The following is a 68,836-nucleotide window of genomic DNA, read 5'->3' as shown; positions in this document are numbered from 1 at the left end:
GGTGGGGTTTGGAGCAACCTGGTCCATGGAAGGTGTCCTTGCCCATGGCAGGGGAGTGGAATGGGATGATTTTTGAAGTCCCTTTCAGCACAAACCATTCCATGAGTCTCTGATTTTTTTAAACACAACATCTGAGTCTGGGCCAACCTGTTCTGGTGTCACCTCATGCACAGAACACAAAGGCAGGGACACTTTGCAGTGTCTCTGTCCCAGAAGTGTTCAGGGGTGTAAAAGAAAATCCTTGTGCTGACTGCTGTAAACACTCCCAATGCTCAAGTGCAGCTCATATCTCAATTACACAAAGCTTTTTTCTCACGAAAAGCAGCTGGAATAACTCCCATATCCCATAAAACACTTCGGCTTATTTGGTCAGTAGATCACAAAGTTGGGAGGTCAAGTGCCAATATCACACAGCATTTCCTAGGGATTATCTTTTCCCTTAAGCTTTTTATCTCCTGCAGTACAGAACTGAGAACAATTCCAAAATTCAGGAACTCTCTTATATTTGGGACCTATTAGTACAGGAGCTTAATAAGATAAACATAACAAAAATCCAATCCTTCCATCATTTGCAGGATCTCCAGGCAGTAAGCACCCAATCAGATCTCCAGACTTTTTTATTCCCAGCAGTTAAGAAGCATTAAAAAATATTGATTCAGTATTATTTTTTGTGTCACCCTCTCTCTTCCCCTTTTTTTTGTTTTCACCCAAAACTGCAGAGCCTTGCAGTAGATACAGTCTACTTCCCCCCTCATTCTGCTTTTCCTTCCTCTTTTACATCTTCTACAAATTGTTTCAGAGAGAGAAACAGGGAACCAGAGTCAACATTTCAGTGATCCATTTCTGGGTCAACTTCCCAGGTGACAAATTTCAATTGATTTTGGAGGACTTTGGGCCCGAGGTTGTTGTCTGGTATTTTTGAACTCCAGATGGAGGGCAGCTCCCAGAAGGGTCAGCTGGACACAGGGAGCACTTTCCAGCCTGCCCTTTGTCTTTAGAGCCAGGAGGGAAATATAAGTTGGTCACTACAACTGTTAGGCAATGGGACAAAGGTGGAAAGGCTGGAGCACGGTTCCCCTCACTCCTGTTTTTAATGATTTTTTTCCATACTCTCTTAGCTCTTCATGGAACCAATCTTTCCTGTTCTCCCAGGTGAATTCCAAGAGCTGACTCCAGTTCTGTGCAGTGAGGAAAGGGCAAGGACAGAGTGAGGGTTTCTGTTCTGGGTCGGCTTTCTGTCCCTGCTGCTGTCCTTGGGGTTAAAATTCCGGCTGTGCCATGTGAAAGGATCTGGCCAAGATCCCACTACGAGCTTCAGGCACCTGTGGGGTACAGGTGGACAGAAATATGTGGAAAGGGGAAGGAACAGAGAAAAAGAAGAGCCAGATAAACTCGTGAATGCCAGGATCAAAAGGACTCCACAAATAAGGCATTATTCTTCTGAAAAGTCACCAGTTTTTCCTCAGCTGTTTTACAGCTGGAATCTCTAGGCCTGGCCAAAACACTCAGGAATATTTTTCGTGTTTGCAGTCACATCCAGCTTCAGTGACCAGTCAGCCCCTCTCCTGACTTGCCTCCAGGAGCAGACTTTCCAAGGGTATTTATATCCTAGGAGGGATTTGCACAAATTCCCCTCTGCCTACCTTCTAAGGGAATTAACAGGATTTAAGTATTTAGTTGCTTAGAAAGAATTTCTCGAGGTGCCTTTCACCATATGGCTGGATGCCATCCCAGGTCTCACCATTCCCAGCACAGCAAATTCATCAGTGGAATTAATGTCCCAAAAAGTGAACCCAGAGCTGGAGGTCACCTGGCCCCCTTTTCCACAACTGCTGGGGGTGGGTGGGAATGACACAGTGAATAGGAAGCACATCTTACTCCTGGATCTCACTGAGTTCCTCCTGTTTCCACTCCAGGATGCATTCCAGGCCTTCCACATCAATCCCACCTTGGTGCAGAAGTTTCTCAAGCCCCTGCTTATTGGAGAACTCGCTCCAGGGGAGCCCAGCCAGGACCGAGACAAAAATGTGAGTATTAATTCCTCAGCTGGGGCTCAGGCTGCCTATTTCCACCATTCTTTCCCTCTTGGGATGCTCTCCAGAGAGGGAGAGGAGTTCTCAGTGACTGAACATCTCCATGTAGAGTATTTTCATCCTATCATGGATTCGAATATGTGTGGAAAGAGGGGTGACACTTTTGGCTGTACAAATATTTTCTTTCCCACAGAGCCACCAACAGCCAATTTCTGGCAGCCCATTCCAGGCACCCAGGCTGGACTGAGCCCATCCTGAAGGGAAATGGGAACTGAGACAGGTGGAATGGGAAATGTGCACCAGCCCTGGTGACTGTGGTCCCTTCTTGCTGCTCCTTTGCTGGTGACCAAGCTGCAAAACACAAGTCCCCAGATGTCCCATTTTGGTGGCCTTGCTAAGGAGCAGCAGCCTCTGCCCATCCTCAGGGCAGCTCTGTATCCCTGCTCATCCATTATTCAGGCCCAGAGCATGGCACAACTGGCTCTGCCCAGGAAACTCAATCCTGCCCCGTTGTTTGTGGCTGGCCATGATTGTGCTATATCTGTGTCACTCACAATAGAGGGGACAATGCTGGCCCCCAGTGACCCAGGAGTGCCCCTCATGGATGGCTGCACAGGAGCTGGCCCACGGATTGAATGGATGACGGGTGATAGTGGGTGTTCATTATCAGAGCTCTGGAATTAGGCACAATAGCACTGAATTCCCTCTTGCTCCAGCTTCTCCTTAGTGCTTAGGAAGCTCATTCAGACAGGAGCCATCAGGTGATGTGACACTCAACAGAGCTTGGATTACTCACTCTCTTGGCTCCAAGTCCAAAAGGTCAGGATGTGGGCTCAGACCAGCCAGGATGTTTATTCATAGGGATACAGGGCAAAAAGCTGGAATATAGAGCCAGGGAACTTGGCATGGAGCTCATCCTTCCTCCATCCACCCCACAACTCAGCCAGGCTCACTCCCAAGCCTCACCCTGCTCTTGCCTGTCCTGTTGCAGTCCCAGCTGGTGGAAGATTTCCGGACCCTGAGGAAGACAGCAGAGGACATGAACCTGTTCCAAGCCAGCCCCTTGTTCTTCTCCTGTTACCTGGGACACATCATTGTCATGGAAGTTTTGGCTTGGCTCATGATTTCCTACTTTGGGACCGGCTGGATCACAACCCTCATCCTTGCCTGCATCCTTACAACTTCCCAGGTGACAAAGAGAGATCTTCCTCACACTGACAATGTGCCCTCCATCTGCATTTCTTTCCTGCTTAGCTCTGATTCTCAATAGCTTCTTAACTGTTTGATTTCTCCCTGTCCCAGGCCCAGGCGGGTTGGCTGCAACATGATTTTGGACACCTCTCTGTCTTCAAGAAGTCTTCCTGGAACCACATCGTCCACAAGTTTGTCATTGGACACCTGAAGGTAAAGGGAATTATGGAGCCAGGGAATTCTGGGGATGCATCACTTTGTCTGGGGCAGAGTAGGAAAGGGAGGCTCTCAACCTTCCCAGAGTGAGCAGAGGCACAAAATAAGTTGGTGACCATTGCCCATGGAGCGACCTGGGCTAGAGGAAGGTGTCCCTGCTCATGGCAGGGGGTTGGGACTGGATGAGCTTTAAAGTCCCTTCCAACTCAAAGCATTTCAGGATTTTCTGGGAAGACACAGTGACCTGTAACTCGCTCAGAGTGTGTTTATTCTGTGTTCTTTCAATATGGATGATCCTTAGGGATCCCTCTGCAAGCAGCAGTCTCATAGCAACCAACAACTCCACCACTCCCTGCTTGCTGCTCTTTCCAAAGCAAATCCCACAACTTGACTCTCACCACTTTAGTCCCTATAAATGATTGGGTACTCCCACCTTGGGAGCAGCTCTCCATGGATGAAAACTCCTCGTTCTCCTTGCCCAGGGTGCCTCTGCAAACTGGTGGAACCACCGCCACTTCCAGCACCACGCCAAGCCCAACATCTTCCAGAAGGACCCAGATGTGAACATGCTGCACATTTTTGTCCTGGGAGACACACAGCCCGTTGAGGTAAGGAAAAGTGGGGAAAACATGGAAAACTACTGTCTGAGAGGGCCCTGAGAGTGGTTGCGCAAATCCAGGAGTTGGCTCCCACTGTTAGACATGACTTACACAGGCAGGACTTCCAGGAATGCTAGAAAGGAAATGCTTAATCCAGGGATTTCGTCTGGCTACGTGGTCTGACAGCAGTTTGGAGCCAACCCTTGGGCTGAGGAGCAGCACTGACTACTAATTCCCAGTCCATTTCCTGTGCTGACCACAGGAGAAAGTGTCTTGGGTTACCTCGGGAAAAATGATGCAGATGGGGCTGGAGAGAAAGCAAAAAGCCACTAAAGGCCACTTCATGCTGCTGGCTTGAGGTACCAACATGAGGGTGAATACAGTGTTCCTCAGTATTCCAGCAGGAGCATTTCAAAACTGACCTTCCATTTCCATAGCAAATATCTTCCAGCATCAAGTGATTTTAATTTTAGTTCTATCTACCCCTCCAGAGCCAAAACATTTACTGCTTGTTTATAAAAACCTACCCAAAACACTTAAATCATGGTGTTTTAACAGTGGAACAAGGATTTCTAGTTTTAAAAACAAAACCCCAAGAATAGGGGCAAGCAGCAAAGACAACACAGGGAAATAAAACATTAAAAATAGTTTCTCCGACAGATTTTGTATTATTGAGAAAGCAGACCATGGTTCTATTACTTAAAGGAAAACCTAAACATTTATGATAACAAGGAAAAACTGGATTTCCACCTCAAAATATCTGATATTAGGACAGAAACAGTCTATCCCAATATTCTCATATTGGTACAAAAATCATTTTCCAAATGATGCCAAGCACACAGCCTTGCAGAGCTCAGCCCAGAGAGAATAATGTGCCTGATTTATTGGTGTTACAAGCCTTTCCTTCCAAAAAATCAGACTTTATGCCTATCACATTCATATTAGTAAAGATGGAGGTGCTGGCAGCTCTTCTCAGAGACACAGGGATGGCAGAAGGTGAAGTTCATCAAAATTCCATCAAGTAAATAGAAACCATCTTTAAAAATTGAGTTTACACCTAACAGTGACAAAGTTAGGACATTTAATCACTCTGAATCTCTTCTTACCCACTTGTGGGAATTCAGTCAAAACTCCCTGGTCAATAAATTAAGAATTGCAGAGAATCTGCTTTTACCTGGGAATGTCCCAATCCCAGGCTGAGCTGTCTCTTTGTGTCCTGCAGTATGGCAAGAAGAAGCTGAAGTACCTGCCTTACAACCACCAGCACGAGTACTTCTTCCTCAGTGAGTATCCACCCTCCTCCCTTCCCTTTTCCTGGAATGCCACTTGTCCTTTCCAGCCCTCACTGTGTGAGCAGAGCAACTCCTCAAATCCCAACTCATCCCACCCTTCCTCAGGACCCTGTGCAGGTCCCAGAATCAGCTCAGGGATATCCAAGCACCTGGAACATTGCCTCATACAGCAAGGGAATGTAAAACAGCTGAGGCTGGGAATAACCTCCATGTGAGAGGCTCCATGGAAAAGCTGCATGTTCCCAGTTCCATGGAAGCAGTCCCTCATGTCACACACCTCCCCACCCCTCTGATGGCCAAACCATTTCCCTTTGCCTTGCAGTCTTCCCACCTCTGCTCATCCCTGTGTATTTCCAAATCCAAATCATCTCGACCATGATCAAGCGCAGGTTCTGGGCGGTGAGTGAAACATTCCCTCCATCCTTACGGGGTCTGGCTGGAAACTGGAGCAGAGAGGGAGGCTAGGGGGCAGGCAGGAATTACTCAGTGTTCCAAACATCACCAGCAAGGACACATTATCCAAGATGGGCAAAGTGATGCCTGGGGGTTTCTCTGTCCTCCAGGACCTGGCCTGGGCCATCAGCTACTACCTGCGCTATTTCATCACCTACATCCCGTTCTACGGCGTCCTGGGATCCCTGTGTCTCCTCACGTTTGTCAGGTAGGGCATCCAGGGCATCCCTGCTGCTCTCCCATCCTCCCAGTGCTGTTTGAGCCTGGCCTCAGCTCTGCTGTGTCCCACTGCTTCTCTTCCCTGTCAGCATCTCCGAGTTCCAGCTCCTCTGGCACTCTCCGTGCACCTTCCCCTGCCCCGTGATGGTCCTGCCAGGATTCCCCTGCCTTTCCTCATTCCCTGTTCCCACACACTGCTGACCCCACTTTGGTCATGGCTGGACCCTCCCAGAGTGCCTCATCCCACCTTCTTTCCAGCAGATTGTAGAGGTAATTCTGTGCATGCTCCAAGTCCGAAATCAAGCTGGAAAACTTATCAGAACCAGCCCATTATTCCCAAAATATTTGAAGAAACTCAAAGTGCAAGAGAAAAAAAAAGCAAAACTGCAAAATTCTGCAAAAAACAGAATCATCTGCTTCTGCAGAAAACAAGCCTGGAACAAAGATGATTCCAGGCAATTCCTTGTCAACATCCATCCAAGTCTCTGCTGCTCCCTGCAAACCCCACTTTAATTACCTGATGTCCCCGTGTCTGATAGAAGTTCTCACGATTTTTCCTGGTTTTGCAGGTTTCTAGAGAGTCACTGGTTCGTGTGGGTCACCCAGATGAATCACATTCCAATGGAAATTGATTCTGAGAAGCACAGAGACTGGCTGAGCTCCCAGGTAACTGGGAGGGGAGAAAATCACCCCTGACTCACCCCAAAATGGGATTTACTCAAAGAGTATGAGAGTTACCACCACCCCTTACTAGAATAGAGTTGTCCTGTCCATTACTTTTCCCATAAAGATGTTCTTCCCAGAGCCAGCAGTGCTGGGGAAAGACATGGAATTCCAAAGGTCTGCAATTACTTTGACAATCAAAAGGTTACCTGCTCCTGTGGTGAGTGAAGCTGGATGTGACTGCAAATCCAAAAAACATTCCTGCATATTTTGGCCAGGCCTGTAGATCCCAGTAACAAAACAGCCGAGGAAAATATGTTGACTCTTCATTTTGGAGCCTGCCTTTGTCCTTTTGTTCTGGAAGATGAGTGATTGAGTTCTCTCTTTCCTCTTCTTTATTCTAGAACCATATTCTTGATATTTTAGAAGTTCTATCTCCCTGCAAATCCAAGTAAAATGTGTGAGGGAGGAACCCTATTAAAAATTTGGTTGAATTTTAAGAATATTAAGAAAAAATATCTAATTTTAATGATCATTAATGGCAAGAATACCTAAGAAATAGTCTGAGAATATCACACTTAAGGCAAACTGAGCAATAACTACATGGTGATGGGGAAGCTTTGTGTCCATGTTCCTCCTGTTTTCCACATTGGTACTGCTGTCAATCCTCTGAATTCCAATGGGAGAGGCTGAGATTTAGGAATCTGGGCTTGGGCTGCTACATCACCAGTTAGAGTTTGATTACCTGAGGCCCTGAGGAAAGATTAAAACTCCCCTTGCTACACCCAGCCACGGCAGGCTCTGCACTCCCAGAGCTCAGGGAAGAGGAATTTCACCCTGATTTTGGGATGAGCCACCCCTAACCCTCACAGCTCCCTCTCTCCCTGGCAGATGGCAGCAACCTGCAACATTGAGCAGTCCTTTTTCAACGACTGGTTCACCGGGCACCTGAACTTCCAGATCGAGCACCAGTGAGTACAGGGCTGGGATGGCACTGCCAGCTTGTCCCAGCCCAGGGGAGGGAATGATGGGCTGGGGAAGGATTGTATGCCCAGGAAATAGAGTTCCAGACTACACAGGCATGGAAGATGTGGCTGCCCCATCCCTGGAAGTGCTCAAGCCCAGGCTGGATGAGGCTTGGAGCAACCTGCATTAGTGGGTGACCCTGCCATGGTGGGGTAGGAACTGAATGAGCTTAAAGATGCCTTCCCACCCAAACCGTTCCATGATAGTGTGCTTCTCTTACAGCCATGACATTTTTCTCTCTTGCTTCAAAGCTTTCACGCTCACAGCCTTAATTTAGGGTTTAATTAGGAGTTGTTGTTATGCATCTACCAGTTGCAAAGGCTGTGGGCTCAAATCCCAAGCATCCACCTCAGAAAACTCCCCTCCCCCAAAGTATTCCAGTGTTTTATAGAGTGTGGGACTATGTAGGATGCTGGGTACCAGATTCCAGAAAAAATACGGAAAACAGGGCCATATGGACAGTCTGTTGCCAATGGCAACAGCAAATGTAAAAGAAATGGCTTTTAGGGTGAGGCTGGCTGGTTTGGGAGCCAGCTTAGGAAATCTCCATGGAAGAGCATAGGGCAAGGTGCCCCCACAATCCTTCTTTACCTGCTTCCACAGGTGAAAAAGCAGTTCACTGGGAATTCAGTTCAGCAAGAAACAATTATTGCCAGAGGAATGGTCGGCCATCTCTGAGGCTGTTCCCTCACTCCCACTGCCCTCTCATTGCAGTCATGTCCCTTCTTGCACAAACTAGCTTTCAGTGTGTCCTGAGCATGGCTTTGCTTTGAGGCAGGGCAGGAAATCAGTTTTCACCATCTCCTTGAGACAGAGGAGTGTAAAGCAGGGGTGTCTCTGTGCCTCCTTCCCTTGTTTGTGCAGTTTGAGGAGGAGGCACCAACGATGAGCCCCTGAGGATGTGGATCCTAATGCCCAGCCCTTGTCACTTGTCTCAAGAGTTTTCTCAGCTTTGTTTTCTCTCTCGTCTCCAGCCTGTTTCCAACAATGCCACGGCACAACTTCTGGAAGGTGAAGCCTTTGGTGAAGTCTTTATGTGCCAAGTATGGAGTCCACTATGAGGAGAAGCCTCTCGGGAAAGCGTTCGTAGACATCGTTGGGTAAGGCCCTCCTGAGCCCACTGCAGCTCATTTTTCAGGGACACATGATATTTTCTAGCACAGAGAATCTAGCACACAGCAGACCTTTCAGAAATTTGTGTTGTTGCTGTCAAAGTACCAAACACTTGACCTTTAGACAGGTACAAACCTGATTGTGGCATTTGGGGACATGGTGGCTCAGCAGTGCTGAGGTTGATTTTAGAGGGCTTTTCCAACCCTAATGATTCTGATTTTTATATAACCCTGCTCTGACAGCTGGTGGCTCCTGCTGTTGGGAGTTGCTAGCATATCTCCTGCTGCAAAGTGAGATGAATCAAAGGGAAACTGGTCAGGTTACAGCCCCTGCTGTGTCCCCTGAGAGCTCTGCCAGCAGCAACAGGCAGTTCCCTACAGGCAGGGCTGGAGAGGATCTAACAGTCCTTGTCAGCAGCCTCGGTGTTGATGTTGCTGTCTCAGTTCCTCTTAGGGGAATAATTCATGGCAGGGAACATGAGAAAGCTCTGCAGTTCAGGCACCTCCTGCACAAAGCAGGATTGAAGTGGGGTGCCCACAGTGGGCAGGAGAGCTGGCTCCAAACCTGCTTTTGTCCCCAAATCTGGTTAGGACAGGGCCACACGGCACCAAGGCACAGTGGAGTGAAGCCTGGAGGCTCCCAGGAGAACTTACAGCCCCTTCCAGTGCCTAAAAGGGCTCCAAAGGAGCTGGAGAGGGACTTTGGACATAGATCTGAAGTGACAGGAGCAGGGGAAATAGCTTCACACTGACAGAGGGTGGGTTCTGTGAGTGTGATCCTGTGATTGATATTAAATTCAGTAACAGCCTTCATTGCAGGAAAAACACAACAGAACCAAGATTCCCAAACTTCTCCTTTTCTTCCCACAGGTCCCTCAAGAAATCTGGAGATCTCTGGCTGGATGCTTATCTCCATAAGTGATCATGAATCTTTCTGGGGAGGTGTGAGTGACCGGGAGGGAGAGGGGGGACGTGGGGGGGGATTCACACTTGTGTCTTTTACTCTCAGATCTCAGTCTAAATCCAGGGTTGGAGGGGAGTTCCTGTCTTGCCAGCTGCTTCTGGTGCAGGCCCTGTTCAATCCACACAGATTTAAAATGTGCTCCAGAGGGTGGAAAGCAAGGCCAGCAGTGCAAATGTTTAAAAAAGGGGCATTAACATCTGACCTTGACCTTCTTTTCACAAGATTTGCTCTCATTCTGCCTAAACCACACAAACCCCGATTCACACCTGGGAGTTTTTGGCCTCAGTGAATGTTTGTGATCCAAGGACACCCCAGTCAGCTCATGCCTCTTTCCCATGTTTGTGTGGAAGAGGAATCACATCCCACAGCACTGGCAGCTGCTCCCAGCCCTATCCAGAGCCCAGCTCCCTCCTTTCCCTGCCTCCCCCCTTTCTCTAACTGTAGCATCCCTTTAGTGCAAGCTGTGACCTGGCCCTGTGCAGCTAACCCCTAACCACAGCAGGGTTAACGCAGCCGTGTTTTTAGGGTCAGCCCCTCTTCCCAGGGGTCTGTAGAAGATTTCTGGGTTTAAGCAGCAAAAGGTCTCCTTTAGGAGAGGGTCTGTTTTCTCTTTAATGAGCAGCAGGTCTGGCACAGCGTCAGTAAATCACACAAAAGACCAAAACAATCAAACCAGCAAAACGTGCTAATTGCTCCTCAGTGCTCCAGGGGAACCACAAACGGCCTTTTCACCATCCTGCCCTGCAGAAACCCAGAGTTCTGCCTGTCTGCACATGCCTGGCATGGCACCCAGCCTCTTCCTGCCTGCCCGAGGCCAGGAGCCATGGCACTGTTCACCCTTCCCTTGGGAACAATCGCAGGAGAAAAGGAGTTCTCCCTGCAAAAGGAGGAGCTGCTCAAATCCCAGCTGGAATCAGCCCTGCCCAGGCTGTGCTGCTGATCAGAGACCTTTGGAGAACCCTCTTACAAGCTGTCTAAAACTCCATTTTCTGCCCACCACCTAATTACCAAAATTCACTAATGGCTTATCAGGAGATATGGTTGGACAGTTTCCAGGTGCTTCTGGAACAGGTGACCTGACCCCAAATAAATCCAGGGGTTCAGGTTCAGCTGCAACACAACAGAAGAGATATCTGGTTTAGGACAAAGGGCCATGGTTCCAAAAGCAGCCTCCAGCTCCAGCATCTGCCTCAGTGCTCCCTGGAAACACCAGGAGGGAGACTCTGGTAACTTTGCACGGCTCATTACTTCCCTCAGCTCTGAAACTGGATCCTCTCTGTCAAATCCTTGAATCCTAGCAGCATCCCACAGAATCAGCAAGGTGCTTCATCATGAATAGAGACAACTCTGGGACTGCGGCCAGCATTGCAAAAAAAAAAAATAAATGTATTCCCTCCACACCCTCTTTGGAGAATAAAATGAGATTTTATCTTTGCTTACCATGGGGAATTTAGCATCTTGCAACTTCAGCAAGTAATGTTTAAGTTTGTAAAGGGCTTGTTCTGGGGGTCTTGCTCACCCAAGTGCCAGCAGGAATGTTTAGGGTGAAAAGCTACATAAGCAACATCCTTCTGGATGCTGTGATTTCCCAGGCAGGTAGTAAGGAGCTCTCCTTTGGCTAACCTCATCAGGACTGCCTTAATTTGTGCATCCCTTCCTTGAATGTACCTCACTGTGCTCCAGCAAGGATGACCACGAGCACAGTGGCATCAGCAGTGCAAGCTTTTAAATATCCAGCTGCTTCTTCTGACAGCCCTTGGGGCTTTTTGTCTTATTTCCAGAGCAGATGTGTTCCTCCTTAGCCCTGCCACCTTCATCTCTTCTCACTTTTCTTGGGAAGCTGTTTGGGTTGATCTTGGGGAAGTATCAGCTGCTAGGCAAATGGGCATTTTTTCCCTAAAAAACTTATTATTTTTCTCCTTCCAAAAAAATCCCAGTTTTCTCTCTTGGAATTTGAGCTGTTTTCTATGTGCCTTGATTCCTTGTTGACACTCCATCCCTGCAAGTGTTTCAGCCCAGGCTGGATGAGGTTTGGAGCAGCCTGGTCTCGGGAAGGTGTCCCTGTCCATGGCAGGAGGGTGGAATTGGATGATCTTTATTGCCCCTTCCAACCCAAGCCATTCCAGGATTCTACAAGCTCTCCCCTCTTTAACTGGAGCAGGTCAAAGAGCCCTGAAGTCTGGATCAATCTGCTTTGTTATCATTGTTCTCCAAGTGAAATTAGGCTTATCTGGAGATATTCCAGAAGTTTCAGTAAGACTGGAAATGTAGATGGATATAAACTTCCCATGAGCTTTGTCTCCAACAAGGCAGCAATGAGTGAGACATGAGCAGATTAAAATCTGCCATCAAAATGACTGAAACACAGAATTTTCAGCACAGCTTTGCCCAGCTTTCTGAGGACTCTTAACTAACCAGTTTCTCTGAAAATAATGAGGTGAAATCTTGTCCACTGTCTCACTTGATAAAGGTCATTCATTTGCACTGTAATGAGACACAAACATGGAAAAAAAAAAACCCAACCCCTAAGCCAGTATGAGGTGCTGGGAGCCTGCCAGGGTTTATTGAACCCAGCTACACACATGGCAATGGGGAGCTGGAAACACAGAGCTGGTTTCAGGGCAGAGAATCAAACAACAGCCAGGGAAGGACTGGATTTGTTTTCCTCACTCAATGTGGGGGACTGGAGTAGGAGCTGGAGGACCAGGATGATTGAGGATGCCAGAGAAAAGCACAAACTGCAGCAAAGAGAAGCCTCTGGGTGTGTTTCGGGAAGAGAATGAGAGATGGGAGAAGTTTGGGAAGGTCAGGGGTTGGGGAGGGATGCATGAGAGTTGGAGAAAAATTACTGAGGGATGAAGGTGGAGAAATTTGGAATCAGCTGTCCCATGATCTCCCAGCACGGCTGGAATCTGCCTGGAGGGCTGTGCTGGACACAGGGCAGGACAGGGCAGAGCTGGGGCTCAGAGGGGCTGGCAGGGACAGGTGACATCCACAGGCACCTCGGAGTGAGCTGGGTCTGACACTGAGCCCCCCTCCCACAGCCCTGGGAGCAGGGACTCACTGCCCCCAGCTCCCAGGCAGAGGCACAGTGGGAATTAGGGGACTTTCCTTGGAGTTTTCCCTCCAAGCACAGATTTGAGGAGTCTAGCTCCCAGTTGCTCACTGAAATAGGGCTTGGGAGGCTTGTCAGGACCCGTGTCCTGTCACCATCATTCCCTGCTGCAGGGGCTGAGCTCTCTGGCTGGATTTGAGGTCTTCATTAGGGCAAAGACATCCTTTTCTTCAGTAGATGCCTTCCCAAGAAAGCCTTCCTAACAAAGCCCTAACATTTCCAATGTTAAAACAACAAACCCACATTCCTATAGGACAGCTCCTGGTTATTCTTAATTCTTTGAAAAAAAAAAAAAAAATCCAGTAACTCAAAAAGAGCATTTTTTTTTCCTTGTGTATTCTACCACTCAATAAAATCATAACTATTTGTTGACCATACAGATGTTTTATGGTTTTTTTCCAGAGCCACTGGTGCTCAAGGAATTTGTTCCCTCTTGGAGTTCTTTCTGCCATACAAACCCACAAGCAGGTGGCATGGAGATGCCAACTGAGCAAGTCAGGACACTTCTAGGGTGGGAATGTCACCATCCAGGTTTTGCTCTGAGATTAAAAACATGTTCAAATTCAGAATTGTAAAGAGTCGGGTAGGATTTGACATAAAGGGTGATGACATAAAGGGTGATTCAAGCTCCGGTTTCAGATTTAGCCTTGTAACTGTTTTTTTTTTAGCAGTTCAAAATCAGATCCCAAGCCAAGAACGCTGTGGAAGCAAACTAAAAAAGGAGCTGGGATCAGACTTGCTTATTATGGCTTCCCTTGGTTTTCCTGGGGATTTTTATGGAGGAGCTGTTAGCCAGCTAAAAAATCCTTTTTCCACTTCACACGGTGAAATTAGTGTTATTACTTTGATACCCTTGACTTTAATAGCACAGATGGATTTCTTTATTAGCCTCCACAATCTCAGGATCAATACTGCTGCTTCCCCTCATCCTGGGAACAAACACCAAAGGAAAGGAGATTTTCCTATCAAAGATTTGCCTGGCCAAACTCGGCCTTCAGACTGTCTGAGGAAACAGCTGAGAACAAAGTTGTTGTGAAAACTTCATAGAAGCATATTACAATTTTCTTAAAGTCCATTTTGTGCCCATTCATGGCTCATCTTGGGGTGAGCCACCTTGCAGGAGCTTTTCCAACCCACAGCTCCATCCAGTGCTCTGGTGGGTTTTGGGTCGACACCAGCGGAGGATTTTAGATCAAAACTGTCTTGAGGTCAGCCCAGAGGCTTTGACAGAGCTGGTTCTGGCAGATGAACCCATTGAAACCTGTCCCATCAGGTGAAGGGGCAGACAGAGGGAACTCACAGGCTCTCCAGGGTCAGGAGACAGAGTGATGGCCAGATTATCCTTATCTGCCCCCTAAAACCAACACTGGAGCTTGCCAGAGTCCAAAGGAATTGCTCCATAGGCAAACTCATCCTGCCCAAAATCAGGTGCCACGAGGTGTCACAGAACTCCAAGCAGAAAATGACCCCATTTTTAGGGCTTTTATTTCATCCCAGAATAAACAGGCTCCCCGAATGCAAACACAGGTGGCTCTTACACAAAAATTAACTGTTACAAATCGATACTGTTTTGAATAATATTGCCTTTAAAAAAAATCATGTTTTACTTACTCTGCAGGGGCACAGTTCTAGAGGTTTCAGGAAGCTTCTTCACAACATAATTTGTGTGTGGCATCAGCATGGGGAGAAACAACTTCATGGTGTTCAGATGTACAGTTTTTATCCCCTCCAAGCTGGCCTTGAACACTTCCAGGGATGGGACAGCCACATTTATGAGCTTCCTTCTTGCAACAGGTTTTTAAAACTGTTAAAAAAAACCCCAAAAATTAAAACAACAACAAAAAAACAACAACAAGCTCAGCCTCTGAAAAACCCTCTATTTTTTTTCCAGTGTTTGTGCTGGGTTATATCATGTTATCATATATATTTTATTGAAAAATTAGCCTAAATTCCTCAACCATCACATAGAAACACTTCCATACTCAGTCCTCCCCACACCATCCCTCTGTCTTAGGATTTCTACAGGACAGGGCATTGCTGGAGCTGCTGTAAGGTGAATATTCTGTTCATATTTCCAGCCACACACATATCCATTTGGAAACTACAATGTAAAGAGTATGAAGGGAATAATCCAGAATTCCAGAGTGAGCCAGGAGGTGAATAATTACCCCACAGCAGAACATAAAATACAATAATTATAAGTCATATAAATAAATAATTATATAAAATAAAAATAAAGATGTTATCTACCCTCCACAGAGGTTGGAGAGTACAAATGTAAGTTTCGCTGGGGTGAATAATGGTGTTCTAAAATACCCTATGTCAGAACTTTTCCACCTTCTGCCAACCTCTGAGGTTTGAAGGTCAAGCCCAGGCTGCTCAGGTCAAGGGAGGCTCAGCAGAAATTCAAGAAAGGAGTGGGAAAATGCCAAGCAGAAGGATCCTCACCTGGAAGCACCACCTTTGCCTGCAGCATCCTCCCGAGCAAAGTTAGGTAACTCCCCAACTTCTTGGCCAGGTGCTGGCTGTGGGGATCACAATGAGAGGATTAATCACAGTAATTGCCTGTGATGGCACCCATCCTCCTCAGAATGGGTGTGGCTGGTTCACTTGGCTGATTAATTTAATTGGCCTCAATTAGCCTGGCCTTCATTTAGCAGCAGTTACTTTTTCTATAAAATATAGAAGCCATATTATACTTTCTCTGTGTGTTTTGTTCCCTTATTGCTGATAGATGCCTAATAAAACCTGAAAGTTTGGGTTCTGAGCTGAAGATGTTGCTGGTTTCTCAGCTGGGGCCAGTTCCTGGTCCAGCATCTCCAGGTAAATTACTCAGAGCTGAAATTATCACCCTTTGCAAGTCCACAAACCTTTAGGGCACGCTTACAACCCCAAATGGAGCAAAGCAGCACAGCCCGTGCTTCACCATCACTCCGGGGAGGGGGAAATAAAGTGTGACCAGAAATCAAAGCACTGCTGCCAATTCCAATTCCATGCCTTGCTCATTCTTGTCTCCCCATCATGCTGGAGCTCACTGAGTCTAAAACTGAACACCTGATTTGGTGAAGGTATGCGAGTGAAACGGAATCCAACAGCACTAGAGGGCAAGGAATGGTGAAGGCACAGTGTTCCAGCAGCATTCCAGCACCATGACTCCTCCACATCCCTGCAGAAAATCAACAGCTCCACAGTAACAGGATGTCTGGGCTTGAATGGTGCAGCAGGAGCTTCTGGGCAAGTCAGGAGCTGGATGATCTTTAGAGATCCCTTCAAGCCCAAACCATTCCCCAGGAATGGTTCTGTCTGCATAAAATAAAGAATTAAAACCAAAAAGACATTGAGCCTGCTCTGTCCTGTGATGCACAAATGAATCAAACACAAAACAGCAGACAGAGATTAAGAAGCAATTTCCTTTCTGCAATGTCTCTCTATTAAAGGTCTCTTGAAATATTTAATAAATGGTTTCAGAGAAGCTCTCCTGGATGTGGTGGTGTTGGCACAGGGATGAGTCCCACAGGCTACAGTAGGAGAGGGTTTAACTCATTTGTGTATTTAGAACGTGTAAAGCCAGGCTTTTAAAACCAGCACAGTGAGGAGAAAGTAGCAATGCCCAACTGCTGACAACAGAAAAATGGTTTTTTGGGTTTTCCCAGTTCAGTTGGTTCAGGCACTACTAAAATACAGTCCATGAGGTCTTCTCCACATACACATCATTCCAGTGTGAAATGAATCAATTTGGAATCCAATTTCCCTCTTCTATTGAGGACTAACATCTGCCAGAGCTGCCAAGATTTTGGGGTGGTTGCAAAACTTTCCTTGTCCAAAAGCCCCATGGGACCATCAGACACTGCTCCAGCTCTCCTGAGACGTTATTTATCACTGCCCTCAGTTTGATGGAAAGTTGGATTGTTGCTTCCCTCCTTCCTCCTGGTTCTGCCAGACGGCTCAGGTGGCCTAACAAAGGTGAAGGTCACCAAAGGCAAAGGACAAGTCACCTCTGTCCAGGTGCTGATGCAAAAAGAGCAAAGGTGTCACTGAGCTGTGACCTGCTTAAGTGTCCTTTGGCATGAAGCACCTTAAATTGACTCTAAGGTGATTAACAGAGCAGAATTAGCACAGTGAGCCAGGGGAATTAAGGGCAGGGAGCTGTCCTTGAGCCAATCCCATGGCTACATCTGCCAGAGGGAAGCCTGCAGCCCCAGAACCAGAGAGGGAGCAGAAATCAGGAGCATTAGCTCAGGATGTTTTGTGTGCCCACACAGATATCCCTGGAAGCTCTGTGAGCAGCACAGGACTGAGAGTTGAGATTTCCACTGCAGAACTTCCTGGGGAACACCTCCACTTTCAGCTTCCTTCTCCCAGCTCCCCTCTCAGTCCCAAGGGGAGCTGTTTTGGGATTCTACTCCTGCACAAATGGCTTTTCCATCACTGGAGTCACTTGTAAATAACTATGTTTGTATCAGTGACTCAGCTTTTCCTGTGCAGCTGTTTTCTGCTACAAGGGGAATAATTTCAAGATTAAGTTAACAAAAGTAAAGGAGTGCCTCTTCTTTCCTAAACCTTCCTTGCTGTCCCTCTGCTCCATCACTCCAGCCAGTGCTATCTCATCTCCTGAGCCAGGACACCACTGGCAGCTCAATTTATCACAGAATCCCAGAATGGTTTGGGTTGGGAGGGATCTCAAAGCCCACCTCATTCCAAACCCCTGCCATGGGCAGGGACACCTTCCACTGTCCCAGGCTGCTCCAAGCCCCATCCAACCTGGCTTTGGACACCTCCAGGCATCCAGGGGCAGCCACAACTTCTCTGGACAACCTGTGCCAGGGGTTCCTTACTCTTGCAGGGATTTCTCCCTATATCTCACCCAAATCTACCCTCCTTCATCTTAAGGCCATTCCAAAGCCATTTTCCCTTCTTCCCCTCACATCCAGCCCACAACTAGACATTTTCTCTATGTTCCCTTTCCATCCTAATCCACTCCCAAAGGAGGTGAAACATTCTCTGGAAGTTATATAAACCAGCACAAAGTCCAGCTGCCTTCTCAGTCTGGCTGAAGTCAACTTTCCAGCTCAGCCCAGTGAGCCTTGCACAAGCATGGGAATATTGACATGACAAACAGCAAATCTGACCCCTCGGCTCCCAGCACCGGTGGCACCAGAGGGATTTGCTCCTATTAGGAACAGGTTGCCTTGGCAGAGCTGGCCAGCCCCAGCCACGGGTGCCACGTGCACACTGAGAGTTGTGCCAGGACATCTGACTCTCCTGGCAGGGCCACACTCCCTGAATGTCCAACATGACTGGAATTTCCCCGTGGCTGGCCCAGTGCTGCCTGTTCTGCAGGGAATCCTCTCTGCTTTGATGGACTCATCCTACAGGAAGCTCAGGAAAGCATGGAAAGTCCTGACTTTTCCGAAGCCAGCTGCTTATCTTCTCTCTTGTCTTTGATTGCACCTGGAGCAAATAATAATAAAAAAAATTGAAATCTTTCATTTGTTGGTTCCTGGGAACAGGAACCATCCATCTCTGTGTGTGGGCGTGTGGGGACAGCCTGACCAGCTGCACAAAGACAGCCTGATTTACAGCCCTCAGCAAAGCTGGAGTAATTCCACGGGCAGGGAAAGGAAACAGCCAGCAGACACAGGGAACTGCCAGGAGCAACCAAATCTCTCTGGTCTAAATCCCAGTTTCTCAAATCCACAAATGCTTAGAAGCACCTCATTGTGCACAGCACTCACCTCCACCATCATCCAAATATCCCTTTTCTCTCCCAAACTTGAGGGAAACGGATGGAAACAAAATCAAGCAAGTCAAACACATCTGTAAAAGCAGATTTTTGAACTCCCATCCCTTTGAAGCTCTTTATTTCAGCCCAGGACACTCTGGCAGACCCTTTGTGGGGGAAAATAGGTGCAAGGAAGATTGCAGGAGGTACCAGAGCACTCAGAGACTCTGTTCAAACCCTGGTTTATTCATGAGGGAAAAAAGCAGGAAAGTTTTGGTGGAAAAGGCTGGGAATAGGGGACATGATGAATTCTCATACCTTAGAAGCTTAGGAGCTAATGTCACAGGGAAGTTTCTGACACAATCCCTGCTGACATTGCACCCAAAGACCCAGACACAGGAAAGCATTCCCAGTGTCTCGCCTGACCATCCCTTACAGAAATCCAAATACTTCCTTTCCTTTTTACTCTCCAGCTGCCCAATTCCCTTTCCCAGCAGCGCAGGGCAGCTGCAGGAATGTTTTCCTGTCAAGAGGCTGCAGGGAGGGTCAGGAGGGGGTGGGACCTGGAGATGCTCCATTCTCCCAGGGAGGGCAGTCCCTGCCTGGGCTGCCTGTGCCCTCTCGTGGCTGCCTGACTGTGCTGCACAACCAGATCCTTGCATGGCTTTTTAATTGAAAATGAAATTAAATCCCTTTCTGCACACAGCTCTCCCACTGTCACCTCCCAGAGGGGATGAGATCTTCCATGTTAACATGCAGAGCCGAGCAGGGAGGAGAGCAAAAGGTTTTAGTGAAACCAGAGCAACCCAAAAGCTCTGCCTGCTGAGAGGAGAAGGGGGAGACTGATGAAGAAAGAGGAAGGAAGAAGATCCCCCAATTACCCAGCACCCATGCAGTGCTTCCAGCCAGCAAATTAAAGGAGACACAACTGAGCAGGAGATGCCTCAGCTTCCCTCAGGAAGAACAGGTACCTGTTCTGATGAATAAAAGCACCCCAAACTCCATCCTGTATTATTTTCTCTTGAACCCCAAGCACCCCAATCCTCCAACTCCAACCAGGCTTGTAGAGGTTAATAGCAAATGTTTATTTTCCTTTATGAAAGAGCAGGGTGCAACCATCCCGCTGCTAACGGAGTGACTTCATTTTCCTTCACAAATTGTTCTCTCCTTTGTTTGAAATGCAAGACAACCTCAGACAAGGCATTGCTCCAGTTCCTTTGGTCTCAAAGTGCTTTTCCAACGTGACACCAAGGGGGAAAAAATATCCCACAAACCAAAACATCTCCTAGCCAGAGAGATCATCTCATTCCCAGCGCTGCAATGTTCGTGCAGTGTAGCAGCTCACGGCACAGGAAGACATAGAGAGATAGAAAGGATGGGGGAAGAGATTCAGGGAGAAATTCCAGGGGTGGAATTCACCTGAGCTGAAATCCACAGCTGGGGAAACCAGAGCTGTGTTATTTCTCTCTCCCCTAGATAAAATCCAGCAGCTCAATGGAAGAAAATCGAGTTCCTCCTGTAATGTCCTTCAGGAGCTGAGGATGGGCACCAGCTTGCTGAGGGTGGCAGAGGGACAGGGTGACAACCCTGTCAGAAGTGGAAACCCCAGAGTGGGTGATGGCTGAGCTGATTCCAGAGTCACTGAAAAAAGGGCTAAATTAGCTACAAAATACTGTCATGGCTTTAATAAACCTGGGTTTGGGCTCAGGATGTGTCAGGCCTGTGCATTCCTACAGCTCCAGTGACATCCCTCCCTCCCAGCACATTTTGGGGCAGGCAGGAACCTCAGCCACATTCCTCATGGGCACACAAAGAGGTCTCAGATTCCCTCACACGGGATGGCAGCCAAGAAAGTGTCATGATTCCCAGTGGACAGGCATCTTCAGCTCTGATATAACACTGGGAAGGAATCTCTGGGCTTTGGGAATGCCCAGCCTGGGCACATCCCTTCTGGAGACACAAAGAACCCAACCTGGGGCAGGGGTTCTGCCTGAAGAGTGGGAACAGGACTGCCCAAAGCTCCCTCAAGAGCAGGAACAGCTCCAAGACTTGTTTGTGGGTGATGTTTGTGTTTAGGAGCACCATGGGGGACTTCACATCAGGGACTGCCACAGGGTCCTGCCTTGGACAACTCCAGCAGATTCCCTAGTCCAGGGGAAAAAATCCTGCAGCCTGCTGGGAGTTAGGAATTTTCCCTGCTCCCTTTCTTCTGCTGGAGGCCCCAGGTGCACAGCTCCAGCCATTCCCCAGCCTAACCCAGTGCCAAACATCCAGCTAAAAACAGGAACAAATCCCTCTTTGTGACTCTGCTGGCAACAAGCTTCTCTTGCAGGCTCCTTGAAAAGGAACAAGGAAGTACTTGGAAACAAACTGTTCAAGATTATTGTGCTCTGCTGGCATTTTCAGGGCTGCTGTGGTCAGCAGGACCTCAGGGACAGCACCTCCTCCATCCCAAAAAAACAAGTGGAACAGACAGCCAGCATCTGTCCTGACAGAGTGGCTCACAAGAAAGGTCCAGAATTCCCACCCTGCACAGGCCTGGCCTCAGGTTATGCCAAAGCAGGCTGCATATAAAAACAAAAGGTTTAAAAAATGGATGTACACTGCATATAGGAGACTCCAGAGTCCATGGATGGCCATCCTGGAGCAGCCAGGGCCAGCCCAGCTCCAGGGGCAGCGTGGCAGCTGCATTCCAGTCACACTTGGAGGAGTGGGACAGCTGAAGGTGGAACTCGTGCCTCTTGCTCCTTGCTCCAGGCAGAGGGAAGGTGGGAGGGAGCTGGACAGGCACTGCACTCCAAGCCCTTCCTCCAGGAGCAGTTTCCTCTAGGCTCAGGGCTCTGCTCACATCTCGCTGGGATAAAATCCAAGTTTGGCCAGAGACATCTCCCTGCGGAGCCGCATGATCTCCCAGTACATCAGCTCCACTGCAAAGCACAACAGGGGCAGAGAAGGGGGAAAAACCACCAAAAAGTCAGTAAGGAGGGCAGAACTGCCACCAGCTCCTACTCTGCTGTGCTCCCAGCATTCCCAGAGGGAAAGGAAGCAGGACAGGCCCATCAGGTCACCCCTTACCAGCTCCACCCTGAGCAAAGCTCCCAGGAAGCTGATAAGGAAGAAAGAGATGCTCCCCTCATGCCTCTCTTTTGTAATTTATCTGCTTCTCCAAGACACCCCCAGCCAACCCCACTCCTGTCACTCCAAACAGCTCCTCCCAATTCCTCCCAGTTGCCTCCACAGAGAGCATCCCCCTGGAGCCAGCTCTTACCATCCTGCCTCACCAGGCCTTGCTGGATATAGCGGATGTAGGTGAAGAAGTTGCACACTGCTGTGATCTGGGTGACAGAGAGAAAGAGGGGAAAAAATAAAGAAACAAAGATTTGAGACATTACTTTGGTGTAAGTGATGAAAATGAGTCAAACTCATGCACAGAAAACAAATTTTGTGATATCAGCTCAGGAAAGAATTAACTTGTAAAATCCTCCTCTGAACAAGAGCCCCAACAGCAACATTAACAAATGATCCACCTTCTCCCTCCACAGAAAGGACAGTTTGTTCCCATAGCTAGGCACAGATCTGGACTGGAACAGTAACAGCCTCCAAAGAGCAGAAAATCATTGTGTTTTACAAAGGGGAATTAAATAATAACAATAGAGCCAAACAATCAAAGCTCTGTACTGAATGAAATCATGCCAAGTGAACACACTGAAGGTTATCTGTAAGCAGAAGGAAGAGCTGGATCTGCCCCCTAACCATCAACTAAGAGCTACCTCAACCTCAGGAACAACCTCAAACCCCACAGTTTTTCCTCAATTCCAGAGCTGACCCTCAGGAACTCACCCACTGCAGGGCATGGAATGATGTTGGAAGGTCAAGGCACCCTAAGAAGGACTCACCCTGGCCCTGCAGGAAGGGGAAATGTAGTAGTAATTCCCAGAATCCCCCAGCATGATCCGGTGCTTGCAGGTCCTGGGGAGGCCGCTCAGAGCACATTTCCTGCAGGAAAAGGGAACAGCATTTCAGCAATCCAGTGGCATAGCACAGATCCAGCAATTCAGCCACCTGGAGAGATGGAAGTGAGAGATCAGAAGCCACCCCTGTGTCAGGCAGTGCGAAGAAGGAAAAAAAATCCCCTTTGGCTTATATTCTTCTGCTCCTGGAAATATTCCATAAATGGCAAGTTTAGGAGATTTTAGATGAAAGCACCTTTTCCCTGACACAGAGCCCCAGAGGAAACCACAGGAAATATTAAAGAAGTGAGGCTGGAGCAGAGCCTCAATGTCCCCTGGTCTCTGCACATGTCCCCCACATTCCAGGGCAGGCTCAGGTGTATCAGCTTTCCTGGTGAGATGTAAACACGCTGGCTGGACACCAGAGCTGCCCTCAAAACAGGTAAATCCAGCCTTTGAGCAGGATTTGCACATACTCAAAGAACTCAAAACAAGCCAACCCCTCCTTGGGCAGACAGGAAAGGAGCTTGGCTTCCCAATTTTGAGATTTCAGAGGGTGAAAACAGCCTTTTCCATACAATCATCTGCTAGGGGTGCAGCATTCCTTTATTTTCTTCCCTTTTCTCCTGCTATTTGCAAGGCAGATGATTCCCATCATCACTTAAAGCAATAAAGGAGAATTTACAAGTGCACAGTTATCACCCTGTTCCTCAGGGACTCAGTAGGAAGAGGAACATCACTCCCAAACTGCAAAAAACCTTCTCTAGGGAGCCACAGGGGGTGACAGCAGAGGGGAGCAGATGTTTCAGAGAGCTCCTGAGCTTGTCCCTAGACTTGTTTTCCACTGCTCTCAAGGCAAACATTAGCCAAGAGTGGAAGCACGGGTTCCAAGTGTCCAGATGCAAGGAGAAGTAATCATTTACCAAATATTAACACAACCTAAGGAGACTGAATTCCCAAAAGGTGCAGGGTGACCAAAAACTTTGTAAACAAGATACCTGTAAGGAGCCACATATTTGAGCATTGCAACATTCTGGAAAAGAGTGACTCTTGCTTGATTGGTACCACTTGGTGTAAAACCACAGCTATCACAATCAAACAAACGAAAATAGCCATAAAAATCAGTGTTTTGCATCTGGGGAAAAAGGGAACAAATTCCTTTTGGGTCTTTTATTGCCAATGGGCTCCTTCCCTTCCTGCCTGGGTGGAACTGAGACAGAGTTAAAGAGTTAGGTCAGCTCAGCAAAAACCTCCAAGTTGTCACATGGTGCTGAGTTAGTGACTTGTTAATGCTCCAGAGACCTTTGATCACTGGCTGAACAATAAATATTTCACTTACGTTACGATTTGTGACCGGAAGCCACTGTGAAGACAAAAAATAAATTTAAAAAATCAAAAGGAAACTGATAAACACAGGATGGGTTGTTTGGGGAATAATTTGCAGGAAAAGTGGTAGGAAACCTGCATGTCCCTTCTGTCACAGGGACATCTCAGAAGGTAAGAAAGGACTTCAATTTAATATCTGAATAAAATCCCTCCTCTGTTTGGAGTATCACATCACTCCCACTAGTGGGAGGTGGCCCCAAGCTGCCTGTCACACCACTCCATGACAGGGGACAAACCAGCAGCAAGGAGGGGACAAGGCAGGGAGACATGGTCCTTACTTGGGGCCACCACACTCTTCTGCTGCCACCTTCCCCACAGGGACAGCCTGGAAAGCCACGGGCTCGATGGTGAGGGTGTTCTGCTCCACTGCCACTCGCACCAGCTCCGACAGCTGCAGCAGAACAAGGGAGAGCAGGAATGAATTCCAGGAAAGGAACACTCCAGAGCTGCCAGCTGCTCCTGCTTCTCCAGCACTCACCTCCTGCTTGGTGAAATCCAGACAAGGTCCTACATCTTCTCGGTAAATTCTGTCCAGGAAGGAGCAGGATTTGTCCAAAGTTGGAGATTCCTTCCAGGCCTGGAACTCGGCAAATAAAATGGAGTCGACCTGCAGCAAGTGTCCAAGAGGAGCAGGAAGAGGGAGGAATACCTTGTCAGAAAGCACCTGATACTATGCAGGAAACCCATGAAACATCTGCTCTGCAGCTGGAGAGGCTCAGACGTCATGGAAGTGTCTGAGGGGAGCTGCCTGGCTCCAAGGATCTCTCGTGTCCCACCCAGCAGCAGTTCTGTGCCACAGTGACACAGCCACCCTGGGCTGTGTGTGCCAGAAGCCTGCAGGCATCTCTCTATCCCATTTTCCCCCAGGTGGCTTTTCCTCCTTCCAGTGGCTGCAGGAAAGCCACCACACAACCACTGAATAGACAAAGTGCACACTCAACTCGTGGCAGGAATGATGAGGGGCAAGAGGAGGCTCTGTGGGATCTGGCATTTAAATCCCAGATGGATCACTGGGCAAAGCACCAACCTGACTGACAGAGCAGCTCCTACAAGCCCAACAAAAGTTTCTGAAAGGAAAAAATAAAACTAAGCTGAGCAACACAAAGAACATGAGTGAATGCAGCTGGAAAAGTCCAGATTCCAGCACATCCCCTCGTGCCATGGAGACTGCTCACCTGGGACCAGCAACAGCTTCAGAGCCACAGGATGGGAAAAAAAAAGGAGAAAGAGCAAAATGAAAGGAAAAAAAATGGAGATTAGCATAAAAGGAAGCTGGAACTGAAAGGCTGGAAGCGTGAGAGGCAGGTGGGTCCCACCCATTCCCAAAGGTTGGTTACCTGCCGTGAGGAAGAGGAGAAGGAGGAAGCATCTGCTCCCAAGGCCTGCCAGCCTGGCTCATAGGTGATGTGGATAGCCTTCCCAGGGAGGATGCAAAGGAGCAGGGAGAGGAGAGCAGGGAAACCAGACTTGGAGGGCAGAGGGAAAGACAGACAGTGAAGGAAGAGGTTTAGAGAGACAGGCAAAGAGGGAGGTAAAAAACATGAGATACAGAGAAAGGCTCAAGTCCTGCCCTGCAGGAACTGAGCATGGTCCTCATGGCACCACAGGGCCACAGGCCACATCTTTAGACTTCAGCTTGAGGTGCAGAAAGGGAACAGAAATTACCATTTTTAGGCCCAATTTAAGATCTTTCCCATAGAGCACCAACTCTCTGAATGCCAGGTTCCCTTTTATCACTTCTCCCATAAGGATTCTGAAGGACAAAAAACCATCCCATCCTTGATATATAACATTGGCAACTCTGGAGGCTGAGCCCTGAGATTTGAAACCACAGGAGATCTGCACCCTATGGAAGTGCTTCCACGAAGAAACGACAGATCCAAATCTTTAACAAGCCTTTGTGTTCCCTCAACAATTCTTCACAACACAGGTCCGTAGTTCCCAAAAAATCACCTATGAGACATATTCCTGCAGCACATTTTTCTTCAGTTTCATTTTTCCTGACCAAGTGCTTCCTATTTGCTTCCCAGGACAGCTGTGTCCACATCTGGCTAGTGGAACTGCCTTCTGCTCAGCAACTCTCCACATCTGCTCACAGCACTGGCACCCCCTAGATCTGCCCCTCAGTGACGCCTCATCTGCTTCCTGTCCCGACAAAGAGGAAACCCCCACAAAAGGAAGCCCTCCAGTGCCTACCTCAGCACAAATTTAGGGAACAGGGCACAAACAGTTGCTCAGTGAGACCACAGAGCTCTGTGGGAAGCCCAGAGCTCCCAGAGCGGCAGCTCCGAGGCCAACGCAGGTGATGTCCCTGACCCACCTTTCTGCATTCCGGGCTGACAGGCTCTGGAGCCACATTCTGGCTGGCAGATGTCACCATGGCACTGCTGGTGCTCTTGTTCCACCTGTGGCCCTTCCTGAAGCCAGCTTTGGATGCTCAGGATGTCCCTGATCCACCTCTCTGCACTCCTGGCTGGATGTCCCTGACCCACCTCTCTGCACCCCTGCTGGATGTCTCACACCCACCTCTGCACTCCTGCTGGATGTCCCACACCCACCTCTCTGCACTCCTGGCTGGATGTCCCACACCCACCTCTCTGCACTCCTGGCTGGATGTCCCTGACCCACCTCTCTGCACCCCTGCTGGATGTCTCACACCCACCTCTGCACTCCTGCTGGATGTCCCACACCCACCTCTCTGCACTCGCGGCTGACAGGCTCTGGAGCCACGTTCTGGCTGGCAGCTGACACCATGGCACTGCTGGTGCTCTTGTTCCTCCCGTGGCCCTTCCTGAAGCCACCTTTGGAAGGGCTCTGCAGCTGAGGGTGCAGCTCCCGGTTCGGGGAGGATGGTGTGGATGTGATCACCAGCGTCTTCAGGGCTGTCACCTCTGCCTGCAGCATGTCAATCTGGGGACACAAGCAAGAGTCACCCTTGGCACCTGCTGGGCTCCAGTTTGCTGCATCCCATCAAACATTGAAGCCACAGGGAAGCAGCTAAAAGCCCAGCCATGAAGCCTCTTCCCATCCTCCCAGTGCCACCATCATCCAGAATTTTAAACAGCAGCTGTTTGGGAATCTACCCCTTCTGTCGCAGGCTCTTTTCAGAACTAATGATTCCAAAGAAATTTCTCTCTCCTCAAGATGGAGCCATTTGAGCAGTCCTGTGGTGCAGCCATGTCAGGAAATTCCAACTCCCCAGTTTCCTGCTCTATCCTTCCATCCCAGGGCTGTAACAATTGAACTCATTATTTCTCTGTGGATCCATTTCCCTAGAGAGAGCAGGATCAGCAGGAGACTGCAATGCAAGGATATCTGTGAGGCCTTTTCCCACTCACTCAAGTGTCTGCCAGAAAGGGACCACAGCATCTCACAGAGATGAAGCTGCACTTGACTCTGCTCAGCCAACAAACAGCCCCGTGGGCAGAGATATCACCACACCAACCCCAAAAATGAAGTCACAGAGTTACTCACCTTGCCCCGAGCCTCCCTGAGCTGTTTCTCTGCTGCAGCCTGTTTGGTGTTGGCTTCTCTCACCATCTTGTGGGCTTCCTGCACCAGAGAGAGTTTTAATCCACCTGCCGCACCCCAGCTCACACAGCCAACAAGGCAGGTCCCAGGTTTGCCACATCACATGCTCCAGGCAAGGGGACAGACATCCCTGCCACATCCAGGGGGTTTGTTCCTTCAGCTGTGCAGAGCCTGCCCTCAGAATTTCCCAGAGAATGCTCCCAGTGCCAGAGCCTGGAGTGCATCCCCTTTCCAGGAGTGTAGCTGGCTAAGTTAAGGAGTTTAGCTGGCCAAGGTCATCTCTCACTGATAGGGCCTGCTGAGAAGAATGCCAGAAGCAAGGACCTGCCTTTCTTTGCCCTTGGGAATTGCTTTGACATTAGAACCCCCTGTTCCACACCACAGCTGTGCCTGCCCCTATCCCAAGAGCTGTGACTCCAGCCTCACCTCAGCCTGGTTCCTGCAGTCACTGCAGCCTTGCTGGGTGATCCCTGCACTGGCTCCTGACCCTGACTGCTGCCTGTGGCTCTGATCCTGATCCACACTCATTGCTCAGTGTTGGTGAGGGCACTGCTCCTGCCTGCGTTGTTACTGCACTTTGCTCCTGCTCCCCTTTTGGAGCAGCTGGTCCCACTGCCCCAGGCATGGCTGTCACCCAGCAGGAGCTGGAACTCACGTGAGGGCCAAATGGTGCAAACTGGCTTAGAAGCTTTGCCCACAGGAAGAGGGGAGCAGGATGCAGCCCAGCTGGGGCCTCCCTGCAGTCTGGAAACAGCATCTGGCCATGGCCACCAAAGGAAGGGGACATCCCTTGGCTACATGATCTCCAAGATCACCCTGTGCTCAGGCAGCCAAAATTTTGGGAGGGAGTGCTTCCTTGGCTCTCACAGCCTTGCATTTCAAAGGTACAGATGGGCTCTGGCTTTCCTCATTATCGAGACAGATCCAGACATTAGAGCTGCTGGTGAACAGGATTTTGCCAGGATACAGCTTGGCAAGAATCCCATTACAACAAAAAACCACGAAAACAAAACCAAAAACCAGCAAGCCTTCTGGACCCTCACTGGAGCAGAGTGGATGAGGACATCCAGCATGTTCCCACCCCCAGCAAGGGCTGGGATGAGCCAGGGAATCATCTCTATTACAGAGGAGCTGCTCAGACTGCAGAGCAGCCATGGAGAGGGACAGGGAGCTATGCTTGGCTCCAGCTCCAGGCATTCCCACGTTTTGGAACCATAACTACTTTGCTCTTTATGCTACCCCACAGCTCCTAGAAGGAGAAGGAAATCCAGGTAAAGACTCCACCTGCACCACTGACCAGCTCTGCTTCTCCAAATGGGAAAGAACAACAAGGGAGAGGAGGAAATTGTGAGAGGAGAGCTGGAAGTCCAGGGAAAGCCTGTCTTAAAGGAGCTGGATGCAAGCTTAGCTTAAGAAATGATGGGAAAGGAAGAGGGTGGTACCTCAAACAGGCTGGCTGTTAACTCCTCCAGCTCCTGCTCCAACTGTTCCCTGACTTTTGACAATCTCTCACATTCTTTGTCCTTGAGCTTCAGCTCCTGTTGAGGAAATGGAAAGGGATAGGAACGCTGATGTCCTTCCCCAGCCTGTCAATCACAGCCCTTCCTCCCCACCCCAGCACCTGATCCATGACCCAAGATTCCTGTCACCACCTCCAGGAAAGTCCCCTCTGCTCCAACCTGTGCCACCCTCCCCAGGAGGTCCCCAAAACCCTGGGGCTCACCTTCTGTGCTTTGTGCAGCTCATCCCTCAGGAACTCCGAGCCCTTTTCCCGGATCTCCACCGAGGAGCTGCGCAGCCGGGACACGTTGAGCTGCTCCGTGGACTGGGCTTCATGCACACCTCCAGCATCCTGGCATCCACCCTCTGGCTCCTCCTTGTCACCTTTGGATGGCATCAGGGGCTTCCAGTGTCCCACAGCGGGTGGATTCTGGCTCTCTTCCTCCAAACTGACCTGGCTGGGGGTAACAGCACAGGGAAAATGAGCATGGGGGTGATCCAGAACCTTCCTCCAACACTCACAACACATCCAGTCCTGGGCACAGGCAGTGGGAATGAGGCAGGGAGGGTGATGGGGAAGAATTTGGGCAGCAACAGCTGCGCCTGTTCCTCTGCCCTGCAACCCTATGGAAGCGCTTTACCCTTCTGGCAGGGTGTCCTTATTAACTCAGGATCATAACCAGGAGAATGAAGGATAGCTCCTCCAGAGACCCCATTCTCACCTGCTGTCCAAGAAAAACATCCTTCAGATAGATTTTTAGGATTCCAGGATACACCCAGCAGACCTAAGGTCAGACTTCCCTACTGAAGTAGGGAAGCAAAAAAAAAAAAAAAGGCAAAAAAAGGCAATACAGCTTTCCCATTCTTAATATAAAGAGCCCAATCCCCTCTGCTGCCAACCCAGCCTTCCTCTACCCCCTGCATCTGCTTCAGAAGGAAAATACCTATTTTAACCATTTTTTAACCTATTTTCCCACCTATTTCCCACCAAAATGCCCCACAGAGCTGTCTAAACCAGTGTATTTTCCACAAGCTGAGTCGAAGCCCTATTTTTTAGTTTCAGTAGCCAGCAAGCAGAAACACCCTAGAAAGAAGAAACCAAAAGACCAAAACCAAAAGAAGAAACCAGGACACTGCACCCCAGTGCTCAGCAGGGCTCTGTCAACTCCCCAATTAACACAGAGTCTGGAGAAGTTTTAGGAATGGAAAACATCATTGGAGTGCCTGCATGCAGGGCACTGCTGTCACTGTGGTGTTTGCATTTCACCTCTTCCTCACTGAACTCTCCCCATGGAATCTCCCTCCATTTGAAGGCAGGGGCAGTGTGTCCAAGCCCTCCCCACATGGAAGTTTTCTGCCCTGCCCAGACACAGACACTGCCCTGCTGATTAACCTGCTGCTGCTTATCTCTGGCTCACAAGCTCTGGCTGAGCTCTGGTGCCCTTCTCTTCGTGCACCTCCTCCCACACTTCTGGACACTGCTCCTCACCCACCACCTCCTCCTGCAGAGCAGCCATCACCTCTTTTTGCTCAGGCTCACTTTTTCCTCTTCCCTTTGCCCCATCTCTGTGTTCTCCTCTCCTGCATTCCTGCCAGGCCATGCTCTTTCCCCTTGCTCTGACTCCATACAGGCTCAGCTAATCTCCTCAGTCCAGAGTGTTCTATCACCTTTTCCACTCTAATTTCTCCCTTTCTGTGCCCCCCAAGCTGTCCAAGACCAACAGCTTGCCACAGCCACCTTCCAAAGAGGGAACAAAGCTGCAGGTTCCAGCTGAATCAGCTCAGGTGTCATAGGAAAGCATGTGGAAAAGCACACGTGGAGAACTCTCAGAACACTGGGAAGAATTCACACCAGAAAGGAGCAAGAAAACCAGAGCACAGAGGATAAAAATAATAAATAAAAGAAGCAGCAAGGAAAAGGGACATTTCACCAGCCTACTGATATAAATACACTTAATCTAACCCACAGGAAGGAAAAATAATGTTGTTCCTTTATGACTCTCTAATTCTCAGCTGAAAGTTGCCTCAGGAGACAGATATTTCAGCGTATTTCCACACGCTACAGAAGAAAACTGGAGGATATGGAGGAATTAAACAGTCCCACCCACACTCTGTAATGCCAAAAACATATCCTGGAAACTCATCTACAACAGAATAGCTCATTCTTTCTCCATACCACGCAAACAGAATCCCTATGGAAGCTTTGGCTATGCAGGTTCTGCTCAGTGTCCAGGCGGGGCTCTGAAATCCTATCCCAGAGACCAAAGGACCACCAGAAACACTTCCTCTCTTGCTGACTGGTAGCTGTCTTTCCAGGAAAAATGGATCATATCCTAAGAGTCACGCATTGACACAAGAAATGCAAATCTACACACACACAAAAAAAAATTTCCCAACACCCCATAACCTTCTAGAGTTGGTTTCTGTAGAAAAAGCAAAAAAATGTGCAGGATCTGCACTTTTTCCAGCAGGCCCCACATGTTTCCTGCAGCGCTGATCCGACGGGGTTGTTTCCTGTGCAAGCAGCCTCCAGCTCTCTCCAGGTTAAACTCTTACCCCAGGTTTGGGAGCAGGGCCTGACTTTTCCATCCCCAGTGGGGATGGATGCCTGACCTGCACCGCCATGGACAGGCATCGGTCCAGAGTGGCTCATCATCCCAAGTGTGCTCAGCATCATCCCTCAAATGTTTGGCAGAGCATCTGGCAGTGGTTTATTCTATTTTTATGTTATTATATTATAGCAGAACACACGTTGGTGTTTCTTGTCTTCTCCTTAGCAATGAAACGTCAAGTTCTGTATCTGGGGATGCTGCTGCCTCCGTATTCTATCTCCTTACTTGGCTTCCACACAACTTCTTCCCTGTGAGAGTGATGGAACAGATTTCCCAGAGAAGCCGTGGCTGCCCCATCCCTGGAAGTGTCCACGCCACGTTGGACAAGGCTTGGAGCAACCTGGTCTAATGGAAGGTGTCCCTGCCCGCGGCAGGAGAAGATAAACTTCAAGACCCCCTTCCAACACAAACCATTCCCGGACTCTACGGAGGCACACAGCCCCGGCACACGGACGCCACTCCTTCCCCGTGCAGACCCGCACCTACCCCCGCAACATCGCTGGGTCCCGCTGCTGCCGATGCTGCTCACGGCGGAGGCGCGCCCGCCACAGCCCCCATGGCCGGGGCAGCCGCACCGGGAGCGGGAGCTCGGGGGAGAAGCCGGAGCCAGAAGCGGAGACGCGCCCGGAGAAGCCGCAGCCGGACCGGGAGTCGTGCCCGAAGGGACCCGACCCGGAGCCGCCACCGGATCCGTGCCCGGAGGAGCCGAGCCAGGAGGGATCAGGACCCGAGGCTCCGGGGGATCCGTGCCCGGAGGAGCCGCAGCCGAGCCAGGAGGGATCAGACCCGGAGGCTCCGGCGGATCCGTGCCCGGAGGAGCCAGAACGGGACCGGTTCCCGGAGGCTCCGGAGCCGATCCCGGGCAGCCGCGGCCCCGCCGCCCACGTGATGCGGCGCGGCTGCGCCCTGAGCGCCGCCGGCCCGGGGGGTCCCTGCGGGCACGGGCGGGACGGGCTGAGCCGGCAGCCGGCGGCGTTTGTCACCCATGGACTCACCGCGGGACAGGGAGGACGTGCAAGGAAATGTCCGACCAATGTCCCTCCGCTCCGCTCTTCGTGCCCGGCTCGGAATCGCTGGCTGGCTTCCTCCGCCTCCTTCCCGACAGCGGGCTGGGGAATGGGGGCTGCTGTCTGTGCTGCTCCTTCTTCCTCAAGAGGAGGATGCCTCACACTCCGCCCCTGCTCCAGCGTGGGGTTCCTCCCACGTGAGAAGTCCTCCTTCTTCAAGGAGCTCTTCATGCACTGCCCTAGCGTGGGTCCCTTCCACAGGGTCAGGAATAGGCAGCTCCAGCGCGGGCTCCTCTCTCTCCACATGTCCTGCCAGGACCCTGCTCCAGCACAGGCTCCCTGTGGGGCCACAGCCTCCGCTCCAGCGTGGGCTCCTCCATGGGCTGCCGGTGAACCTCTGCTTCCCTACAGCCCCCCGCTACCAAAACGGTGCCATACAAAGCCAATACAGAGGGGAAACATAGGATGTAAACGCAGGAAGGTGGAAGGATGGGGGAAATCTGGCTGGGGGGAAATCGGCTGCTGGTCCAGGGTTTTTATACTTCAAGTGGAGCACTGGGCTCAGAACCCAACGGCCAAACCACTTCTGCTGTCACCCCTGTTCCACAGTGGATCCCATTGCCACCTGTGGATTGACAGCACTGGAATTTTGAACCAAAACCTGCAGCTGCTCTCAGAGGACATTTCCCATCATATCCTACCTTGCCATTGCCCTGGGCTTCCCTCCAGGCAGCTGTACTCCTTTGGAGCCTTCACACACAGCGACAGCTCCCTCCCTGCTCTCAGCTTGTCCATCCTCTGCCTCTGGGACAGACCCAACGCCAGAGGCAAGAGAGTCAGACATGGTGATCCTGGTGTCCACTGCAGGATTTTGCTGTGGATACCGCACAGGGAGCAATCCTCTGTCCCAGCATCTCCTGGGTGTCTGTGTCACCTCCAACCCTGCCCTGCCTCATGGCCGGGATCCATGGGGACAGCACAGGCCAAGCCCATGCTCTGAAGTCTGGGAACGGAGTGTCCGGGATGTTTGTGTCTCTGGCTGCAACCTTTGCTATCTTCAGAGAACTTTTGGGAGGAGGGGAAAGATCTTCAGCTCTGCAAAGCACACCAGATGTAATTAGTCTTTGTAATTATTAACTCCCAAGGCTTGGCCAGCAGCAACAGAGGGTCCTCGGATTAGAAAGGTAGAAGTGCTTCCAGGAACCAACAAAGGCAGGAAGGATGAGAGCTGATAGTGCTGACAGGAAGCTTTGAGAGGGATGTGCTGAATCCCAGCCACTTGAAAAAGTAACTTGTCATAAGGAGGAGAGTAGCATGTGCTCCCTTCTTCTTCCCAGAAGAGAAGCAGGCAAGGAAAAAGGGGAAAGTGGAAATAAAAGGAAGGGAAATGACAGGGAAGGAAAGGGGAAGAAAAAGAAAAAGCCAGACAGATGCTGGGAAGGGAAGGAAGAACAGGCATTATCTTTGAGTTTGGAAAGCAAAATCTGACTTGCTGACACCCCTTACCCAGCAAACTCAAACCAGATGGTATTGCCATGGAAAGGAGAACAAATGGCCTGAAACTCCAGGCTCCATCCAGCCCCTCCTGGCTGGCTCCTTAGCTGTGCCACATGTTTGCTCAGCTGGCTGCAAGGGCTGCAGCAAGGCTCCTCTGGGGTCTCTGATTTCCAGCACCAGCACGTTTGATCCTCCCTTTGGCACCTAATCCCCACCACAATTCCTAAGGCAAGAGACAAGGGACCTCATTTTCCTGCTATATGCACTGAACTGTGCAACATCAGAGGCAAAATGAGAGATTTGTCACCTTGCAAGCCCCTAAAAACAAAATGCAAAGGGTCAGATGGAACTTGGCACAGGGACAGGCACCCTCAGCTCTCAGGGCAGCAAGAATTAGTGAGGAATTCTGCAGCATGAGGGGAACAAGCCTGGGGGTCCTCACAAAAGCACTGCAGGGTCACTGCATCCTCTTCAAACATTTCTGGCCAGTCAAACCTCTGAGTAAATCCTGTCCATGAAAAACAGTATCTCCCTAGACACTTCCCAGTTCATTTAAAAAAAAAATTACATCACATTTCAAGGAAGAATGTAGTTTGCAGAGACACCTCTGATGCCAGCTGCCTCTGTGTCTATCCCAGCACTGAAATTGGAGAAGGAAAAGGGATTTCACCAAGCTTTGAGACCTGCTGTCCCTAAAAGCACTTACTGTTCTCTGGGAGAGAGCAAGGAGGGCACTGTGCCTTTCCCAGCCAGCTGCTGCTAACTCAGCACTGAGAGAGGCCCTTTGGCATTCCCAAAGCAGGGATTCAACTCCCAGCACAGCAATTCAATCTCTACATATTTAGCATGGAGAAAACAAGGATGATTCCAGGGCTCTGAGGCTGAGGATGGATGTCAGCACCTCTTTGCCTCCTGCTCTGCTGAGCAGGGCAGGCTTTCAGACCATGCTCATCCTCAGGGTCTGAGGCCACAGGAGATGTGGAAAGAGATCCAAGCAGCTCTGCCACGCTGGTAGCCCCTCAGTTATTTACTTTAATATTAAATTCCACACATTTTTCCTACTGTCCCTGGGGCAGCTGTGGAGCACACGAGCTGCCAGCAGAGTTGCTCTCAGAGGAGGGCAGCAGAGGCCCCCAGATGCCAGCACATCCCTCCACAAACAGCAGGACACTCAGGGGGTTGTTGTTTTTCCACGTCCCCAGGAGCAGCCAAACTGCTCCCAACAGCTGCAGCAAATGTCTCACCTGCTGAAGTATTTTGGTCTCCCTGCTGTGTGTGGGGATGAGGGTTCAGGCACTAAGACCCTCGAGATCTATCTCAGCCTGCCTGTTCAGCAATTCCAGCCCTGGAGGTGGATGGACTACAATGCCTCCAGAGAAGGTCCCCTGCTCTCATGTCCCTTCACAGAGCACTGATCCCACGTTTTAAACCATGCTCTCTTTGCCACTGGCAGCAATTCCCAGACTGCACCAGAAATCCCACATCAGGCAGATGCCAGGCAGCACCTGCTCCAGAGGAGCAGTGAGGTAACCCACTCCGCTGGTCAAGGACCAGTCACAGAAGGGAGAAAACTACAGCTGGGACAAAATGATCCCAACTACTGATGTTAAATGTCAAAGACAAAGCACAGGAGAAAGTTGGTTATTACAGGAGCCTGGGTCTCCAGCTGCTCTTACCTGCAAGGATCAGAGCTGTGCTCCCTCTCCAGTGTCCCACAGCTGCCTAAACGATGGAAGACCAGTTAATTAAGAAAAGATTTTGATTCAGAGTCTTATGGAAGAGGAATGTCCTTAAGACCTGAGCAGAAGCACTGAGGAGGTGATAGAAGGGAAGGACAGTCACAATTGGGAAGGAGCAGAAAAGGGACTAAGAACCCTGGGAAGAAAGAGGGAAGGAGTTCCCTGGCTTGGTGGAAGTTTGAGGGCAAGGCAAGGACCAATGTTTCCCAGGATGTCACGCAAGGAAGCACAGTGACAGCTCTCAAGCACTGCTGGAAAAGAGCAAAAGAAAGCGAACACATGGAAAGAGTCTCAGAAAACCAGTGGCAGAGTGGAAATCCCCATCATCCAAACCACAGCCAGAGAGGTGGCAAACTCATCCAGGACAGTGAGGGATGAGGGGAAACATCCTGTGAGAGCCAGGCAGAGCATGGACCAGGTGTTTCACTGACCTAGGGAAGAGAGGGCAGCCCTCAAGAGCACCATGGTGGAAAATTCCAGCCCTGCATAATCTCCTGGGGTTCCTGTAAGATTGTGACACGGAGAGAGGGACCAAACAGGAAAGAATTAGAGGAAAAATGCCTCTCTTCTGGCAGCCACCATGGCTGTGCCAGGAGTTAGCAGCAGCGGAGCAGCCAGCCCTGCCTCCCCCTCCTCCGGCCGCCTCTATAAACACGCAGGGCTTACTCAGAAGATTAGGAGGGAACAGGGCAAAAGACAACAGAGTCTCTTTTGTAATGAGGAGGGATTACGGCATCAAGTGACCGGCTGCAGCTCCCAAGTGGGTCTCAGGCTCCTTAGCACACCGTGTGGGGCAGGTCCAATCCCCCTATGAGCCAAGGGGGCACGAGGATGCAGGCGGTGGCCTGGGCCACAAAGGACCCAGCGGGGACACGTGCAGGACCAAAGCTCCCCAGCCTCCAGCACAGCTCAGGAGCCCATGACTGTGAGTATCTGGTCCTCCTAACAACAGCAGGAGGATCACTCTTTCCTGCAGAGATCCATCTTCCTCCTTATCCATGACCTCCTCTGGCTCCATCCCTCTGCTCTGTCTGCTTGTTGTCCGTCTCTGCAATACCTGCTAGGATCTGTTTGTGGTGGGTGATGCACCTGATGTCCCAGAATCTTGCTTGCTGTGGGCTCCCACAACTGAATTCCAGGTCAGTCGACTTCCAGGTGTGTTGGTTAGTCCAGAGAGATGAGCAGGGGATGCAGGCAGTGGCAGGCAGCAGCTCCCTGGGTGGGCTCTTCCAGCCCATCCTGACTCCGGTGTGCCAGTGAGCCACCTCCCATGGACCTCAGCCACTAACGGAACGTGCCAGCTGCCCAGTGACATCCCAGGCAGCCCAGCACAGGCTGGCAGGTGGGCAGGGAGGTGCCTTACCCATCCAAGGCTGGAGGGAAAAGCACTGGGAAAAGCCCCATAAACCACACAGGAGCAGAACAGAGTAGAGGTGGGTGACATCCATTATTTACATGGCAAAGAGCTGGAGTTTTCCTTCTTTGGTAAAAAAGGGAATCTGAATTTGAATTACGCAACAAAGAATCTCCCTGAGTGCTTTCAAGCCCTAAAGCCCAGAGAAGAGATGCAGCTTTGTGTAAGGGGCCCCAAAAATACATGGGGTTTTGGGCATGCTTTTCTCTTCTGGGCAGCCTGTGGGTTCAACTTCTGGGGCAGTTATAACCTACTGTTCCAAGTTCTGTACCCAGAAATCCATATGGAATGGACACGAGGATTTACTGAAAAGGGCATTTGTGCAGCTGGGGACTGGGACAGCTCTGCTCCTCTGTATCACCCTTAAGAGAGGACTCAGGGACCTAAGTTACAACAGGGAAACCCAAAGGAGGAGTAGCACCAAAAAGCCAAACCCAGGACAAAGATGTTGCCCAAAAACCCAGACTTTGCTGGTTTTCTTCACAGCAGCAGCTCACTGGGACCTGAGTTGTTCCCACCTAAATGTAAATCTTTCACTGGGATGCTTAAATGAGAAACAAATGAGGAACGTGGGCCCAAACTCACCTGCCTGCAGCTGCTTCAGGGTGTGACCTGTCCCTTGAAGTGCTTCTTCATCCCCATCATTCAGGGAAGAGCCCAAGGCCCCATAATCATTAACATTATTACCTCTGTTAAATAGCAATGCCTGGTGACATGTTAGGACTCAGAAATACCAATAGTTCACACTGGATAATTATTTCTAGCCCAAGAAATCATTCACCAATCTGCCTGGCATGGATATCACTGGTGTCTTGTTGTTTGTTGGGGTGTTTTTAAAATAAATTCAGGTTTATGCAACTATGAGCCTGACTATCACTTGATTATAAAGAATTATTTATGCAAGTTCGACTAGAAGTGAAATGGGGATGCTGCATGTCTGGGGAGCACTTCAGGAGCCTGAATGCCTATTTTTCAGCCACTGTGATTTATTATGCAACATATGGTTGAAGGAGAGGGGAGGTGGAGCTGCTGAATTTGGGCCCTATGAGCCTGGCTGAACTCCATCCCACAGATCTCCAACAGGGAATGCTGCTCTGCCTACATGACTAGGACCAGCAGAGCACAGATAGCTCTCCTTGCTGGGATACCTTCATCTGGATCAGTCCCAAGAAATTTTTCTGGGGTTTTTCCTTTCCTTTGGGTTGGGTTTTTTTTTTTCCCAGCAGTATTTCAGGAAGATGCTTCCCAGCAAGTAGGTTTACAGAAACATACTTGGAATAAAAACTATATTAAGAAAATTACTGGGCTAAGCATAAACTTTGCAGTTTGTGACCCTGAGATTAATCTTACCACAAGTGTTCTGTGGAAGGGGGTGGCACATGAGCTTTGGCCTCTTCAGCCAACCAGCCCCACTTGAATGCTGACAAAAATCAAACACTAAAAACAAAGGGATTCACGAGAAAATACATCCTTGGTCACTATAACCAGCTCAAGGACAGAGAAAAGATGGCAAACCCATCAAATTAATTGCCTGCTGTCAATTTCCTCCTGGTTTTCTGTGCTGCTGCCTACATCTTACCCAGCTTTTGCTCTCAGTTCATTCTGTTTTCTCCTCCCTTTCCGTCTTGCTTGGTGGGAAATGTGGGATGTCCCTGTGTCTCCTCCTGCTCAAGCTCCAAGCCCTGCTTGTCGTGTGCCTGCACAGGAGCTGTGATGACAGTGACCTACACCAACCGCGTGGCTGATGCCCGCCTGGGCACCTTCTCCCAGCTCCTGCTCCAATGGAAAGGCAGCATCTACAAACTGCTCTACTCAGAGTTCCTCATCTTCATCTCGCTCTACTTCACCATCAGCCTTGTCTACAGGTGAGCAACTTCACACCCACAGCCTGGCCTGGGGCAGGACATGGGAGAAACACAGGCTTGGGGCAGGGATCCTGCTGGCCAGGCACTTGCCAGACTCTGCTCACAGGAGGGAAGGGGAGGGGGGAAAGGAGAGGGAGAGCTGCTTCTGTTTGTCCCTTTTAGGCTGATCCTGAGCGAGAGCCAAAGGCTGATGTTCGAGAAGCTGGCGCTGTACTGCAACAGCTACGCCGAGCTAATCCCCGTGTCCTTCGTGCTGGGTAAGGAGCTGACTGGAGTCCAGCAGGGAGGGGAATGGGACAGCATTTCTTCTCCTTGGTTCGGCAGAGCAGGTCCCTCCCTCTGCCTTTGTAAAACTCCTCAAGTGGGAGGAGTGTCCCATATCTGTGAGTGTTCCCCAGCACAGGAGGACAAGCTCCAAGTGGCACCAGATATGCTCAGGGAATCTGTGGCTGCCTCACCCCTGGAAGTTTTCAAGGCCACACTGGGTGGAGCTCTGAGCAACCTGGTCTGGTGGAAGATGTCCCTGTCCAGAGTAGGGGGTTGGAATGAGATCTTTAAGGTTGCTTCACAGAATCAGAACAGTTTAGGTTGGAAGGGAAATATGAAATCCAGCCTCCTTTGAGCATGGAGGACTGAATTCCCCTCTAGACATTGCTGCACCCCTCCCTGTGTGAGCAAAAGAAGAGATCAGACAGAGTGGGAGGAAGAAGCCCTTTTCAGATGCCTGACTCTCTCAGCTCCTCTCTAGGTTTCTATGTGGCCCTGGTGGTGTCCCGCTGGTGGGCCCAGTATGAGAGCATCCCATGGCCAGACCGGATCATGAACCTGGTGTCCTGCAATGTGGATGGGGAGGACGAGTACGGGAGGCTCCTGCGCCGCACCCTGATGCGCTACAGCAACCTGGTCAGTGTGCTGATCCTGCGCTCCGTCAGCACTGCTGTCTACAAGCGCTTCCCCAGCATGGAGCACGTCGTGAGGGCAGGTCAGCACTGCTCCTTGCTGCTCCTCCAGGGGCAGGGGGCCCTGAGAAAGCTTCTGTGGAAATGGGGTGGTGCTGTTCCCTCAGGGCAGGTGGGAATTTGAGCCCCAAGTCTCCAAGCTTAACTGCAGGGCACACTTCATCTTCTTGGGAAATGCTCCTCGAGGTGCAGCAGAGTTCCCAGTCCAGCCACATTGTCTGGGTGCCCTTGGCAATCCACAGAGATGTGATATAGTTAAGCCTCCTAAAAAGAAAAGGCACTTCAGGGACACTAATTATCCCATTCTCAACAAGTATCAATGGACACCAGGCAGCTGCACCTCCAGCAGTGCTTTATCTCCCTGATGGGCTCTTATCTGATGTGCTGCAGACATCAAAAGTGAAATCCCATTATCTCACCTCCATGACTCAATGTTTTAACAGGGAGACTTGTCCTTCTGCATGTCTCCCCAAATTCTGAGTCTTTACTGGGATTTTTAGGGAGAGCCAAGGCATCCACCTGAGATTCAGATGTTTTCATTCCAGACCAGATCAGTTCCTTCTGCCCTCTATGTCCATCCCTCTCCCAGCTGCTCTTTCCCATTCAGGTCTCATGACACCAGAAGAGCACAAGAAGTTTGAGAGCTTGAATTCCCCCCACAACAAGTTCTGGATTCCGTGCGTGTGGTTCTCCAACCTGGCTGTGAAGGCGAGGAATGATGGGAGGATCAGGGACAGCGTGCTGCTCCAAGGCATCCTGAATGTGAGTGACAGAGGGGACAGGCAGGGCTTTGAGATATTGGAGAACAGGGGGCACCTGTGAAACAAGTCCTTGACACATTCCAGAACAACCAATGCCAGTGGAGGTTTCTAGGATCCAGATGGAAAGCCACAAGGAAGAATATATCTGAAGTCTAGGGGAAGTCAAAAACATCCTCAACAACTGAGGTCCCGTAGAAAACATTGCTATTAAAAACTCTTAGATAGTTTTGGGCAACAGGCCATGCTCCATGGGCAAGACCTGGCAACAATCCCTGCCCAGCTGCACAGAAAAAGGCTCTGGAGCAGCTCATCCTTCTTGGTATTCATGTGCAGAGAAAGTCATGTGGTTTCTGCTGCCTGGAGCAGTTTTCATCTCCCCAGAAGAGAGAAACCTCCCTCTGGGATATTTATCTATAGATAGGAGAGAGAAATGGATGCTCCTGAGGGCATTCTTGGCCTCACCTGTTGGCTGCTCATTTTGGGAGGAGAAACTCTGCTGTGAAGTGAGCTAGGAGGGATCTTGGGCTTAGGGGGAGACACCCAGGCAGCAGGGAATTCCTCCAAGGATGAGACTGAGCCCCCCTTCCAGAAAAGGTATAAGGAGAAAGGAAAGGGCTGGAGCAATGGAGGACAGGGGTGCTGGAGAGGCTCTGCAAGGAGATGGGAAGTTATCCTGACGTGCCATTCCCTTTTCCCTGCTGCAGGAGCTCAACACCTTGCGCAGCCAGTGTGGGAAGCTCTACGGATACGACTGGATCAGCATCCCCCTGGTCTACACCCAGGTGAGAAGGGAATCCCCACACCCACTGCTTCACCACTGCCCATGCACATACGCATTTACACCCACACCTGGAATGGTTTGGGTTGGAAGGGACCATAAAGCTCATCCAGGGACACCTTCCACTATCCCAGGTTGCTCCAAGCCCTGTCCAACCTGGCCTTGGGCGCTTCCAGGGCTGGGGCAGCCACAGCTTCTCTGAAAAACCTATGCCAGGGACTCACACCTTCTTAGTAAAGAATTCCTTCCTCTTATCTAATCTAAACCTGCCCTCTATCACTTTAAAACCATTGTTCCTTGTGCTGTCACTATCTGCCTGTGTAAAAAGTCCCTCTCCTTCCTTTCCATAAGCTCCTTTAAGGTACTGGAAGGCCACAGCCTCCCCAGAACCTCATCTGCAGGCTGCACAGCCCCAGCTCTCTCAGCCTATCTTTGTAGAAGTGCTTCATAACTGACCCTCCATGAAAAATGCAGGTTACTCTTGAATCCCTCACCCCACCTGCAGACATCATCTCTCCTCCATTGGTCCCTCAGCACACACCCAGCCCAGCCTAACTCAGACACATCACCTCTCCAGAAATAACCTCTTTCCATGGCTAACAAATCCCCACAGATCCACAGAAAACAGAAACAGTCCCTGCAGCACCTTGCAGGGATCACATCCCGGGCAAGATCCCAGGAGGTTGTGCCAGGCGTGTACTCAGCTGTTTATCAGCCCAGGCAGACACTTTGGCACCACCTTGCTCCTTTGTCTCCTACAATCCAACTGCTCAGATAACAGGGATGCCCTTCACCATGAAACAGGATCTGTTGCTGCTGCTCTGGCACTGCCAGAGGTTAATGGGTTACATGTAAAGTGTATTCCTGTTTTGAACCCACCATTTATTTCAAGGGACCACGTGAGAGTCTTGGTTACTTTTAACTTGAAAAGGGGAAGTTTCCAGTCCTGTGGTGACATGGAAAGCACAAAGCTCAGCATTGCCTGAAATCTAGGCAGGCAAATATTAATAAAAGCTCAGCATGAGGAGAAGGAAGGAGCAAATAGCAATGCCAGGGTTCCCTTCCTGGACTGGGAAGCAGCCTGCCAGCGCGGACTGAGCCATGAGACAGCTTCCAGCCCACTCAGGATGTCACGTGCTTGCTGCTGCCACTGGCCTGTGACACCTGCACAGATACCAGTCCAGGGACAGCACACAGTGTAGGTAAAAGCTGCAGGGAAAAGGGAATGTCTGTAGCTTTCTGTAGGGAAATGAATCCTCCTCCAAAAAGCCTGTCAGAACTGAATCCAAGGCTTCCCAGAGGCTACAGAGCTTGGCCTTGGAGCTGTGTGGGGTGGAACTGAAGGGAGATGCTGGGAACTCATGCTGCCCTGGTGTGTCCCTTGGCATCCTTCCCAGGTGGTGACCGTGGCTGTTTACAGCTTCTTCCTGGCCTGTCTGATTGGGAGGCAATTCCTGGATCCAGAGAAAGCATACCCTGGCCATGAGCTGGATCTCTTTGTGCCTGTCTTTACATTTTTGCAATTCTTCTTCTATGCTGGCTGGTTAAAGGTAAGTCCCAGAAAGCACGGCTGGAGCTGGAATCTGACCCAGCCAAGGGTTTTTCCCAGTGTGAGCTCACCAGGAACCCTGCTGTGTTCTTTGATCTATGGGCAATAACAGGAAGCCAAGAGGGGCTGAGGAAGTGCCAGGACTTTCTAATTTTCCAACTGTCTCATTCTGGACACCAGCTGCACTTTTCCTAGGCTTTGGTCCTGACTAGAGGGAAAAAAGGAGCTCCTTAAGTTGCAGGAGGGTTGTGTGAACAGGGGGGAGTTACTACAAATTCTAATGTCTCTCAGCCTCTGGAATGCTTCCACTTTTAACCCACTCCCTTTTGAGAAGAAAAACATGGCTTGGAATTCAAGGGACATCACACCTGACTTCTCCCTGCAGGGAAAGGGGCAGGGATGAAAATGGTGACCTTTGCTGTGTGCTCTCCACATGCAGGTGGCTGAGCAGCTCATCAACCCTTTTGGGGAGGACGACGATGACTTTGAAGCCAACTGGCTCATTGACAGGAACCTGCAGGTAAAGGGAAAATTTGCCAGTTGAGCCTTGCCTGAAGAGGAACATCAAGGCAGGACAGTGACCAAGTTCTCCTGCAACACCTCTGCCTCCAATGGGAGAGATCCTCCCAATCTACAGCAGGGAATTTGGGGCTTCTGGCATGTCTTTGTACACAGAGGCTGCCTGCAGCTTCAGTCCATGCTCTGGCACATGAGATAGATCAAAGCTGCTTGTTTCAGGCCTCAGCTGCCTTTGAATGACACATCATTCCTGCCCCTCCTTGCTTTCCTACCCTGAGTCCATCTGAAACTGCCTCCTCTGCTTTCTGCCATGCAATAACTATGTACCTCCCCACCCTTCTGTCCTAGGGAGTCTGTTCTGTTGCTTTCTTGTTTTCTTCAGCACCATTCTCCTTCCAATTAATCAAATCTCAGTGTGACAAACAACCAAAATGACAGGAAACCACAGCAACCCCAGCCACTTGCCTGGTTTCCGTGCTGCACCGCTTCCTCCAGCTCCGTGCTCCTTCGTCCCTTGGTAACAGGCACACAAAATGCTCCTCACCCACCCTGTGTGACATTCCTGCTGTCCCCCGCAGGTCTCCCTCATGGCAGTGGATGAGATGCACCAGGATTTACCCATTCTGGAGAAGGATCTGTACTGGAATGAGCCTGACCCCCAGCCACCCTACACTGCTGCCACCGCTGAGTACAAGCGCCCGTCCTTCCTGGGCTCCACTTTTGACATCAGGTGAGTGCAGGAACAAAGCGTCACAACACCTGGATCAAGTCTGTAGGACATTACACTTGAGGAGCTTTTAGGCTCATCCACAACAGCAAACATTCTCTGTGGAAAAGGATAAATCTAACCTCTTTTCCTCACTCACCTGTATGATGAGCATCCCTGTTTTGACGGGGCTAGTGGCAATACAGAGAGAGGCTTGCCACTGGCAGCTGCATTCTCAGTGCTCCAGCCTCTCCAGGAGATGCCCCCCTCCCCTCTGTGGCTCCTTAACAGTCCACTTTGCTTTCCCAGCATGCAGAAGGAAGAGATGGAGTTCCAGCCCCTGGAGCAGATTAAAGAGAATGAGGAGGCCAACCACTCCACTCCCTTGTTGGGACACCTGGGCCGCCTCCTGGGTGTCCAGTCCCCAAACTTCTCCAGGTCCTCTTCCCGGATGAACCTGCTGCGCCGGCGAGGAGATCCTGCATCGCCCTTCTCCCATTATACCTACCAAGACATGGGGAAGGCTGGAAGCCCTTGTGGCATCAATCAGCCAAGGGGAGACTCCCAGGAGCAGTGGGACAGTGAAGAGGGAAAGCTAAGGGAGTTTGATGCTTTCATGTCTACCCCCTTTTACGAGAGGCCTGGGTTCTACAGCGCTCCACAGACACCCATCAGCTCCATCCCCATGATTTTCCCTTCCCGGCGCCCAGGGCGCAAGAAGCCACCGGCGCTCTCCAGCATTGCCGCATGCTCCACTTCCCTTCGGGATGTCATTGTCAATGCCTCCCCTTCCAGGGCCAGTGATGTAGACAAGAGTCAGAGCTCCCTGGGCTCTGCTGCAAAGGAAACCTTTGTTTGGCCAACAGAGCGGAGTAAAGGCCCTGACTCCGTGGCCGTGACAGTAGAAGAAGGAAAGGGCAGCTCCAGGGAAGCTGCCACCACGGGAAGTCCAGGAGCGCAGTCCACAGCATCCAACAGCCCCAAATTCCCCTTCCTGCCAGAGCCCCCTGAGCATGAGAAGCACGGCAGCTTCAAAAGCCTGAAGAGCTCCAAAGCCTCACGCCCACCCTGGCTAAACCTGGAGAGCACAGCCTCAGCCACTCCCAATTCGGAGCATTCCAGTGCCTTTCACACCCCCAGCAACAAAACCCCTGGAGGCAGCGCCTCCCTCTGCTTCTCCTTCACTCCCGTCACCTCTCCAGTGATGGAAAGGTCCCACAAGGGCAACCTGGGCCCTGAGGCTCGCAGCCTGAGTCTGGAAGACGCAGCCGGTGCTCCAGAGCAGCACCCAGAGGTTTCCAGGAACATGAGAGACACTGGGAATGGAAACACCAACCCTCCAGCACCCAAAGAGCCCAGGAGAGCAGAGAGTCCATCCCCCAACGACTCTGGAATCTCCCTAGCTGAGGGTGACTATGTGGGGCTGATGGAGGTGATCCTGGAGGCCAGTGAAAGCCCAGGGGAGGAGCAGATGGAGCAGTACAGCTAAAGGGGAATCCATGGATCCATGGGATACCTGCCTTATCCTGGCACTCACCCAACACAGAGGTGCTGGACATGCAGCTGGAGCTCAGCCTGGGCCGAAACCAGCACTAAGGACACGCTGCTCCTGGCCTCAGCTACAGCAGCAGGCACAACTCGTGTTGCAAGAACAAAAGCACCAAAAAACCCAACCTGTAGCAAAAGAACAAGACTAAATATTGTGCTAAATATTGCAGGTGCCAGCCTGACCAGCCAGCTGTACCCCAGAACAGGAGCACAGTTAACATGGCTACTTCTCTCCTCACAGCAAGAATGAGAGCTTGAGTCCTTTCTCAGGCAGGACTTGCACTCCTAACAAGATAGTCCAGGGAAAAGTAAGGGACTGAATAAAGTCCCATCACTTGTGATGCAGACCCACAGTGCTTCTTCCAGTCCTGTCTGGCAAGTATTTTCCAGTACTGGGATAAGGCAAGGTAAGGCCTTGCCAGCACAGGCAGCCGCAGCATCTACCCAGCACATTGCTTCCTTCTGAAATTCCACATCTCCCACCAGGAATTTGACAGTGCTCAGAGAAAGCTGGATGGCAGCAGACAACACTCAGCTGATATTTACTGCCCACTCTCAGAAAATAAAAAGTGAGGCTCAAGCCCAGGACCTTGGTTTCGTTTCCTCATTTTAGTTCCCTGCAAGGAATTAAAAGAAACCACAGAGATTTTCCCACTTCTGCCTTCAGCAGCAGCTGCAAAGCCCCCATGTCACACAACAAATTTACCTCCCACTGCCTTCACTACAAGTGCCTACTCTCCCTCCAAACTAAACAGGAAAAGCCAGCTGGAACCAAGTCACTTTATTGGCTGGAGGGCAGTACATAAAACACGAACAGAACAGGGGATATTTGGTACAGAGTATGGAACTGTTTAGCTAAGTAACTGAAGCTGCATGCATGGCTGGACAGTAAGTAGGAGTCCCACTGAAACCCAGAGCATGGCTCCTGGCAGGGCTTCAGCTGTGGCACTCCCCGAGGGTGTGCTTGTCGAAGAGATACTCTGCCATGCCGTATTTGGGGGCCCCCATCTTCCGCAGGTTGGTCACGTGGTCACCCAGCTCCTTGATGGCTTTCACCTGCTCATCCAGGTAATGGGTCTCAATGAAGTCACACAACTGAAAGGGAGACCAGAGGTTTAAATTCAGGCCTGAAACCCTACTGAGGCTCTCGAAGGGGAGGATGCAGAATTTTCAAGCTGAGAGGAAGCAGCCTCTAGTTTTGTTGCAGAACAAGATCAAAGTGAGCCAGGCTTAGGTAGGCTCATTTGCTCCAGAACCCTGCAGAGCCAGGCAGCTCAGGAAGCCTCTCCTCTTCCTCATGGCAGGAAGCATGAGCCAAGCTCCTGAACAGATCTGAGACACCCCCACTGCACAGCAAACCCACAGCAGTGAGGATTTACTAATCCTCAGTCCCTCTAACTTAGGCAGGACACTACCAAGAGTGCCTGGATTCTCACATGTATTAATCTCTTCCTGCTATTAAGCAACTGCAATACAGCCTTGCAAAAAACTTCCATCTGAGAAGAATTCCATGTTTTCAGACACTGTTCTGAAACACCAGGGCTTTTAATATTCCAAAGCAACTCTGGAATTTTGTGGCAAGAAAGCCCTTGTGACAAAAAGCCTTAAAAAGATGGAACTCAACCCCCTCAGAAATGGTCTCCATAGAGACTGTTCACAGACACTCCAGAGGGAATAAAGCAGGTCCCCGCCACTTTAAAAATGCTGCTGGAAGGACAGCAGTAACCCCACCAAAGGGTTCTGGAAAGGCTGCACCCCTGGTTCACACCTGTTTTCACCTTTAACAACACCAGGGACACACAGCTCAGCCCCAAAGCCACACAAATAACAGGCACATCCTTGGACAGCCCCACTGATCCTCAGCATGTACTCACGTGGGGGTCGTTCTTCTCGGTGGCCAGTTTGTGCAGCTCCAGCAGTGATTGGTTCACGTTCTTCTCCAGGTGCAGGGCACACTCCATGGCAGTCAGGCCATTCTCCCAGTCATCACGGTCTGGCTTCTGAAAGGGGAAAGCACAGCACATGTTTGCTGTAAGAACCTACAGACCAGCAGGGTGGAGAGCTTTTAACTCACTCTGTTTAGACCAAGTTTAGGCATTTATGCAAAGTCAAAAGTTTGAAGTGCACCCTCAGAACAGAACTGAGCAAACCATTTAAATCCCACTTCTCAAAACAGTGCACATCTGCTCTGTGTTAAGTTTAATGATGGTGATGAACCAGTTGCCTTCTGGCTCTGCTCTCACCATACAGCAAACAACCTGGGGCTCAGCACCCTCTCCACACACAACAAGTACTTCTTAATTAGTCAATCAGCACAAATAATCAAATTGCTCCACATCTCAAATTACTGTGCCTCTCCAGAGTCAGCTGCTGCTCCTTCTGGGGAGGACCCAGAGAGGAGCCCCAGAAGGAGTGCCCAGCTCACCTTGACGTCCTGCAGGAAGATGCGCCCGCCCCTCTGGTTCTGCAGCTTCATCAGCTTCTCAGCGTGCTCCCGCTCCTCGTGAGACTGATGCAGGAAGTACTTGGCAAAGTTTTTCAGGGCCACATCATCCCGGTCAAAATAGTAGGACTGAAAAATAAAAGTTCACAGACTCTAAACCTCTGCTTCAGGATGGCTGCATTCCAAGCCCAGGCCAGAAAGGCAGTGTGGAACAATCCCCCCCTTAGTATCATTTGATTTTTTTCCAGCTAGGATTAAATTTTAACCTGTACTCCTACCAAGGACACAAATAAAGAGTGTTTGTGTCCTTGGCTCAGTTCCAAAAACACGAAAACAAAAAAATCTGAAACCCCGGAGATATCTGTTCTGAGCACCATTAAACTGCAGCCTTGAAAAGTGTCTTTCACGGAGAAATCGTCCCTTTGTTTGCCTGAGCTTGTTTACAATGACCACATTGCAGGTCAGGGTCATGACTTGCAACATCAGGTACGGGTGAGCCAAGAACTTATAGGTACTCCTGCAATAAAGTTCTCTTGCTTCACTAGGCTTTCCAGGGATTAGACTAAGGAATACACTTTCTACTTTTTTGTGGGGGAAAAAAGGTGACATTTAAAATACAAGAGAAATTGAACTACAGTATGAATTTAACAGCAACTAAATTATGAATTAAGCTATTTTTCTGAAAGTAAAAAAAAAAAAACAAAAAAACTAACAGCAATTACAAGCCGTGACATAGCTTGTTTATTCCGTGGTCATTACCAGGATTTAAGTTCTGTATGAACTGCCAATTATTTACCAACCTACTACAAAACTCTCTGCTCTAAGACCAGCGGCCTGGAGGTTCAAGGCAAAGCACCGGCGCTTGTGTACCACTAACGCCCACCAACAGCAGCTCTAAACAGGGCTCAGAACCACATTAACACAGACAAAAAAGCTACAAAATACGTGGCACAACACGGCACAGTGTCGTCCCTAATAAGTCTCAATGTCCCAGCACGCCCACAGCAGCAGGATTGCTGCACAGAGGTCAGGGAACAGCTATAATGGGCGCCTCGGGCCGAAGGAGACATGGAAACACAAGGCCCGAGGAAACCATGGATTCCTACCGATTCCTGGAGGAAAACCCGAGCCTGGGAGGCGAGCACGCCTGCGGGAAGGGTGCCAGGAGCCTCCTTAGGCACCTCCCGCTACCCGGCCCGGCCCCAAGGGCAGAGGCGCTGAGCGCGGCTGATAACAGAGCCGCCAAGGGCAACGGCGGCGGGGCCGCGGAGCAGGCGAGATAAAAGCGCCTCACCTACACCCAGGGGGCGGCCCAGACGGGCCCGAACGCAGCAGGGGGGAGGAGGAGGTGGAGAAGAGGTGGAGGAGGAGCTGTGCGCGCAGGCACCGCCCGGCACCCGGGAACCCCCCGCAGAGCAGAGCCCTCGCGTTGCCTCTTTATCCCTCGCAGAACCCTTCCCTCAGCCCGCCGCGCCCTTACCATGCTGAGGTACACGTAGGACGCGTAGAGCTCCAGGTTGATCTGGCGGTTGACGGCGGCCTCGCAGTCCTGATGGTAGTTCTGGCGCACCTGAGAGGGGGGCGCTGCCATGGCTGCTACGGTGGGTGTTGCTGTGACTGTGTAGACGGCGGTGTAAGGGGGGTGGCGGCGGGCCCGAGCGCGGCCGGTTCCGTCCAAGCACTGTTGACGCAGGAACCCGCTTCGCTCCGCCGCCGACGCGCTGTGAGGGGAGCCCGCCCGCCGGCGCGGTTTTTATACCGCCGCGCTCCAGGCCACGCCCCCACGAAGGCGCGGGGCGTCCCGGCGCCCTTCTGCTGGCCCGGCGTGACTCAGCACCCGCCCTGGCCACGCCCACATCGGGGCGGGGCCTGACCCCCGCGCGCCGCCGTTTCCCGCCGCGCGCGCGCCGTCCATCCCGGAATGGCCCCTGTTGGGAAACCCCCCCAAAACCACCGGGCCCGGCCATTTCCCCTGGAGCGCGCTGCCCGGCCTGCTGCCCTGCCCTGTCCCACGTCCCGCATCCCTCGGACACCGGGGCTTGGTGACAGTGCCTGAGCCCCCGCTCTGTGAGATGAAAAAGTTCCTAAAATCCAAGTTAAGCCCAGAAACTGAGGGCCACATGTCCAAAGCTGAACCTGTTGGTAATGAGATGAGTATTTCAGCCGGTTTTACTGCTATCCCAGTCACTCGATGTGTGTGCCATCATTTATTTTCAATAAATTCTTCAGTCGTTCAATTCAATCATTAATTTAGAATAAGCTGTCGAGTCTTTTAGTATCTGCTTTCTTAAATTTCCACCAGATTACAAGGGAATAGAAAATGCTTAAACTGAGATCATCCCAGAGCACTGAACACCCCATTCTTGACTTTTCTCAAGCCAACCTTCAACTCTGGTTTTTCCCAAGCGAATGTTCCTGCTGAAATCCACCAGAAATACAATTTACTGAGCCTGTAAACTCAGAATAAATAATTTTTCCTCACGTACTGCGCCTGCAAACTCAGATTAAATATTTTTTCTGTATGTACTCAGACCATAAACTCAGAGTAAATAATTGTTTCCTCTCACCAGTTCTTTCTACACATTTTTATCTGGTCTTTGACCCTTCCCGGCACTGTGGGATGTCCCACGCGTGACTGCACCAGTGCCTGTGTGTGGGTAAAGGGCAGCGCCAGAGCATTTTCCAGACACTCCAAATGCCCCGGAGGGAACAGGGAGCCTCGGCCTCCCTTTGTTTCAGGGTTTTCTGCTGCTCCTGTCGGTTAACCATCACAAGTAATTAAGATCTATAAGATAACGTGGCTCATACCTATGCTTCGGCAGGCTGCCAGGTACATTGCAAATCTCCTGTTCTCCTCCCACATAAAAGCTTATGTAAAAAAAAAAAAAAAAAAAAAAAAAAAAAAAAAAAAAAGTAGCTGCTGGGCAGGCTTTTTTTTTAATTATTTTTTTCTTTATTTCTGTGTTCACAGTGGAGTGTCTTCACAACAGGAACATTAAACAAACTCCATAATTGCAAAGTTTGTAATATTTCCTCTGCAGCTCGGACAGTCTGTGCCACTCGTGATTCCACGTCAGTAGCATTAGGGAAGTCCCAAATTCTGCTTTCTGGAGTTGCACAATGCACATTGTGTTTGATGACAGCAGATTTACATGGTCAGGAGAAGAAACACGGGGTTGCACAGCCATGGAGGTCATGTATTGGTAACCAAGGTGAAGAATTCACCACTCTGCTCTCATACAGGATTCAGCCATTCCCAGATCTTTCCTGTCCCAAATTACTGTTTTAATTTTGACTCTACTTCATATTGTTTCCTCATCACTGGGTTTAGGCCTCCTTTTATCTTGTGCTGCTCTTAGTGAAAATGCATTTGTAATGAAATCCCTGAATGATTTGGGTTGGAAGGGACCTTAAACATCACCCTGCTCCACCCTGCCACGTGCAGGGACACCTTCCACTGTTCCAGGTTGCTCCAAGCCCTGCCTTGGACATTTCAAGGGATCCAGGTGCAGCCAGAGCTTCTCTGGGAAAGCTGTGCCCGGGCCTCACCACCTTTGCAGGGAAGAATTCCCTCCTAAATGTGAAAGTCACTGGAAACCCAGAGCACCAGGAATATTTCTGTGTCTGCTCTGGGGTGTCCTGACCCCTAGGGCAGCACTGACTTTCACCCTCATTCATGGAGAAAGTTTCCCAGACTTCAAGATAGACTAGAATCCACAAAAGTGTGCAGTAGATTATAGAGAGCAGTGTAGGTGTATCACTTGGTGAGAAATTTAGGTTTTGGGATTTTTAGTGTGTTGTGGATGGAAGCAAGATGGACGACACAGGGTGTCATCCTGGGCTGCTTCTTCATGCTTCTTCCTTCTTCTTCATGGGTTTGGGTGACATTTTGTAATTGGGCAAAAAAGTCTGCATTGCGAACTCTTTGGGATCAGTTACTGGGTTAGAAGGGAAAATAATCTAATGTCAGTTCTTAATTAGATAGTTCAGTCTTAAAATACCTTGTAACAAAAAATTGTTAGCCATTTTGTGCCTTCTAATAAAAAGCTGCTGAACTCACAGTAGTGAAACTGTTTTACTAAAAATAAATAATAAACACTTGAGTCCAAACACAAATTACTATCTCAAGTGCCTTCAATCCAGACCCAAAAAACCCAATGCCTAATACCTCCACAGTCACTCGATGGAAAGCTCAGCCTGAGTGAGGTGATGCTTCTAGCAGGCTTCTTCCCAAGAATGCCTGTAAAGTTCTTTAAAAAAAAATTTCTTTACTACTTAGGGAGAAATTCTTCCCTTATTTTAGTACTTTTTTACCCCTCAGCATTCCCAACTGCCCAGGGCCTGCCCCATCCTCTTGGTTTGAATTCATGTCCCTCTCAGCTGCTTTTTTGGCCTGAAGTAGAGGCATGTTCATGCTGCCCACAGGCAAAAACAATGTATTGTCTGCCTACACAAGCTTCAAATTGTTGAAGACAATCCCTGTTTTCCCTTGGATGATATCCCATCAGGAACAATGGAGCAAGCTCTCGTGTTGTTTACAGTTTAGCTACTGTACACAGGGCACAGACCCCAAAATCCACCCAGTTAGAGATAGTAATGTTGGTTTTAAGCATGCAAAAATAATCAGAGCTTCTTTGGTGAGTGTCTGCACATGATACAGAAGGTTATTAGGTCAGAGATCAAGATGTACCCAAAGGGAAAGTTTCCATGCCTCCTACCCCCACTTAATATCATTTATCCTGACTCTGCCCATGCCCTTCTCGTGCATGACCTTCCCAAAGGGGCAGAAAACAAGACTCCTAAACAAATCCTGGACAGTATTTGCCCAAATTTTGAGACAGATTTTTGCTGATACAGTCCCTGAGCAAAAGCCTTGGCATGTGGCTTAGGCATCCAGTTAGACCTTCAGGGAGAGGGCTGCCTTGGTGTGAGCAGAGAGCCAGAATGCCCAGGAATGCATTAATTTTATTTCTCACCTGTAGAAATGGTTCACCTCTAGCTTTAAAACACTTGATTTTGCCATGTTGATTTAATGGCCAGAATAATAACAAATCCCAGTTAAAAATCAACAACTGTTCCAATTCCAGCCAGCAAGAAAATGCTGAATATGCCTCAAATGTAAAATAAACAAAAATACAGTAACTTTTTTTTTTTTTTTTTTTATTTTCCCCAAAGCTCAAAGTCCTGTAAATAAGAGAAGTTGCATCCAGTCAAATATTTGTTATGGAGAACCTCCATTCCATCCACAAACTTCAGTGTCTTTCAGCTTCCAGGCTTTATGCAAACACAAAAGCAACTCTAAACTTGGCTCCAAGGTTGATCATGCGTCTAGAAATTTGACACTGGTCTCAACTGTGAGTTTTGAAAGCTGTTTACTAAAAACATCTGGGCTCCACTTGCTCTGGGAGTTTAATTGAAAACTCCTTCTTGTTGCTCCTTGGGCAAAACATCCGTGAAAACTTTTCTGTTTGTTTCTTGTAGGTGCCCGAATTTTTCCAAGTGAGAAACCCGGGATTTAGGCAACAAGTTTTCACTGAGTACTTACAGCACAGAATGCAAATGGCTGGGGTACACAGAGCTGCTGCCTCCTGGAAACACTCTCCAAAGGGAGACAGACAAAGGATGTTTGAAGTTCTGCCGGGAAATTTGCTTTGGAGACCAAAAATGAAGCTATTTTTATGCCAGAAAAAAGTCCAAACAGAATAATCTGTAGCTTTGTACTACAAGATTTTATAGACGAGGATTATAAAACCTTCTTTAGACAGACAAACTTCTTCTAAGTTGTGACACAGGATATTTTTTTTCTCTCTGGAGTATTTTTACACACAGTCTAAACAAAATGCTGTAGGAGATTGCAATTCTAATTTGCCCAGAACACCCTTTCATTTATTTTTATTTCTTTTACAAGCCTTGTAAAAATACTTAGAGCCAAGAGAGTGAGGAAGAACAATGTTAATAATACAGTAATTCTGTCAGCACAGCCAGAAGCAGGATCTGGTGAATTTACTTGGATGTCTCAGCCCTTTTTAAACTAATTTTCAGACTGACTCCACTATCTGTGAGGGAAAAACTCCATCCCTGATTCCAAAGGCAGCCTGTGCCCCAGGTGCATGTACAGGAGCTTTCACAACATGGATTTGCCCAGCTGCAAAAGCCACAATAAGTTTGATGTTGACATTCCACCACAGGCCACCATCTACAATATTTGCTCTACTGTCATGATCCTCCCATAGTGCCATCCACCTTTCTTCCCCTCCCTCTCTCAGATTCACAGGGTTAAAAGTAAGGGGGGTAGGGATCATTCCTGTCCCCTGTTTCTGTTGTATTGAACTTTTTCTTCAAATATTGTAGAAAAACTGCAAATAGACCACCCATCCAAAGTCAACAAAAAGGGGGAAATTTCTCAATACACCACAAAAATCCCCTCCTTCTGAGCATGAATTTTCCTGGAAAATGCTGGTGAGTGTTGAAGCCCTCATGGATCACCAGGCAGCTTTGATTCTAGATACACGGGTGAAATATTCTTTTTTTTAAAGAAGTTTTACTTGGAAATCAAAGAAACAAACAGGTTTGTCCCCCCTGAGGCCATCAGGTAATTTAGTGAGGATGCACAAAGGTGTTCCTTGGATTTAGTGCAGCACTGAGTTTAAGCAGACACTAAATCTCTCAGAGGAGGCTGCTTTTATATTCAGCCACCCAAAAAGGGACGAGCAGAAAATGCTTTCAAGCATGAGGAGAAGAAACAAGCTTTTACAAGGTGCTGGCAGTTAAAGGACATGCAGCAGCCTGATAAAACACCACAAAAACAAGCAGTGGCCCATGGCTGATCTCTGTTGGGCAGGATGGGGGGGGGGGGCACCCCCAAAACTGCTGAGCAGGTCTCTCCAGGAACTCATTCCATGGCTCATTCAGAAGAACTGAAGGGATTCAATCCATGTAGAGGAATGTTCTTAGCAGAAGAGGGGCACAGGGAGAGTTTTCTCTGGGAAAGACTGGTGTGCTGGGAGGGGACACTGTAAACACTGCCATGGTTCATGCTGAGGTGCAGCCACAACTCCACGGGTTCCACACCCATATCCACCTTTACTGCTGGGTGCAACTTCCTCCTAAGCCACGTTCAGGCCCTTGGAATCAAAGGAAAAATACTGAAAAGCAGCTCAAGGGGTTCAAGTTGGGCCTAAAAACATGGTGCTGCTTGTGGAGCAGCGAGGCAGTGCTGAAGTGTGGGGTGCTGTCCTGGACACAGCTCCTTCCTCAAGGTGGGGGAGAGATCCAGCAGGGCTGTCTCTGCACACTGATCAAACTGGGGGGAAAAATGCAAGAAAATTGCACAGAGAGAGAGAAATAAACCAGGGGAAATCATCTCCACTGGGGCAAGAAATGGCTGTAACACTTGAAATGGGGTTGGCCTTCAGGACCGTGTTGAAGCTGTTGTGCTCAGCTCAGCAGATGTTGGGCCGTGCCCACAGATATCAGCGTCCCAGCACACCATAAAGCAGGGACAGAGAGGCCACCCACTCGGTGGGACAGGGAGATAAGGGGTCAGGACAGCCCCAGGAGCCCCCAGCAATCCCACAGGGCTGTTTCAGACACTGCTGGGCTGGGCAGAACCCTGAACCGGAGCAGAGCACCCTGGCCTTTGTGGTCAGAGTCCTGGGAAGATGCTGCCATAAAGGCTGTGGAGGCAAAGGCCTCAGAGTCCCCTGAGCCATAGGAATGCTCTGCCTGGCCTGAGGAATCTTCCACCCACTTGCTTGCTCAGTCATGCATGGCCACAAACCTGTCTAAATAGGCAGCGATGACCAAGACTGAAACTCAAATCAGGAACTTTCCAGTCTGACAAGTAAAAACAAACAAAAAAGATTTCCGCTCCACACGTACTTAGCACAGGCCAGGCCCTTCTTTGCCCGCTGTTTGGTGCTCCTGGCTCCTTCTAAAAGTGTCTGAGAAGGGACACAACTCACAGCAGGCTCAGAGGAAAGAAGATGAAACACTCCCACAGCCAAAAAGGCTGCATTCTTCACACAAACACCCCCACACCTCGTGTGTCTCTTTTCCCTGTCTCCAGCCGCCCTGCTGACCCCTTAGAGTGTCCCTGCAGGCCATGAACTTAGCAGAAAACAGCATTTTGGACCAGTTTCTTTTGGCCACTGGATGGGTCTGAAAGCTCCAGGGTTAGAGACACACGGAGGAGCTCAGTGACTCGAGGGCAAAGGATGATCACAGAGAATTTCCCCAAAATGCCAGGACCCCAAGGGGCAGGGAGGATGTTCACTCAGGCCCAGAAGGAAAAGTTCTCTGACAAAGCATTTCTCCAGTCAGGAGGTGCAGGTTGAGCAATGGGCTGACACCAGCTGAAACAACAGCCTGGGAGGGAGCAGAGGGATGCAAAACCACGAGGATGTCTCTGAGGTCACCATGGAAAACAGTCTCTGACTAAGAAGAAGAAAGAAGCCAGAATTGCAGCATTGTTACTTCATCCAGGGAACTTTGTTCAATCAAGACCAGCAGGATCAGCATGACCACACAAAAAAAAGTTACCAGGCTTGTATTGGAATTCCTGCCTGTATCCCTGCCTCAGGCAGGTTTAACTAGCAGTGGACTCTGCCTGGAAAAGGCAATTCCCACTTTATTCCCTGCCTGTGTTTACTGTGATCTACTCTGGAGTCACCAGTCTCTACCTCCCTCCACATAAACGAAAGCATTTCAAAAGGAGCAGGGAGGTTGTCAGCCTTGAACAGGAGAAAACATCCAGAGTTTTCTGCTGGAAACCCTTCTCCTTCAAATCATCAGCCTTGCTGTGGTGAAAAATGTTGTTACCACAAAATTCCTCAGCTGGGAAGGGTTGAATCCCTTCTTGCTGGATTCCAGAGGCCAGGAAAGCAGCTCAATTCAGAGAAAGGAGCATTCCCTGAATTTATTTCAGGAAAGATTTATTCACAATTATATTATATATAATATTATATATTCATAATTTAATAATAATTCAGTTATTTCAACCTAAACTGTCACACAGCCACTTCACATGCTTACAGTGACAAGGATGGGAACACAGCTGGGAATTGCAGAGATTGGAAGGGGACTGAGCATCTGTGTTTTTACAGGAATCTGTGTTTTTCACCAGAATCTGGGTTTTTTCCAGAATCTGTGTTTTTACCAGAATCTGTGTTTTTCCAGCCACGTCCAGCGTGAGAAGCACCAGTGCAGAGAGGCTGAGGAATAGGAAGAGAAAGTGACACCACCATTGCTTTACATCAGCTGGAAACTTTCTCTTCTTCTTCCAGGTCCTTCAGGAGTGGCTTTTTCCAGAAGTAATTGGGAGAAGACAATTCTACTCCTTTCCCTATACCACCCTCCACCAAAACCAGGCAGATCTCTCTGTTTCAGGCAGTTCCTGCTTTCCTGTCAGGTGGGAGGATGAGGATTGAGCAACAGCACCTCCAAAAGCAACCAAACCTCGAGGGTGAGAAATTGGGAAGTGGGTGGGATCTCTTCCCAACCTTCACGTGACTTTTATTCATCCTCCTCCTTGGGAATGAGGTAACATTCCATTTGCAGACAACAGGCTTTGCCTGGTATCTACAAGAACCAAACTAAGAACGTCATGATACATTTAAAAAGCATCTTTATTTTACCTAAAAAAAACCTGTGTTATACCATAAATCAGGAAATGAATGAAAGGTTAATCAGCTGTAATTTCAGTTCAGTTGCTCTGTGAGGGATGCTGTCCTTTACAGAAAAGAATTTTGTTAACATTCCCATTGTGTTCCAGCACTAAGATTACAGCCAACAAACAGGGCACTGTTGGAAGCTGGTCACTGAAGAAGCTCCCAGCACCCTTCCAAGTGATATTTCCCACCTCACGTGCCTGCCAGAGGCTGCCTGGGAAGGGAGGAATCTCCCTGCTGTGTCCCAGAGCTCCTCATGCCCACCTGATCTGGGAGGGGAAGGGAAAGGAACGGGAGAGGGGAGGGAAGTGACCGAGAGAAATAGGGATGCGAGGGAAAATCCTGGGCCCAGGGTGTCAGGAGACAAGCAAAGAGCTGGAGAAGGGGTGGAGGGAGAAACGAAAGGCATCTGGAACCATGTGCCTTTTCCAGGCAGGGAAGAGGAGAGGAGAGGGGAGGGAAGAGGAGAGGGAAGGGAAGGGAAGGGAAGGGAAGGGAAGGGAAGGGAAGGGAAGGGAAGGGAAGGGAAGGGAAGGGAAGGGAAGGGAAGGGAAGGGAAGGGAAGGGAAGGGAAGGGAAGGGAAGGGAAGGGAAGGGAAGGGAAGGGAAGGGAAGGGAAGGGAAGGGAAGGGAAGGGAAGGGAAGGGAAGGGAAGGGAAGGGAAGGGAAGGGAAGCATCGCAGCACCTGGCGCCGTTCCCAACCACCAGACTCAGCACGAGGTTTTTTCAGGTAGCCCGGGCGAGGCCCGTGGCACAGAATCGGGGGGCAGCCGGGTTGTTTCGGTTTATCCCTGGTTATCCCGGACTGTCCCGGGTTATTCGGGTTTATCCCGGGGGTCCCGGCCCGGCCGAGCCGCCACGTGGGGGCGCCCGCGCTGCGCTGCCCCCCTCCCCCGCGGGCCAATCAGCGCGCTCCGCTGCCCCGGGGCACGCCGGGAGTTGTAGTCCCAGCGGCTCGACGGCGGAACGGTGTCTACCAGCGGCTTTTCCGCGGTTCGGCGGGGCGGCTCCGCCTCTGTTGTCTCCTCACGGACACTCGGGGACCTGCTGGGTAGTTTCCGCCATCCCGCAGCGCTGCCTTGGTGCCATGTCGGTGTCGCGTGGGGATGACGTCAGGGGGAGGCCCGAGCGGGTGTCATGGCCGTGGGGGAAGTGTTCTCTCCCAAACCCCATCAGGCGGGGGAGTGAGGGAGGGCAGTGCCCGGGGCTGTGTAAACAGGAAAGCACATTGAGATAATCCCAGTGGAACTGTGCCAAACATAAAATGTTGCAACAGAAGAGTCAAGTTGCATCCTAAGGAACATACCCACAACTTTTTGTTCCTCTGAGAAATCATCATTTCCAGTGTTTATAAAAGTCCTGATTATCACAGTGTCACAGACTGCTTTGGGTTGGCAGGGACCTTGTGAAAAACGCCAATTACTTGGTTTTTTAAAAAAAGTTTAATAGTAATAAAATGGTTACAAAAATAGTAGTATAATTAGAGTAATAAGAATTTGGACAATTAGGATTAGGACAATACGAGACAATAAAAACAAAGGGATACGGAGAGGCCAGGTACCTCTTTGTGGGCAAAATAAGTCTGAAAAAGGACACACGTTAACAGAGGATTAACCCTTAAAGCAATAACCTGTTGCATATTCATACATCTCATACATGATGCATAAATTCCATTCAAACAAAGGATTCGGTCCTGTCAGTGTCAACTTCCTCTTCTTAACCCTGACGGTATCTTCAGAGCTGAGCAAGGTGGGAAGAAGTTTGTTTCTTCTGATAATGGAGCAATAAATTCTTTTTCTGTGAAAGATTTAGGTGTCCTGTGGCTGCTATCTGTTGCAAGTACCTCATTCCTCTCTTAAAAAAATATCCCATATATATAGTTTCTATTTTAACATTATGTTATAACCTCAAACTATATTTAACACACCACTTAAGAAAATTAATACAGCATAACTTTCTAACATAACACATATAATATTCATTTAATATTTGTGAAAAGCCAATCATAAAATACACATTTTTCACAACCTTAAAAATCATCACATTCATGGGCAGACACACTTTCCACTATCGCAGGTTCCTCCAAGCCCCATCCAGCCTGGCCTTGGACGCTGCCAGGGATGGGGCAGCCACAGCTCCCATGGAAATCCATTCCAGGGCCTTGCCACCCACCCACACAGGGAAGAGTTTCCTCCCCCAATATTCCATCTAAACCCACCTCCTGTCAGTTTGAAGCCATTACCACTTGTCCTGCCACTCCCTGTCCAAAGTCCCTGTCCAGCTCTCCCTGAGCCCTTTTTGTCACTGGAAGGCTCCAAGGTCTCTCTGGAACCTTCCCTTCTTCAGGCTGGACATTCCCATAACCACCTAAAAGCAATTTGTAACACAATTAAGCAGAAATAAAAATTAATTAGTTGTGAGAGGGGAAACCAGGGCTTGTGGTCTACATGCAAAAAGAGAAAATGGAAAAATATGTGGAAGTGGTGAAATTGTCAAGAGAGCAGGATGAGAACAGGCATGAAAGATGTTTGGTGACAGCAGAACTAGTTTCCCTGTACAAAAGCTTTTACTTTTCCAAGTTTAAAATTAAATGTTGCATCTGATTCTGGGATTTCTCGCAAATATTTGGTGTGTTTACTTTCCTGAGGCTGATTAATTTTGTAGTAATTAATGGATAGCAAGCCATGAGAATTCTTTTTAAATATTCAAAGCCAAATATCTTTAGATTTTCCAAGCAATTCCCCTCACACTTATTTTTTACCTGAAACTTGAATTTGAATTTGATTCAGTCTGCTAAGAAAGGAATTCTGGGTATCATTTTAACTTTACAAGAAAAAGCACATAATTTAACTCTAACTTTGCAAAAGCTAATACACATTTCTGCTGATGCCAGGATAAATTCTAGGCAGGACAGAGAAAGGAAGCCTGGATGAGCAGTATAAATTCCAAAATATTAGGTGGTTACCCTTGAGTAAGATAACACAAAGCTGTCTAAAATGGGATTAATAAACAATCAGATTTTTACCACCCCCAAAGGAATAAATTTCTCCCCAATATCTAATCTAATCCTTCCCTCCTTCATCTTAAAGCCATTTAAAGCCAAGTGTTTAAAGGGTGGCCACAGAGAGGACAAAGTCTCTTCACAAGGAGCCTTGATTTTATGAATCAATTTTTTGTATAAGAATTAAAACCAGGGAAGAATGGGAGGTGAAAATAGCACTGACACACCAAATGCAACTTTTTTTTGATTCCCAAAATCCTGGGAATTGTAAAGCCAGCACTGTAGCCCAGTTTGAACTTCACAAGTGGATGCTATTTTTAGAGGAGAAAAATAAATCATTCACATTCTCTTTTATGTTGCATATTTTCATATCTGGCAGCACCATACAAAAAAAAATCAGAGGGGAAAATCTGCTCTGGTTTCATTGCAAGTAATAAAATCCACACATAAATAATATAGTCGGATTTGCTTAAGGAAAAAGAAAGCTTGGTTTTGGGTTTTTTTTGGTTGGTGTTTTTTTTTTTTTTTTTTTTTTTTTGAAGGCTCATCAAGAATTTAAGGAATTCTTTATCTTTAGGAATAGATAAATGAAAATGGTCTCTCACTAGTTATGTGATTAGCAAATAATAGGTAAAATCTGATTTTCAGTGGCAAAAGCAAAGTGTAAGTGCACAGAGGATCACTTATATGGGAACTTCATTGACAGTATTTTTCCTCGATTTACTTGGTGCTGTCTGTACTCCCACCCCCATTCCAGCAGGGCAGCTCCACTTCTAGGAATGTAAGAGGATCTCTGTGCTCATGAGTCAGTCCAGGGGTATTGATTTCCAAGAGCAGCCAAAAACACACACTCGGGGAAAAGAGGAGCAGAAACTGGGTGAGTGTATTATGGTGTATTATGATCCTGCCCTGCTAAATTTTTCCAGTGGTGCCAAAGAAAATCACAGCTGTCTCCTTCCAGTGTCAGAGGTTACTGGGCATGAGGAAAATGAAGGAGGATGTCTCGGTTTTGAGGAATAGTTAGGGATTAGCACCTCAATTTGTGAAGGGGTGATACAGCTGATGATAAAGAGTGAACCTCTAATGGACACTTCCCACCAGACCAGGCTGCTCCAAGGCCCATCCAGCCTGGCCTGGAACACTTCCAGGGATGAGGCAGCCACAGCTCTTCTGGGGAAGAAGGAGAAAAGAAGGAACAAATTCCTTGCCAAATTACCGAAACGCTCAATCCCAGCTTTTGCTGTGAGCCTTGTTTGGTCCACTGGCAGCAAGCAGCTCCTTAGGGTGGATCTTTATGGGAGCACATGGCTGGGGTGGGTGGAGAGGGAGGGAACTGTAGCAGAATTAGACTTGATAATCCAACCTTTCCACCTTCACAAGCCAGGAGAGGCATCAAAATCTCCCGTCTGGACACACATTGGAAATCAGGCTCTAGTTTGATACTTTGGAATTCAGATGCCTCTTTTAAAAGGCATCCAGGGTTTGGAATTGCACGTGGGCTGATGTCCATCCTTAGGCATCTCTCCACACAGCTACATTTAGATTCCATCACCTCTGGAAAGAGGAGCATTCTCCAATCCTGCAGGCAGCAGCCACCCAAAGCCCTTCATCTTTAACAAGCCCTTTTGGGCATCCTGAAGGAGCCTCTAATGTTCTTAAAAACTTCTTAGGAAGCTCCTGGTAGACCTCCCTCATCCTTCTCACCAGTCCCCAGGGACAATTTCACAGGCACTGAGGAGAAGGAAATTTTCCTCCTTTTTAAAGAAAATGAAAACTTCCAAAGCAGTTCAGTTGTCCCAACTTCTCCACACCTTGGTTGGAGGATTTATGGCTTGTCCAACACCTCTCCAGTCCTCCACTTGGTTGGTGCAGAAGTTATGGCAGGAATTTGAAGGATAATTATTGATCCTTCATCATTATCCTTCTCCAGCTGCACCAGCAGCTTCCCCTGGCCAACAACTTGTGGTTGGCAGAAGTCTCTCAGAACCTTCTGGAAGTGTCTGGGACATCCCAAGGGGGCCATCAACAGCCTGGAACAGATTCCAGGTTCCAGGGGTTCTAGTCAGGAGTAAAGTTGTGCATAAAGACAAATCCAAGTCCTGTGCCCTGGTTGTGCTACCATGAGGCCATTCTTTGTTCCAGCTCCTGGAAGAGCTGGAACAAGGATTTTTTGTTCCTTCATAAATATCCTGCTCACAGTTGTAATCTTGTTCACAGTGATGAATTTTCTTGCATTTCAAACACTTTAAGGCAACAATTAATAAAAAGTCTCATTACAGAGCGAAAGTATTTAAAAATTCAAAGGCACTTGTAGTTAAATAAAAGAGATTTTATTAAACCTATTTGATCATAAACTTTGGGGGTCAATCAAGTGAGAATAATCTCAGCTTTTTAACAGATTATTTATTACTTCTCTACAAAGAAGAGAGGTGGTGAAGAGAGGGATGAGCAGCAGGAAGCAGCATCACCTCTCTTTCCATTAGGATTTGATGTAGCAAGGAGAAAAAAATGGGAAAAAGGAAAAATGTAGTGGCAAACATGGCTTCAGAGATGGAACTCTGGCAATTCCAGCAAACAACAGACACACAACAAGGAAAGAGGAGAGCAATTTCAGGGCTGATCCATCAAACATAATTTAATATATTTGGAGTTTAATTTTGAAAGGGATTTAAACTGCTTTCATAGGGTATATCTAAGTGTGCCTGAGTACCAATTCCCAGAATTTCTGCCCTAAAATATGCATCCAACACCTGCCTGCTCTCACCTCAGCTTTCTCAGTGCTCAGTGGAGAACAGCATTCCCAGCTGGACTCTTCTCCTGTGAAGACGACCTGAAGCTGTGCCATGCAATTCTGGAAGTATACAGCTCTCCCTTCTAACTGCAGAGGGAGCCAAAAGAAGGAGTTTTCAGCCCAGAAAATGAATTTGGATTCCAACATTTAATTTTTAGATGTCAGAGTTAGAGAGGATCAGTCACAAACAGTGGTTTCTACCCAGCTGATGATGGAGACTGAGCGAGGTTTTCTTGTCTTGTTAAAGCCCTTCTCACCTGGCTGATCACTCTTTTTAGGGCACATTTTACGTCTTTGTTCCTGAGGCTGTAGATGATGGGATTTAAGAGCGGGGTGAGCATTCCATAGAGCATGGACACGACCCTGTCCCACTGTGGGGAATAGGTGGAGGAAGGGCGGACGTAGGTGTAGATGGTGGTCCCATAAAAAAGACAAACTACAGCCAGGTGAGAACCACAAGTGGAGAAAGCCTTGTGCCAGATCCCAGGGGACTTCCTGGCCAGGATTTCCAGGAGGATACAGATGTAAGAGACCACAGTGACCACACAGGCGCCACTCCCCAGCACCCCGGCCACCACCAGGATCACCAACTCCGTGCTGTGGGTGGACGAGCAGGAGAGGGCCAGCACGGGAGGAAAGTCACAGTAATACTGCTGGATTCTGTTAGGACCACAGAAAGAGAGTGTGAAAACCAGAGAGGTGTGCAGCAGGGAGTTCAGAAGCCCTGTTGCCCAGGTGCCCAGGGCCAGCTGAGCACACAGCTTCGTGCTCACAATGCTGGGGTACCTCAGGGGGTGGCACACAGCCACGTAGCGGTCATAGGCCATCACAGCCAGGAGGAAAATCTCTGTGCCCACCACAGCAATGAGGGAAAAGTGCTGGAACAGGCAGCCAGAGAAAGAAATCTCTTTGTGCTCCAGCAGCAAGGCCCCCAGCATCTTGGGCACGGTGATGGTGGGACATAAGAGATCCAGCAGGGATAAGTTGCCGAGGAAGAAGTACATGGGGCTGTGCAGGTGGGAGTCAGTGCTGATGGCAATGAGGAGAGTGATGTTGCCTGCCATGGTGGCCAAATAAATGAGCAGAAACAGCACAAAGAGAAGCAAACGGATTTCTGGAGCATCAGAGAGGCCCACGAAAACAAACTCGGATACTGCTGAGAGGTTGACCCTCTGCATCTTACCTCTCATTGTGGGAACGAGCAGAGGTTTCCCTGGAATAAAGAAGGTGTAACTTAATCACAATTTCATCCCCATTTTAAAGATTGTGAGGTTTTTTTTTGTCTGTTTTGAAGTTCAAAACTGTTTCTAAGCATTGGACTCAAAATCTCAATTTTGTCCACATATTCCTAATGCAAAAAGCGAATTGTAGGTATTAAACCTCACAATGATTAAATCAAAATGTTAGGTTTTGCAAGTTGCCACCTCAGTCTGAAGAGCTGGAAGTGGAAGTTACCTTCTCTGTGGCATCCAGCTTGGACACAGCTCCAGGCAACACAAAGGGGCTGTCAAGCTTCTCTGAGCAAGGGAATTCCTTTCAACATAAAATACTTAGTATTAATAATACCACAAAAAGGGTCTAGATTAGTAACAGAAGCTAAAACTTTTTAAGGGAGTAATGCTGTCAGAAAATAATTAAATCTCTCATAATCAGCGGATAGATGCATGTTAGGGTTTTTTTTCAGGTTTTGGATGAGGTTTGGAGCAACCTGTTCTAGTGGAAGGTGTCCCTGCCCATGGCAGGGGTTTGGAATCAGCTTTAAGGAGCTTTCCAACCCAAACTATTCTATGATTCTATAATAAAAAAAGTTATAATTTGGCATCCCATTAAAGACCCCCAGTTTTCTATAAATTTTACCCTACAGACTTCCATAATAGCATTAGTACTTCTAGCATCTATCTGGACCTTCCTCCCATCCCAGTTCCCCAGTTCAAAGAAGTCTAAATGTGGCATTAAAGGATCTTGCCATTTACCCCACACTGCTCCATGGAATGTAGCTCAGTATTTACAGTAAGGATTTACATACCAGCCCCTAGAGGAGGGAAAGCAATGTTCAGTCCAAACACCTCCTTTTGGGAGACTTTGGGATTAATTCTGAGATGGTGGGAATATTGTACCACATTCCCATTTCTAAGATATGCAGAGATAAATAGATTGATGAAATATTTCATCTGGCCAGGCTCCACTGTGGTCTCGTGTTCTCCCAGAAGCTTGAGAGGGAGCAAAGTCAGGGCTTAAACTATGTAAGAAATAGTTAACTCAGCAGAAATAAAAGGGATATCACTTGTTCATTAAATGTGGAGCTCATTCAGGTGAAATAGCACAGAAACAACACAGAAATACTCACTGCTGCACAGAATTAATTACAGGTGATTTATAGTTGTCTGTAGCTCCAGGAAACAAAACATCCTTTTTCTTCTTTCTACATGTGACATAAAAATGATTTCACTCCTAAGGAAGAGATGAATCCCAACAAAGCAGCATTGGAATATTCACACAGACACCTGCCAGCACTGGCACAAGGACTGGCTTGGCTGCATCAGTCAGCACCTCTCTTCTCTAATGAGGTTTTATAAATATGAGGGAGCATCTGGGGACAAGTGTGTCTGGCAGTTTTTTTGGCTGTTCCGTTAATTGCATGTATGAGGGGTTTTTCAGAATATTGCCCGAAAGGGGCTGGAAATCTAAGGATCCAAAATTACCAGCAGTACTTTGAAGAGCTTATAAAAATTCCCTTCTGGTCCCATTAAGCATCCATGTGTGATTTACGGGAGTGCCACTCCCCATGTGATGTCCAGGACTGTTCCTATTCCAGCAATACCTGACCATAAATTCTGCACTGTTCACGTGAAGGACTCTTGCTGTCCAGCATTCTTCCAGCCTGTTTGCTATGTTTGCAAACTCCTGGAAAATTAAAGATTCTGCATCTTACATGGGCAAACAGTGATAAGACCAGAGGGAATGGTTTTAAACTAAAAGATGAGGGATTTAGATTGGATATTAGGAAGAAATTCTTCCCTGTGAGGGTGGTGAGGCCCTGGCACAGGCCCTGGCCCAGGGAAGCTGTGGATGCCCCTGGATCCCTGGAAGTATCCAAGGCCAGCTTGGATGGGGCTTGGAGCAGCTTAGAATAGTGGAAGGTGTCCCTGCCCATGGCAGACGGTGGAACAACATGAACCTTAAGGTCCATTTCAACCCAGTCCATTCCAGGACAGTAAAAACTGGAATTCCCCAGGGGTCCCACAGCACAGGCCTCGCCTGCCATGGGAGTGCAGAGCTATGGCTGGAATAAATCCCCATGGCCCAGCCCTTTCCCTGTGAGCTGAAGTTATCCCAAGGAACATCAGGCATCACACTTCCCATGGAGTTTTGCAATAAAGAATTTCATAATAAACCCAGATGCCAGAAAGAGATACAGCAAAGAAATCCATTCCTCACCTCTCCCTTCCAAGCCAAACAATTCTGTGATTCTGTTCCCCTCATAAATCTTAAATGTTTCTTTTGGAGTAGGATGCATTGGCCTCATTCGGTTGCCAGTCACTCAGGCTCTCAACTCCACATTTAAGTTGCTTATTTGCAGGGATAATCTTAGCTGGCTTATTTAGAAGTAGAAGCACAGGATAGTTTTGGAGGTAAGTGTTCTGCCTCAGGGTAAATACATAAAAATTATATTGCATTATATTTTATTATAAAAATTCATTAAAAACCCCCTCAAAACAAAAACAACAAAAATATCTCTATTTGCAGAATCCAGTTGTGGACTAATTGATGATATGCTGGATTAGACTCCTCTTGCCCAATCCTCCCTGCCATCCCCACTGTTACACAACCAAAACTGATTTGATTTTTTTTCCATTCTGTGACTACTCAGCTTTGTCATTGTTTGAGATTTCCACCTAGGAATGCTTATGATGAGCCCAGACTAATTAGAGTCTGTTGAAAATGCTCCCTTTTCTCTGATGTCCATTTGTGTTTCAGTCTTATAGTTTTTAAATAAAATTGATTAGCCTGAGATCTCCTCAGGCTTCTTGGGATTTAACAAAAGCATTGTAGAGATCCTGCCAGTTCTCAAAGGATTTTTTTTTTTTACCTTTGAGGCTATTTTTCACTGTCCTCTAGGTGAAGGCAATAAATTTGAGGATGAGCTCACAGAGCCGATAATTTCCAGTAGAGAAAGAACTCAGGATTTTAATGGTGCGCAGTGGAGCCAATTTACACATAGCTGCCAAAGCTGCACCTTTGCAATTTGTCAGGCACCAACTTTTTAACAACATCTTCTGAGGCCTTGTTAAAGTCGTGGCAAGATGTTTCCAGGGGAGAAAAATCCGTTATATTAAATTGTTTGTCTTCATAGAATAGTTTGGGTTGGAAGGGACTTTTAAGCTCATCCCATTCCAACCCCTTGCAATGGCCAGGGACATATTCTACTGGATCAGATTGCTCCAAGCCACTTGAAATCCCAGCTCCCAAAAATATGGAATTTTTATTTATTTTATCAAAATTGGAGCAGTTCTTTCAAATTAGTTCACTGTTGATGCCCCCAGTTTATACCTGGTGAACAAATTGACACCAGCAAAATAACTGGACCACCGCTCCAATTTGCCTTGCATTGATTTATACATAAAATATTAATAGAAGCTTTATTGGAATTTTAAAAATATATCACAGTGATACATTTTTTTTTCTCAATTGAAATTTACCCTAATTGACCTAAAGAAATTTTAATTCTTCAACATTTTTCTCTAATACTAAAAAAGAAAAGCTCCCTTCCAGCCCAAACCATTCTGTGATGATCCTGAGTAGAAATTCACTATTAAAAAGAAATCTCATTTGCACAAGGATGGGAGATGTTTGGAAATCTCTTTTAACCAGGAAGATCAATGACTCACTGATGCTTCTGATCCTCCTATTCCTACAGGTGTGGAGTGAGGGCTAATTTAAGACAGTGAGGAGAGACAGGAAATGTGGAAATCCTTTCACTTCCTGTGCAGCAATTTAAATTGGAT

General features: G+C 48.8%; 5 protein-coding genes across 6 annotated transcripts in view; 2 read left to right on the top strand and 3 right to left on the bottom strand.

The window, feature by feature from the left end:
- The window catches only part of FADS2 (fatty acid desaturase 2), a 13,121-nt gene extending 1,918 nt beyond the window's left edge, over positions 1 to 11,203 (top strand). The window contains exons 2-12 of the mRNA XM_058027319.1: positions 1,917 to 2,027; positions 3,025 to 3,222; positions 3,336 to 3,437; positions 3,923 to 4,048; positions 5,262 to 5,322; positions 5,654 to 5,730; positions 5,895 to 5,992; positions 6,573 to 6,669; positions 7,558 to 7,637; positions 8,667 to 8,792; positions 9,675 to 11,203. Of these exons, the coding sequence (XP_057883302.1) occupies positions 1,917 to 2,027; positions 3,025 to 3,222; positions 3,336 to 3,437; positions 3,923 to 4,048; positions 5,262 to 5,322; positions 5,654 to 5,730; positions 5,895 to 5,992; positions 6,573 to 6,669; positions 7,558 to 7,637; positions 8,667 to 8,792; positions 9,675 to 9,726 (1,128 nt within the window). The 3' untranslated portion in view covers positions 9,727 to 11,203. The remainder of the gene's footprint in view (positions 1 to 1,916; positions 2,028 to 3,024; positions 3,223 to 3,335; positions 3,438 to 3,922; positions 4,049 to 5,261; positions 5,323 to 5,653; positions 5,731 to 5,894; positions 5,993 to 6,572; positions 6,670 to 7,557; positions 7,638 to 8,666; positions 8,793 to 9,674) is intronic.
- Positions 11,204 to 19,672: 8,469 nt separating this feature from the next.
- On the bottom strand, positions 19,673 to 32,448 carry RAB3IL1 (RAB3A interacting protein like 1). Of its 2 annotated transcripts, XM_058026510.1 has the most exons (11): positions 32,071 to 32,448; positions 29,196 to 29,430; positions 28,915 to 29,010; positions 27,416 to 27,493; positions 26,636 to 26,851; positions 25,279 to 25,407; positions 24,420 to 24,548; positions 24,220 to 24,332; positions 22,502 to 22,601; positions 21,874 to 21,940; positions 19,673 to 21,532 (listed from the first exon to the last, which is right to left on the bottom strand). In XM_058026510.1, the coding sequence occupies exons 1-11, from the start codon at positions 32,079 to 32,081 to the stop codon at positions 21,450 to 21,452; spliced, it is 1,257 nt and encodes a 418-aa protein (XP_057882493.1). In that variant the 5' UTR covers positions 32,082 to 32,448; the 3' UTR covers positions 19,673 to 21,449. The 2 variants fall into 2 exon arrangements, with proteins under 2 accessions (XP_057882493.1, XP_057882495.1); XM_058026512.1 differs by lacking the exon at positions 25,279 to 25,407.
- A 6,506-nt stretch (positions 32,449 to 38,954) lies between these two features.
- On the top strand, positions 38,955 to 45,867 carry LOC131085063 (bestrophin-1-like). The gene is made up of 9 exons (XM_058026867.1): positions 38,955 to 39,106; positions 39,269 to 39,363; positions 39,855 to 40,088; positions 40,673 to 40,827; positions 41,531 to 41,608; positions 43,002 to 43,154; positions 43,593 to 43,673; positions 44,251 to 44,402; positions 44,688 to 45,867. Exons 1-9 carry the CDS (start codon positions 38,955 to 38,957, stop codon positions 45,865 to 45,867), a joined length of 2,280 nt encoding a protein of 759 aa, XP_057882850.1.
- An 825-nt stretch (positions 45,868 to 46,692) lies between these two features.
- On the bottom strand, positions 46,693 to 50,107 carry FTH1 (ferritin heavy chain 1). Its single transcript, XM_058026868.1, has 4 exons — positions 49,850 to 50,107; positions 48,352 to 48,498; positions 47,801 to 47,926; positions 46,693 to 47,021 (listed from the first exon to the last, which is right to left on the bottom strand). Exons 1-4 carry the CDS (start codon positions 49,958 to 49,960, stop codon positions 46,863 to 46,865), a joined length of 543 nt encoding a protein of 180 aa, XP_057882851.1. The 5' UTR covers positions 49,961 to 50,107; the 3' UTR covers positions 46,693 to 46,862.
- A 13,920-nt stretch (positions 50,108 to 64,027) lies between these two features.
- On the bottom strand, positions 64,028 to 65,008 carry LOC131084944 (olfactory receptor 5V1-like). The gene has a single exon (XM_058026700.1). It carries the CDS (start codon positions 65,006 to 65,008, stop codon positions 64,028 to 64,030), a length of 981 nt encoding a protein of 326 aa, XP_057882683.1.
- Positions 65,009 to 68,836: the final 3,828 nt, after the last annotated feature.

This window comes from Melospiza georgiana, chromosome 6 (genome assembly GCF_028018845.1).
Source record: "Melospiza georgiana isolate bMelGeo1 chromosome 6, bMelGeo1.pri, whole genome shotgun sequence".
In the NCBI taxonomy this organism is placed as follows: domain Eukaryota; kingdom Metazoa; phylum Chordata; class Aves; order Passeriformes; family Passerellidae; genus Melospiza; species Melospiza georgiana.
This window is presented reverse-complemented; position numbering and strand designations above follow the sequence as displayed.

Bases quoted from the DNA above. Each gene is read 5' to 3' on its own strand.
- FTH1 (XM_058026868.1), bottom strand. From the start codon at position 49,960: ATGGCAGCGCCCCCCTCTCAGGTGCGCCAGAACTACCATCAGGACTGC. The intron at 48,499-49,849 runs GTAAGGGCGCGG...TTTATTTTTCAG, and splicing joins CCTACGTGTACCTCAGCATG to TCCTACTATTTTGACCGGGA. The intron at 47,022-47,800 runs GTGAGTACATGC...TCTCCCTTTCAG, and splicing joins CCGAGAAGAACGACCCCCAC to TTGTGTGACTTCATTGAGAC.
- LOC131085063 (XM_058026867.1), top strand. From the start codon at position 38,955: ATGACAGTGACCTACACCAACCGCGTGGCTGATGCCCGCCTGGGCACC. The intron at 43,674-44,250 runs GTAAAGGGAAAA...TGTCCCCCGCAG, and splicing joins TCATTGACAGGAACCTGCAG to GTCTCCCTCATGGCAGTGGA. The intron at 44,403-44,687 runs GTGAGTGCAGGA...TTGCTTTCCCAG, and splicing joins GGCTCCACTTTTGACATCAG to CATGCAGAAGGAAGAGATGG.
- LOC131084944 (XM_058026700.1), bottom strand. From the start codon at position 65,008: ATGCAGAGGGTCAACCTCTCAGCAGTATCCGAGTTTGTTTTCGTGGGC.
- RAB3IL1 (XM_058026510.1), bottom strand. The intron at 27,494-28,914 runs GTACCACCCTCT...TCTCTGGTGCAG, and splicing joins TAACAGCCAGCCTGTTTGAG to GAAGCCCACAAGATGGTGAG. The intron at 26,852-27,415 runs GTGAGTAACTCT...TTGTGTCCCCAG, and splicing joins TCAGGGAGGCTCGGGGCAAG to ATTGACATGCTGCAGGCAGA.